General features: G+C 37.4%; 4 protein-coding genes across 5 annotated transcripts in view; 2 read left to right on the forward strand and 2 right to left on the reverse strand.

Annotated features, from left to right (window-relative positions):
* The window catches only part of mios (meiosis regulator for oocyte development), a 13,917-nt gene extending 12,172 nt beyond the window's left edge, over positions 1-1,745 (forward strand). The window contains exons 11-12 of the mRNA XM_005799460.2: positions 72-201; positions 1,425-1,745. Of these exons, the coding sequence (XP_005799517.1) occupies positions 72-201; positions 1,425-1,515 (221 nt within the window). The 3' untranslated portion in view covers positions 1,516-1,745. The remainder of the gene's footprint in view (positions 1-71; positions 202-1,424) is intronic.
* A 4,634-nt stretch (positions 1,746-6,379) lies between these two features.
* Positions 6,380-38,800, forward strand: LOC102220779 (glucocorticoid-induced transcript 1 protein). Of its 2 annotated transcripts, none has more exons than XM_023330601.1 (9): positions 6,380-6,649; positions 6,800-7,178; positions 14,270-14,418; positions 26,076-26,165; positions 28,640-28,774; positions 30,022-30,159; positions 33,646-33,838; positions 34,510-34,630; positions 35,024-38,800. In XM_023330601.1, the coding sequence occupies exons 1-9, from the start codon at positions 6,605-6,607 to the stop codon at positions 35,343-35,345; spliced, it is 1,572 nt and encodes a 523-aa protein (XP_023186369.1). In that variant the 5' UTR covers positions 6,380-6,604; the 3' UTR covers positions 35,346-38,800. The 2 variants fall into 2 exon arrangements, with proteins under 2 accessions (XP_023186369.1, XP_023186368.1); XM_023330600.1 differs by having other exon boundaries at positions 6,381-6,649; positions 28,637-28,774.
* Positions 38,801-39,234: 434 nt separating this feature from the next.
* ica1 (islet cell autoantigen 1) lies at positions 39,235-51,290 on the reverse strand. The gene is made up of 13 exons (XM_014468911.2): positions 50,987-51,290; positions 49,460-49,489; positions 49,216-49,387; positions 48,059-48,131; positions 47,126-47,249; positions 46,203-46,401; positions 45,066-45,191; positions 44,892-44,990; positions 44,735-44,814; positions 44,344-44,390; positions 43,084-43,287; positions 42,438-42,512; positions 39,235-41,576 (listed from the first exon to the last, which is right to left on the reverse strand). The coding sequence occupies exons 2-13, from the start codon at positions 49,474-49,476 to the stop codon at positions 41,455-41,457; spliced, it is 1,338 nt and encodes a 445-aa protein (XP_014324397.1). The 5' UTR covers positions 49,477-49,489; positions 50,987-51,290; the 3' UTR covers positions 39,235-41,454.
* A 19,613-nt stretch (positions 51,291-70,903) lies between these two features.
* The window catches only part of LOC102221298 (neurexophilin-1-like), a 14,622-nt gene continuing 13,436 nt past the window's right edge, over positions 70,904-72,089 (reverse strand). Inside the window, exon 2 of the mRNA XM_005799462.2 lies at positions 70,904-72,089. This exon is cut by the window's right edge and continues 590 nt beyond it. Within this exon, the coding sequence (XP_005799519.2) occupies positions 71,882-72,089 (208 nt within the window). The 3' untranslated portion in view covers positions 70,904-71,881.

The raw sequence follows: 72,089 nt of genomic DNA on the forward strand, positions 1-72,089 counted from the left end.
CATTTACTGCTGTGACATCACTCCTAACAGCTCTGATAGTCTGATTTAAATGTTGAATCTTTTGGATTCAGGAACTGGAAAGTCGGATGAGAAAATGGACTTAACAAGGGAGAACAAACTCGCCCAGTTCAACAACTGGTTCACCTGGTGTCACAACTGTCGACATGGTGGCCATGCCGGTCACATGCTGAGCTGGTTCAGGTGGGAGACATTTTGAAAATTATTTTCATGTTTTTGAAATTCACATGTAACACCCAAAAATTGTATTCAAGTTAGGGATTCACTTATGATATCAATACAGATATCAGAGGTTCAGTATCGACTGATACCGATCCGATACAGAAAGACAGAGCTGAATCGAAAGTTTCTTTTTTTTAAATACAGACATAAATTTACTTAATTTAAAATTTCTTTGATAATTCTGCACCAGTTCTGCACCAATAGCTTCACAAACTTGGTCAAACACGTGAAAACAAGTCCAGACTTCGAGTTATGAAGCAGATATTCTGACTTCTTCCAAACAAAATAATTCAAGTTGAGAGACACGACTTAAAGTATAATGCAGTTTTTCTTTCATATAGTGTAATGTGTTTCTAATATTGTATAATGGTTTAAATTAAAAATTGGCAGATTGTGCAGTTTTTAAGAATTTGATTAACCGTCAGAATAATCGATTGATAGATTGTTAGGTGCAGCTGGGGATGGGAACCGAGGACCGGTTCTCAGGAGTTCAGTTACTTAGAATCATTATCACTTCCTGTAACTTGTGATGTATTGAACACGCTACGTATTCTGCGCTAGAGAATAACCAAGATGGTGTCGCGGCAGAGACGCTCGAAAATACGTATTACACACAAAGAAAGATGATTGTTGGGCCGGTTGCTCAAAACTTTAATCACAATAAAAGGATTTTAGCATCTCCTGCTATGAATGTTCCAGTTAGCATCAAACTCTTCCACTTCCTGGTTATTGTGTTAATATTAGCTCCATTCTGACCAAATAATCTCCAACATTTACAGTCATATTTAATAAATTAGAATATGGTTTCAGATGAGGCTCGTTTATTATGTTAAAAACAGAAACTGTTGATGTTCAGAATGTTGCATTTCGTGTTAAAGTGACAGGGAGATTTTATTGTTTAAGCAAGTTTTAATTTACGGTAGTTTGAATCGAACAAAGAAAATTAAAACTTGATGCATATGTTGAATTAAAGAGTTTATTACCTAACTCAATGAGGAATTGTCTCGATAAGCAAGATTGATAATGCAATCGTATCAAATTCAATTCAAATTCAACGATACTTTATTGATCCCAAAGAGAAATTAAGTACTGTCGATAAATTCTTATCAGTTCCCCTCCCTCGTTGCAGCCCTAACACATTACAGGTAACTGTGAATAAAAACGTGTCTATATGTGCTCCACAGAGACCACACAGAGTGCCCGGTGTCGGCCTGTGCGTGTAAATGCATGCAGCTGGACACCACAGGGAACCTGGTGCCGGTAGACAGCAGCTAAACGGGACACGCGTGTCGGAAACCGAAGCTAAACACGAACCGGGAGCCAACTGGTGCAGGCTGGCTGCTGCAGGCTGGCTGCTGCAGACTGGCTGCTGCGCCGGCACACCAGCGAGCGTCGGCGACGACCCGCTCTGAAGTGGCTGCTTGGATTGAAAGTTACACTGCAAAAACACAAAATCTTATCAAGTGTTTTTGTCTAGTTTCTTTTGCAAATATCCTAGTATGTTTGAAATAAAACCAAACTAATAAGTAACCTTTCAGCAAGAAATAGCAGCTCGTTTAAGTCAACAATTCCTTAAAACTGATGAAAAATCTTAGAATCTGCCAATGAAACTAATACTTTTTCAAAAATATTAAGGAATTATTGACTTAAAAAGCTCCTGTTTCTTGCTTAAAGTTACTTGTGAGTTAGTTTTGTCTTATTTCAAATCTACTAAGATATTTGCTCTTGAAACTAAACAAAAATATGAAAAATGTTTGTTGTTTGGAGTGATGCTGTTAAGCATTAGTCCAGGGAATGTTGCATCACACCAGAGGTCAATATGAAGAAGGGAATCAAAGTGTGGGTAAGGATTTGACTAACCATGTTAAAGTGAAAAGTAAAATACTAATTTACTGCTCTACTAATAAAAATCACTCTCAGGAGAATCACAAGAGGCTGTGCTGTTTCCAGCCTCTTCCAGTCTAACCTGGATCAGGATGCTGCTGTTTTTAACTATACAGTCAGATATCAGGTCGTGCCATTATTCCTGAAGTGAGCTTTGTTGTGTTTTAGTCCGTATTTATCGTCTGGTGGAGGAAAAAAAAAAAACCTTCACATACCTCATAAACGTTTTGTTCGGAGAGCGATTACAGTAATAACGCACTGCAAAAACATAAAATCTTACCAAGTATTTTTATTCTAGTTTTTAGTGCAAATAATCTTAGCACACTTGAAATAAGACAAAACTAACTTAGAAGTATTTTTACAGAAACACATATGAGCTTGTTTTCAGTAAATAATTCTTTAATATTGATTAAATAGTTCTAGCTAAACTTGCAAGTTTTATGTAAAACAAGGGAAAATGTCTTAGTGAAATAATCTTCCAGTGAAACCAGCACTTTTTATAAATTATTAAGGAATTATTTACTTGAAACAAGCTCCTATTTATTACTGAAAAGTTACTTGTAAGCAATTTTTTTCTTATTGAAATTGTACTAAGATGTTTGCACTAGAGCACGTGTCAAACTCGAGGTGCGCGGGCCAAATCTGGCCCGCTATAGCTATTTTTGTGGCCCACTAGAACCTATTGTAGGTCGCATAATATTTTATAAGTCAAATTAAAACAGTTTTTATCTGTATTGCCAAATTGCATCAATGTGAAAAGAATTTCATCTTATTTAATTTGAAGAAGTTTCCATCAAATGCAGAGAAAGCTATTTATTTGTTCTTTTTATTTTTATTTTTTACAGAACAGGTTGTGCCAGTCGATATGACTTGAAAAGGCTCTGATTGGTTGTTTTTGGTTGGGAGTGGTGCGTTTCTTCAGATGGTAATAGCAAAAACGGCCCTTTAAATTCACAGTATTTTTATAAAAAAATATATTTTTACATATATGTTGAAACTGTCACTATGTTGTTATGAGACAGCTAATCTGTGAAAGCGTTGAGCTCCCTGTCTTCTCACAGTGCTAACAACCAATCAGAGCCAGGAGGTGGGTCTTAGCGCTGTCCATCACCCTCTGTACGGTGCTGCCCATCCTCCCATTGCTCTCTGCCTGTTGTGAATGCTAAGGCTAGCTAGCATGGATGATGACAGATAAATGGTTTTCCTGTTATGGCAAGTTTTTTCTCTGCAATTAGCACATTTAGCAGCGATTACATGAGCATGATTGACAGCGCCAAGTCCCTCCTCCTGGCTCTGATTGGTTGTTTTCTACCGGGAGTGTTGCATTTCTTCAGATGATGATAGCTCAAGGAGAAGGCAGAGGAGCTTTATGGTTTCACAGATTATCTGTCTCATAAAGTGTGACAACATGGTTTTAATATGTACAGAGACATATTTTTTATTAAAGTTACATACTGCACCCTTAAAGAGATCCATGACCTTGATGAGTTTGACACCTCTGCATTAGAAACTAGACTTGATAAGCTTTGGTGTTTTTCCAGCGATGCTCTCCAGTGTGAAAGGTTTGCTGTGGAGGGAGGGACGGGGGGCGGATTAGAGCCGTTGTGGAGGAAGAGGAGTGTGGGAGGGTGCGTCTGTATTCACCAGCCTACTCCAGGCCTGTGGTCTGTGAAAGAAGCTCCCCAGAAAACGGCAGCTGCTCGGCACCCTGACAAGACCCTCCAGATTGTTCCCCTCATAAAGAAGCTCAGCTGCCGGAACACTATTGACTCAAAGAGAAAACGACAGAACAGCGACTCCCCTCCCTCCCACAACCTCCACATCAACACACTGCCCTGCTCTTTCTTTTCTCCCCTCGCCGATGCCCAAATTGCACCCAAAATCTATGCATACTGCATGAATCCAGGGATGGCCGCCATCTGTGGGATAGCGGTCGTCTGTAAATGGCGTTTTTGTCTTTCTTTGCGCGGTCTCCAGTGCAGGAACTGATTGTAAATTGGGCGGCCTTCCCGATAGCTGGCTAAATCACTTAGTCATGGAGTGCTGAGGAGGAGTTCACCGAGGTTCTGAAGGCCTGCGTTCCCCTTTGTGGGCCATCTTGGATCTGGGCGGACAAATTGGTGAGCCCTGGAAAACAGAGCGGCTGGGATTTCATCCTTTTCAACCGTTTTTTGTGTTTTTGCCTTTTAAATAAATCTCAGTTGACAAATCGAAGTGCTGTTGAATTGGAGGTGTTCTCCATACGTTTGCATGGTTTGTTTTACGTTAAGTTTTATAGACGCAGATGGTGTGGCTTTGTGCTTCCTGAATCTTTTCCTCATCTTATGTGGAAACGTCAACAGAATTTCAAATTTTTACCTGACTACAGGAGATAAACTGGGAATTCAATATATTTTGGACATTGGGACTTTTCTTTCAAAATCCAACCAAACAGGTTTACACAAAACAGTGCTTTGCAAAAAGTATTAAAGGGGACTTATTATGCAAAATTCACTTTTTACACATTTTTATATTTTCACTTGGGTCATAACTGCTTCTAAAAACAGCCTAAGCATTTAAAAATATACCTAGCCCTTTTTTTTTGGTAGTGTGTTAATTTTTTTTTTTTTGGTGTTGATTTTTAAATCACATTCGACGACCACTGCGCCGTTACCTAGCAACCCAAGCTGAGTTTCAGCACATTTGGTCAGCTGGTTTTACTGCTGTATGCGCTGTACAATGGCTGCTGGAAAAGACAAGTGCTTTGTTGTTAACTTACCATCCAGAAACCAGTTGCTACAACTTTCTTGGTTGTGCAGGAGGCTCAATGTCTGCTTTTCAAAGATGTAAGGTTGTATAATTGCGCAACTGTTTGCAGCTATTTTCATGTATGACTGTAAATGTTGAGTTGGGGGAGCGTGGCCAGAAGCAGATTATTTGGATTTAAAGTGACAGAATAAAATCTCATTTAAAAATGATTATGTTACAAAAATATCTAATGAAAATGTTTTGTATAGGCCATAGACAGTCATTTTTTGTTTTCAGACTCCTTGTAATATTTAAAATTGGTAATCAATAAATTTCCAGGAGTTTGTTGGACATTTTCTATTCAGTCTTGGTACTTCAAAGTACAAAAACTTCAAACAGTAAGCGTTTCAAAACAGAGAATGAGGACAAAGTTTCTATCCAATTATTAATCAATAAATCCAACCGATCAGCTCTACATTATATAGATCTTAAGCAGAAAGAGCAGAGTATTTTTTCAGCTACAGATGCATCTTTTACTACAAATGATCAAATGTAAACTAAAGAAATGCTATATTTTGCATTTTGGGCAGTAAAATGTTCATTATTTAATTAATGTAACTATATGGTTATTTGTGTATTATATTGTATTTCTTATATCGTACCAAATAAGCTTTAAGTGGTTAAATGCAAAATCTGTAGAATATGCCAACTTTTAAAATCAGATTAATCGATTACTAAAATAGTCATCAGTTGCAGTCCAAAAATACACTGAGGTTTGTGGTTCTGGTGTAACAAAACATTTTGCTTTGTGTATCTAGAAATACTTCCTTTGAGTTATGAAAGATTGCATGACAGTCTGACGTCTTTCAAGCAAACTAATTGAAGCTGACAGATTATTAAAGCATAGTGCAGCTTTTCTGTGTGAATATGTTGGCATACTGTCATGGAACAGTCCAGTGTGCCGTCTCAGAGGCTGAGGTTGAAACTGTGTCCTGCCATCGGAAAGCAGCCAAGACCCAACTGTCTAACCACATTCATCGGCTAAACATGTTAAGGCATAAAAGGAATTTGACTCAAGTTCCTTGAAGCTCTCCGAGCATTTCTATGGAGAATAAGGAGCAGTAAAAACAAACACCGCAATAACTAAACATTGGATCTTGAATGTATGCAGTTATGTCAAATTAATGCATATAAACAATGAGATGAACATTTTAATCTGTTATATTCTACTGGTTAAACAATTCAAATGCAATATGATAGTTTAGAAGTAAACTTTTCAGAAACATATTGGGGAAATAATTTATTATGTGTAAATGTAAGTATGTTTATCATTTCACCTGTTTTACAATGAATGAAAGCTCCAGAACAGCTACAGCTTTTAACTGCAATTAAGTTTTGTATGAAAACATAAAACACTTCTGAATAAAGTTCAGAAAGGATTAATAACTTTACACATTTGATTGTATTTTATTTTCTTAAAATAAAAACCGTGAAAAATGTTTAACATAATGTAGTTTTGATTGGTTGAAAGTAACGCTCTGTGGGCTGGCAGAAGCCAATCACTGATCTTACTGTACACGGTGACTGACCAATCAGAAACCAAGGGACTCATAGCTAAGGCCCGCCCACTTACGCCAGCCAGTAGTCGAGCTGAAAAACTGTCAAGTGAGTGAACAGGATGGGGACGGCTTGAGCAGCGAAAACACGCAAAAAATGCAACGAGAAGTTGTAAAAACAACTTTAAAAGTTATCCATGCCATGTTTGGAGTTTATCACAGCACATGTTAGTAACCTACAGGTAAGTTTGCTTCAAAATAAGTCATGTCGGATTGTTTTTTTTTACCCTCCTTAAACGCAGGAGTTGAGAAATTGTAAAGGAAGCTAACGTTTTTCGCTAACAGGCTGATGTTTATCTCAATAGTTCTCCAACCTTCTCCTCCTTTTCTAGAGAAGCAGCAGCAGCCTTGGGCAGTGCGTGTTTTCCCCTGCGATAAGCAGCCAGTTTCGGAAGATGTCAGCGCCCAGTAACTCCCTTCAGCAGCCGAGGGTGAGGCGCAGCAATGCGGGCTCCCCGGGCTCGTTCACCCAGAGCGGCAGCAGCTGCAGCCGCTTGCACCCCATCCGTGCCACCGTGCCTTACCAGCTCCTGCGTGGGGGTCCGAGCAGCCCCACACGGCCGCAAACCCTGCACGGAGGACCCACAACCAGCCGGGTCTCGAGTAGCAGCCCACCCTCCAGTCCCCCGCTCACTTCAGGAAGTACAAAGCAAAGAGTGTCACCCGAAAATAAGGAGGCTTCCTGTCCCCCAGACTCCCCAGTGTCAAAAGGTAAAACGAAAAGAAAACTATAAATGATATATCGCCACGTGTGTGGTCGCCTGAGAGCTTGTCATTGTGCTTTCTGTTGTTACTGTTGTGTAATTAGAGTGGAAAGTGAGCATGTGTTAAAATTTCAGGGCTGGATTTAGGAGCATGTGGGCCCCTGGGCTAGAGCCAGTGTGGAGGCCTATGCGCACACACTTTCTTTCAGGAATGCAGATTACACTATTGTTGATTATTAGGTACACATCAGTGTTTGGGACTGGTTGCCATGCAGTCCAGTGGAATATTTGTTCTACTGAAGTTTGGATGAAAATATTCCCTTAATGAACAGTTCACTTTTTAAAAAATTTATTTGGTTGAGGTAGCACATCGCCACTGTATAAAGAGTCAAGACAGTGGGGAAAAACCAAACAAAGTTTGGGGAGAGTAGAGAAACTCACAGTGTCTAAACATAATGTAAACAATAATATCACAAAGAGCCGCCATCTTTGTAGTCAAACACGGCGCAAGCGTAGCTGAATCATGGCTTCAAGACCAACAAAAATAAAAATATTGACTAGTGTCCAAGAAAAATATATATCAACAAAATCGCTGCTGTCGGGGTCAACCTGTATGAGACAGAGAAACATGTTATGGAAACATGACAGATGATGTAGACAAGCTGCCTCCGGTTTACTATGACACAGTTAACTACCTAGTGAGCAGCGCCTACACCATGGATACATACAATCAATGTTTAAACGGATTTGTAAAAGATCTGCGAACTCTTCAGGTAAATAACAAGGTTCTGGTTACTGGCAGAGAAAGTACATGTAACATACACGTAGGCTACATGTCCATCTTAGCTAGCAGCTAAAAGCTACATTAGCTAAGATAATTTTGCTAGTTTCGCAGTACAGAAAATATGACTGATATTTATCTTGGCATTACACAAAGATTTGTAGAGTGTTCAAAAATTGCAAGCGTAATCGATGAGCTAGTTCTGAGCTTATAGCTAGTTTATTGTTGTCATAGCAACGCCATAGCAACTGTCATGGAGGTTACTTATACCTACCAACATGGCTGTCAGCTACATACTTCCCGGAAATGTGCCATCACATGAGAACTGTGTATAATGTCCGCTTAAACCTTATTTTAGTGTCATGGTTTGGAAGTCATCCAGCAGAGGGCGCCGCTGGTCATCCTTAGGCAAAGCCGGTGATACAGAAACAAAGATGGCGGCAATACCAGAACTGGAAAGAGAAATATTCCAAACACAGTCCAGTGTGGGATGGAAAATGAACTTTTTGCATTCTGTTTTGAAATATAAACACTCGACAAACTCCTTAAGTTTCACCTGAGTAGCGTTCATTCAGCCAAGTCAGCATGTTATGAAAAATTTAACTCTTTATGGTCGGCCATCTTCGTCCAAGAGAAAGCAGACATTTTTAAGAATGTGGCTGCTTATTAATTAATAATTAGTAAATCAATAAAATCAAACAACTTTATATTAACTCATTAATTGATAACTTGCACCCCTAATCAAAATGTTATAACAAATATAACAAACTACAACTCCCACATCTAGCCTAGTAGCCAACACATTGACCAATGTCTTATAGGGTTTTCAGACAACAACATATCTGTCCACTCTAAGAAACCTTTGGATAATAATAATAATAATAATAATATTGCATCACTTTTGTGATGATATGTATGCTGAAAATACGACTCACAATGTTACAGTAAAGTTGCTGATTCTTAATTTAAAGCTTGCTATTATTGTCTTTGGAAACATATATAGTAAAAGTCGGGGTTTACAAAGTGTTAACTCATTAAAAATGTAGATTTTGTGCACAAAATCATCCCTGGATGTAACATTTGGAAACATCATCTAAAAGCCTGAAAAAAGTATTTTTTCCACGCACAGCTAGGCATTCATGATGTGGTTAGAAGAAGTTCTGTAAATCCGTTTCTGAGAGGAAGCAGAGAAAGGACCTCGTGGCAGAGAGACATGCTGCCGCTTGTAATCTGTCCAGTTCATTCCCTGCAGAAACACGGCTGAGGGAATGTTACCTAATGACTGGTATCACTGGAAAGGGCAGAAACAGAACGCCCCAGTTCGTCCTGCAGGATATTAGAAAATCATGTGTTTGCAATTCTATTGTGTATCATTAATAGGATACAAACAGGATTCCCACACGGTCTGGAATATGAGTTAGGGATTATTACCATAAATATAGTCTGGAAAAATGTGGGAAATTAGAATATATAAAACATTTTTATTTCCAGACTTTGTTCCTTTCATTTGTCTATTTGAGCCTGTCTAACTTTTTTCCTTCTCATAGTTGTTTTTGCAGATTTTGTACTAATGCTTAAAAAATGGAAAATTAAGATTTTACTTTTTTCCTTCCCTGTGGGAATATAATAAGAAATTCTTTCTGATGTTAGTATGACAAATAGGCCTGTCACAATAAGCAATAAGTCAATTAATTGCATAATAATTTAAAACAAACTCTATAATTTCCATTTGCATAATATATAGTTTTCCTCTTTTCACTCTTTCTACCAAAAACTGGATGATAAAAGTCTCCAGTCTGGTTTATTGGTCTCAACTAGCCCTTTTGTTGAAGATCAATTTGCTAACAGAAACTTCATAATTCATTATATTTGTTGTTTTGTTTATTTATTTTTGGATATTTGAAATGTTTTCCAGTTCCTGTGTTAAATGTTTATTAGAATTTAAAATTTATTGAGTTTTGAGAATAACTCATAAAATTCTGTTTTGATTTTATTACCAATATATTACTTGAAAATGGTCTTAAAATAACAATATTATTGTTAGTCGCAGTGATTTCTGGGACAATTTATTGTTTCATTATAAACGATACATTTTATAATTTTTGCAGTCTAGTTGTGTCACACTAGACTGCAAAAAATAAGTCACTTGATGTCGTCACTTCAGTCGCGCAGCGCTAGCCCTTGACATCCGTTCATATAGACTTTGAATGGAAACCAGACGCTCCTGATGCTCAAATCGCGCTTGGTGTTAATGCAGCATTAGAACCTAGTTCCTATCTAATTTATAAAGAATATATGTACATTGCAACTATTACTCGATTACAGTTTTTGAGTACTCTACTTTCATTTTGTTGGTGTCGAAGCCATGGCTCATCTACCCTTTGCCTACCAAGATGGCGGTTGAGTGGCACGGTTCACTTCCGGTTCAAACTTGTGGGAGCTATTATGGGTCACATTATAGGCAGAAAAAGTGGATTTGGTTCACATCTGCCTGGTTTGTGAACTTCCATATAGGAGAAGCTTCGTGGGATATCGTCTCTGATGCCTGGATAATTAGCTGTTAGCATGATATGACAGCTATAAAAGTGTTAAAGTTACAGTCTTAAGTCAGAGGCAGGATGCAATCATTGTGGTTGGCCTTACCAACCACAATGACTATTTGAGAATACTTGGATATGAGTTATGACAACATTTATTTTCCCTTTGGGAAACATAAAGTGTTTTTGAATCGAATTAAATTAGCTTACAGTCTTACCTTTAGCTGAAATGGTACTCCACTTTTCTCAGTGCAGGTCATTGTGGTGTAACTGCTTGTGAAGTGCTTTGCATTTCTTGTTTCTTTGAACGGGATGACCTCCAGCCTTGATGGCCAGCCTACCATGCAGCACAGGAAGCAAAGTCCCTTCAATAACAAGTCTGAAGTCACATTTGCCAGGCAGGATGAATATGAGCTAGCCATGTTCGGCTAGCGCTTGGTGTTGATTTCCTACTCCAGCTGCATGCCGCACATTCCTCAATCCTCCAAAAGAGATGACCTCTAACCCCAGCTGGTTGTTCATGTCAGTTGTGATGGAGGAGGCTAGGTTTTCCTAAATGAAGGTGAACTCCCAACACTCAAACGGCCAATCAGCACAGATTTTATGGCTATTTTTTTGCACTGTGTTCAGAGGATTAGGATGGTCCTGCTTTCTAGATGCATCGAGAGTTTCATGTTAGCTTGTTGTGACCTTTTAGGTTCACTAGCATGACGTCATTTCACCACACTGTTTACTGCTCACAGTCAAAATGTTGCCTCTGCTGAAACAGCTCAACTTAAACCTTTAAATCTAGAGATTTAAAGGTTTAAGTATCTGATTCTGTTGAATTAAGCTATCGAAGTTAGTTTTTATTTCTGTTCTGATAATATTTTGGCCACATTTTATAAATGGTTTAACTTGTTAGTGTAAATGTTGTCTTTACCAAACAAAATGTTAGCTGGTTATACACAATATCATTTTGATATTGGGACTGTTGCAATAAGCAATAAATCAGTTTATTACATAATAAAATAAAACCAATTCAATCATTTCCATTAGCATGATTTAGCATTTTTCTCTTTCTACCAAAAACTGGATGATGAAATTCTTCAGTCTGGTGTTTTGGTCTCAACTAGCCATTTTTTTGAAGGTCAGTTTTGTTTACAGAGACTACATGATTCTTTTATTTGTTGTTTCTGTTGTTTTGTTTATTTGTGCTGGATATTTAAAATGTCTTCCAGCTCCAGTGTTAAATGTTTGTTGGAGTTTAAAGTTCATTAATCTCTGAGAATGTGTTCTTGCATTATTATGCCATTACCATTATGTTGCTTGAAAATGGTCTCAAAGCAACAGTGTCATCGTTTATCGCAATACCTGTTGGAGCAATTTATCGTCCAGCAAAATTTGTTATTGTGACATTCCTACTTAAAATTAATGGTCAAACTTGCAGGATTTGTCATCGAAGGAACTACTTTTTCAGAAAATGCATCTCAAGGTGTCTGCATCCTTTAAAAAGTATTAAATTCCTGCATCTAAAAGTACGGCCTTAAAATGTCCTTAAATTTGTTTAAGAAATGTAAGTTGGCCTTAAATATGTTAATCAGGTCTTAAATTTTGTTGTGGCATTTACTTTCCTACATTCTGTGTAGTTTAATTGTCTTGCTGGATCTTTTCTGTCAGGTAAACGTTTGATTTGCTCACAGACATTTTTGTGCTGTTCTGTTACTTGAAGCGATTGTGGCTGCTGCTAATTAGCCTCTAATGTGCCCTTGCTAGCTAGTTAGCTAAATTTTTTGCAACTAACAATATCATGTAAAATATATTGCCAGTTTTACGGTACAACATTCATCTGTTGCCAACAAAGTTGATGACAGTCTGTAATTTTCCTACTTGGACTGTAGGAATCAGAAAAACTCTTTTCATAATTTTGTTGAATGAAACTGAAATCTCTTCTTCAGAGTAAAAATGAAATGGATTATTGAATTATGTGCTTCAAACAACAGAGGGGCAGTGTTTTTACTTTTGTTATGTTTTTATACATAATGAAACCAACTGTAAAATAGAAATACAACTGATGCTAGTTTGGGAAAACTGACATTGTCTGTGAAAGAAACAATGACGTAAAAACATTAAGAAAAATAAGTTAAAAAAAAGCAACAAAAAAAGGAACTTTTTAGTGCTAGTTTGAGTGAGAAAGAATGCCTTAAATGACTGCATATCAGTTTATTTTAAGTTAATGAATTGTGGAGATAAATGGTCATAAAAACACTGAAATTTTTACTTGCACTGTATATGTTGTTTAAAACCTTTGCATTACCTATAGCACCATGTTGTAAGTGGAAATTTAGGGTACAAAGTGACAAAATGACCAGAAACCAACTGGTAACATCCAAGTTCTGCATTAAAAGGCTTCAGTGTAATGTCGGCATATGCTGCACCATTTCTTGGTATAAAAAGTTTGAAAAGCACTGGAGTAGAAGAATAAATATAATCAAACTTTGCTGTCATAATAAAATCTGGGAAATGCTTGGGGTTAAGTTTGTAACCACAGGTGAAGCGTGAATCTAAATCCTGACTGATTTTTGTTTTGCGATTCTCAGATCAGAAGTTCTGGGAATTTTGTTTTCAGATGTTGTCAGGATGAACCCTTGTGAAAACCCACAGGAAACTGCTGACAAACTGCATGTTTGTTTTTATATTTTCTTCTCAGTTAGTAAAGCCAAACATCTAAAAGGCTGGAAATGTGTTGTGAAGGGAAAGCTCACGTTAAAACCCAACATGAAACTTTTCATTCAGTGCCACTTTCTTACTACTGAAATCAGCAGATGGACTTCTTTAATGTCTCGACTTCTTTCACTGTTTCCTTTTTTTTCTCATAATGAGATTATTGTAGTCTGGTGAATGGGAAGGAGGGAGTTAGTGGGGGAATGGAAAATAACCACAATCCCAGTTCAGGGAGCGATGGCTTCGCTTATATCAATATTGATGGAAATTTAGCCTGCTTCCCTTGTCTGCAATGCTTCAGGGAATTTTACTGTAGCCCAGTAAGCTTACTTAGGCAATACCTTTGGGTGGGTAGCCTTGTGTGTTTTATGAACAAAGAACAACAATGACTGGCTGTGCAGCTCCACGAGGGAAGGGGCGCCTCATGTAGATGGTTTAGTCTGTGTGTGCTTTGTGCATGTGTGAAAGGCCTTTGCCTTGGCTCCTCTGGCAAGAAGTAAAACAAATGTGCACATCTCCCACCTATGATTCTGTCCTTCAGCATTTGACGTCAAAACGAAGCAGCTTAATTGCAGTAATTACACACCTGAACGGTTTCATTTCGGCTAACGAACACGTTTCACTACAGCCTCAAATAGTCTAGTGGTTGGTTTGGATTTGCATGTTTTGTTGTGTCCTGTTTGGTCTTCCAGTGCGTGCCTCTGCAGGCTTGTTGTGTGGATGCAGGCAGTTTTGATGTGCATTGCAGTGTGGTGGCTTATGAGCTCTTTATGTGGGTGGTGTGTGCTGAACTGCTCTAGGTCACAGCAGATTGCTCCCATAACATGAGATACTCCTGCTCAGCCTCTGGCTTTTCTCTCTGCTTTCACTCTCCTTTCTTTCTTTCTCTCTCTCTCTCTTTCTTTCTTTCATCTTTGAAAATAAGAAGGGATCAAGGTCAAACTCCTCAGGTCAAACATGAAAAGCTGAAGTAATGTCACTCACACATGAACCAACTGAGAAATTGCTTTGCTTCAGTTTTTTGATGTTGCATTTAGATGGTGTGTTAAAGCAAATGTTTCCTGTCCTGCTTCACAGCGGAACGATCCAAACTACAGGTGCGGAGCTCCAGTGCCATACGGAGAGCGTCTTCCTTGGACGCCATCACAGGACCTTACCTGACTGGCCAGTGGCCTCGGGACTCCCACGCTCCGTACCCTTCCTGTATGAAAGACAAAGCCACACAGGTACATACCACTCAAACCACAGCAGAGTCCAGCTCAAACCAAGTGTTTACTGGAACCATCACAGTTCTTTCACCTTGCATTACCAAAATTATTTAGATAATACAAGGATTTTTATAACTTTCCACATTTGCATGCAATTCCTTCACTGCAAAAACACAAAATCTTGCCAAATATTTTTCTTTTCGTTTCTAGTGTAAATATCTTAATACATTTGAAATAAAACAAACTAAATTAAAAGCAACTTTTCAGGAAAATATAGAGGCTTGTTTTAAGTAAATAATTCCTCAATTTTGATGAACACGTATTAGTTTCACTGGCAGATAAATTAACTAACAACATGGGAAAATGCCTAGTTATAAGCTAAATAATCTGCCACTGGAACTAGAAGGTTTTCACCAATATTAAGGAATTATTTATCGTAAATAAGCCTCTATATTACTAAAACTTACATGCAAGTTAATGTTGTCTTATTTCAAGTGTATTAAGATATTTGTACTAGAAACTAGACCAAAATTACTTGGTAAGACTTTGAATTTTTGTAGTGTTTACATTTTGTACGTCTTCTTTTCAAACTATATGACTTGGGTCAAACATTTTGAGTAGGGCTGAAACGATTAATTGGACTAATCATGAGGAATTGATTACTGAAATAATTGGCGTCTAATTTGGTAATTGATTTAACTGGAGTATACAGACTTAAAAAAAAGCAATTTAGGCAAAAACTGTTTAATTTTCTTATATAAAAAGGAATTTAATTATTTCTTTATTTGCAACTTTTAATGTACTTCCAATTTTGTATTTAAAAGGTTTTAAATCAAAATTTATTTGATTGTAGCCCTCTTACATCATTCAAATTGAGTTTATTACATACTTAGTAGTGTCGTTCACCTGTTTCTAAACTGTATGACTCGGGTCAAACATTTTGGGCCTTCCAGAAGATTCTTCCAGCAGTTTGCTGGAAATCTGGCCAATTCATCCTGAAATAATTTGTGCAAACAAGTCAGGTTTCCATCTCTGACTACAAATTTTCTACAGAATTGAGATCACGGGTTTATTAGTCAATCTGCAAAATATTAACTTTTTTTGTCCGAACGTCGCCTTGTGATTAATTTAGTTGTTTGCTTTGGGTCATCATTCTCCATTTGAAAGGCCCATTAGTGCACAAACTTTGGCTGTTTCAATATTTCCAAATGATGTTCGTTCCTCCTGATCCCATTTATTCCATGAAGTGCACCAGTTCCTCTTGCAACACACAATCCATGCAACACAAAACGTCACAGTCGTACTTGTAAAATCAGGTTGACAACCTTCTCCCTTTTCCTCCAATTGTGGCAAAAGTCATTTTGGCCGTTTGTATTTTAGCTTCATCCTACCACGGGACATGTCTCTGGAAAGTAAGGCCTTGATCCTTCAGTGGTTTGTAAATTGTAATTTAACTTTTATGCTGGTTTTGAAGTAATGTCCTCTTCTTGGCTGAATGGCCTTTCAGCCCAAATGGCCTCAGGTTTCATTTCACTCTCTTTCCATCTTTAGCCAGCATCTTCATGAATCCAGTCTTATTCCTGAACAGTCTGATGGCTGAATATTACCTTTTATTTTCTACTTGTAATTATTAGAAGAAATGAAACTGGAAGTGCTTTTTTCTTATTGATTTAAGAAAAATCAATCAATGAGCAGAATGAGAATTTTGTTCTCATTCTGTTCAACAAAATTAGGGGAATCAAAAATATTGATGTGTTTTATTCTGTTCCAAATAGAAATTAAATCTCTTAACTTGTGTCATCCAAGTGTCTTCAAAGAGTCGTTCTGGATCCAGTTTTATGGCTGGTTCTGATTGTCTTTCATGACTTGACAATATCTGGGCAGCGAAGACAATATTTCATAATAGCATCAGTTGTTGACGAGCACTGCTAATCCACATCACTTGCTTTTGCTGCTCATCTTTTTATCTCTGGCTGTCTGGTTAGAAAGTCTTGGCAGAGAGATGTTGGAGTAGGGGATTAGAGCTCATCATCATTGTGATTGATGGAAGAGATAGTTTGAAATTTCTCCTCCTCTTTGCTCTTTGGTCCTGCCCTCCTCTGGGATTTGGGGTCATAGTTCAGGTATTACTTTAGCTTTAAGATGCTAACTAATTAGCTGTTCCCAATTGTAAAAAAAAACAAACAAACAAAACAAAAGTGATCACCTGTCCGACTACCTAAAGCATCCTAAACCAGACGGAATAATTGTCCAAAAAGTTTGGATGCAGTTTAAGGATTAGCATTTTTCTAAATTACTGGCTGACAACCAAAGAAATTTCAAAATGTATTGATCTGCCAGAATTGATTAGTCTTTTTTTCTGATGTTTGTTGCCATTGACCCTCCATATCCATGCATCGGTTTTACATTTAGCCTGATTTCACTGTTGGTTGGCAGCCCACGCATGATTATCCAGTTTCAGAAAAAGCTTAATTTTTGAAGGACCGGGGCTCGTTGCAGGCTTGTGTTATGAAAGAATATTGAATATGTATGATTTGCAAGAGGGCAGCTCTCCCTATTGCTAACAGAAGCCTTTCATGTGACTGAATGAAGACCGCCAAGCCTAATTTACATGGGCTTCGTCCCTGTGCCCCTCATTTGCCTTGCGTTTCTTTGTTTGTACTCTGAGGAAGTGGTAGGGGAGCTGGTGAGATTTCTTGAAGTGGCTATGTGCAAAGTAAACACATCTAATTACAGGGTTCCTGTCTGGATCTGGAAAGTATGGAAAATCAGTTTGACAATTATCAAAGAGAGGATAAAAATGCAGAGAAACATCCAGACATGCTGTTATCTCATAGACTTCATGCCTTTTTGGCACATCGTGATGTTGAGCCTGTCCTGTCCTGGTGAGATGAGCTCATAAGAGTCTGACTCACCCAAAGCTGTGAATGATGGAAAATATTTGTTATGGTAGTAAAAATCATAATGTGAAAAAATGCGACGCACTTTTTCACAGTCCCAGAACGATTTGGTGCTTGTACCCACTTTAGGAATAGTCATAGACCACTTCCTGTTTGCAAGCTCTGCCTGAGCCCATCTCTTTTTTTATAAGACGGCAGCAGAAAGCAGCAGACAAAAGGTCCCTGCTCTCTTTTGTTTTGCATTGCGCCAGTTCAAGACGGCCTCTCCTTTGAGCTGTAATGCAGCTCTGCATGGAGGTGACGTTGTTTGCACCTGTCCCCCAGGCGAGGCGAGGAGAATTCCCACTGCTTACCACCTGGCCCTCATGGCTGCCTGCCTTTTGTGTGGGAGTTGAGGAGCAGAGGGTCCATACATATGCTAATCGCGCTTCCAGGATATGTCTGCAAGCCCTAGACCCTGCGGTTACAGAGCACAGAGAATCCGTATGAAGATTAAAGCTCTGGCACACCAATTCACACACAAGAAAGGCAGGCTGATCAAACAGTTTGTGTAGCCTGACATTTTACATTATTAGTTATATGTGAGCACAAACCACAGATCGTCAGTAGCTGCGTTTGAATGTATGCAAGTCTTTGTCAAAAAAACACAGTATCGCAATTTGCGGTGAGCCATTAAATACGGGTGCATCCACATCAGTTGTGTTTAGTCCGCTTTAATCCAACCCCAGTCCACTTGTCTGGAAAGTCCTGTTGGTTTGGGGAGTGTGAATGAACAAAAATGTTGAGATTAAGGCTGTTGTAAATATTTATTTACAATTATTTTAGTAATCGAGTATTCTGTTGATTATTCTGATGCGTAATCAAGTAATCGAATAAAAATTGGATCAAATGAAATATTGGTCAATTCTACCATAACAGCATTATTACTACTGGATATTTTCATATTTGAGCATCCCTAACAATAACTTTTCTGTGGTTTAGAAAATGAACCTGTAACAACAATAGCTCACTTTCTAAGTAAACCTGAAGAAAATGTATACAAAAATCTAATCATAAAGACTATACTCCAGCTTTTCGTTTATGCATTCATCTTCAGTCAATTTAACAGATGAACTCTCACCTTGTCCAGCCATTTATAGCTCTTGTGTCCATGTTAGTGACGGGATTTGACACCTTCGTTCGTCACACACAGAAGCACATCTACCATCTATGTACCCCCACGATGCGCTCCGTCACTCAATTGTTGAGATTGGGATGATATGAAATTTATTTTCTCATTCGTCCGTAAAGCTACACTTACGTTAAGCATCAATGACAGAGAAGCAGCCTGCCATGTTGAGTTTATCCCGCTCACCTGTATAAATACACCCGCTGCGCACTTCACCACCGTTCGCTCTGAACACCGGCCACCAGGCAGCAGCTTCCGGTGGAGAAAGGCTGCCGTATCACGATAGTAAATTTAAGGATGCTTATTGGTCCCAAAAAAACAGTAAAACCCAGACATGATCATAAATCAATATAATCCTCCCAGACTGAACTTGAAAATTGGAGGTTATGCCGCTAATACTTCGCTTTCGTCAACAACTCATAGGCAGAAGTGCCTAGACTTTAAAACATTAAAATAAACAATTTAGTGGCTAAACCAACACATCACGCTTTCCTCAACCCTCCCACCACATGATAGCAGCAGGACTCTGCATGCATGTCTCGGCGTGCAATCTAAACAAAACAGCCCAAATTCCACTGTGATTCAATTGAAGCCCAGTCATTATTTCCTGCTTTGGAGCTGAGCTGGATTCTTGAGGATGTTGTCGGCATGTAACCCTTTGGGTGGGAATCACAATAGGAAGCGAGCTGCAGGCTATGAGTTTTATCTGTGCAGCATTACATTATCAGGCACAACACCTGGCACCCTGTTCACAAGGCACACAAGTTAAGGCTGCAGGTTCAATAAAAGTGGCCGTCTGTGATAATCTGTTGTTGGGAGTGGAAATGTAGTCAATAGAAAATTATCATAACATTTTTTTGTAATTTAAACTAAGAGTGGAGTTTAAAGATAACCTGTTTTGCAATATTCATATTTTGCCGTTTTTATTCTTCCATATGATTTTCCTCTGCTTCTAAAAAAAATAAAGCCCAAGCTCAAAAAGTTAATATTTTATGGTGTCATTGTCACAGTTGACTAGCACTGTGCCGTTACCTAGCAACCACAGCTAAGCTCCAGCACGTTTGGTCAGCTGGTTTTACAGCTGTATACGCTGTACAATGGCTACTGGAAAAGACAAGGGATTTGTTGTTGACTTACCATCCAGAAACCACTTGCTGCATTATTGTTGGTTGTGCAGGAGGCACTACTTTTGCTTTTCAAAGAAGTACGGTTGTGTAATTGCACATCTGTTTGCAGCCATTTTTACGTGCGAGTGCAAGCGTTGAGTTCAGGGTGTGGCCAGCAGCAGATCATTTGGATTTAAAGGACAAGAGGTCCGAAACTGTGATCTTAGTGTGCACAACGGAGCACGATAAAAGCACATTATCTAAGAATGATTTTAGATGATGTAATGAACATGTTGTATAGCCGATAGATTTGTCTTATGCTGTTCAAGGAAACATAGCAGGTCACTTTGAAGCATATTGAATTGGGATTAAGGCACCACGATTTAATGGTGCCTTACCACCGGTGCCTGCCACATGTGCTTGCTTGACTTCTTTTAAAACAAAATCTCTTATTAATTTAAATAAAAATGCAAACAGTGGGACCAAAAACCTCACAAGATTCTCACTTCACTGGCGTCTTGTTTAAAAAGTTTAAACTTTTCTTCTTGTTTAAAGTTTCCTGTCAAAAACATAAACATGCACAAAGTGTTTACATGGAAATAAAGGAATATAGATAAATGAATAAAATAAACACAAGAAACTATTAAAACAACAATAGAGAGCTTGTAAGAATAACATAAATACAAATTAACACAATGAAACACATAGAGCAAGGCAGCAGTGTTCTGCCTCTAAAGGAAAACTACAGTAAACCAAAATGTTCTCAGTTCTGGTTTGAAGAAACCAATAGTTTTTGCACATGTCAGGTTTTCTCATTGATTTCTTTTTCCTGGTGTTGGTCAGGGCTCAGACAGGACTTTGGATAAGTTGCAGCTACCTGATTGGTTTTTCCAGTGACTGCTTTATAGACCATCACAATTATCTAAGCTACATGTGAGCTTTTTGACCAGGCGTTGGTAGGAAACCCTTTACTCTGCCAATGTTGTAAAGATGACTGATTTAGTATTAAACGTCTTGTGGTTGGTAAAACTGGGTCAATTTTTTAAATTATTTTTGCTAAAACAGTGGCTTCAGTCTTTTCTCTGACCAATTCGTCATCAGTCAGTATTTTGGACTCTATTGGGCCGTGGAGACAGAATTAGGAAGTTGTATGTCATCCGCCAAGGTGTTGCTGTTGACGTAGTAAATCTGAGTCAACTGGATCAGGGGTGTTCAAAATGTGGCCCGGTGGCCATTTGTGGCCCTTGGATTAATTTTGTGTGGCCCCTGACCTTAATTCAAGAATGGCACAAATTTGGCCATTCAACATTTTTTGTACTTTTTTTTAGGATGAGATTTCCGTGGCAAGTTTATATCTTGTAAAACTGAAAATGTTAAGAACAACACAAAGACTTTTTTATAGTATTTTTTAATTATTATATTACATTGTGCCCCTAATATCCAGGAAGTTAAAAAAAAAATCTGTAATGTTAAAAAGTTTGGCCTAAATACTGAAGACGTCATGGAAGAAAATTCTAACTTTTGTTGCTGGGAATAAACTTAAAAACGTTTAATAGACTTAATAAACGGAAAGTAACAAGCTCAAAAAGGTAAATAATTAAACATTTAGGCAAATGTAAAATGTTATATGTTTTATTTTTGTTGTGGAGGTAAATGAGAGAGAATTCACCTCAATATTTTTGTGTTTTTAATTGAAATTTTGGCCCCTGAATACTTTCAACGTGGGGATTTTGGCCCTTGATGCAGAAAGTTTGGACACCACTGATGTAGATGTTAAATAAAAGCTTGAGAATAAATGAATGAATGATGTAGCCGTTATTGTAGCATGCTACAATAAACTCGTTAGCACTTTGCCCTTTCACATCGAAGCTGATGAAATGCTTTGATAGGAAACCTTTGGTGAAACCTCACGCAGCTGTGCTTTATGTGTGCAGGAAATCAAAAAGCTTAAAATACGGGTAACGTTGTGGCGCGCCATCCGTTGTCTGTTATCTGCATTTAATATTACGACCAACACATTTTCTCGACTCAGATAAACGGTAGAGGATGATAAAGTGTTTCCGCTCTGTGCTGATCTTTGCTTTGTGTCTCAAAACCTTTCTCTATAACGGATCAGACACGTGATACTGGTGGGTCGACTTCAATTCATTCTGAGGTGGGACATTTCTGTTAATAAATGTGTAAATCACAGAATGAAAATCTCCAATTATGCTAATTCAGGCAGGAGAAATGAGCCGTAATTATAGTAAGCAGAGGCCTAAAATGTGACCCAAGTAATTGATTTTAAAAGAACAATTCTATCAAATGGGACAAAGTGTGAATAAAAGAGGCACAAATGAATAATTTTGGAGTTATCAGTTGACTTGAAACAAAGTTTTTAGTCTGATTTGATGTCACCAGGAGAGAAATGTCTAGTTTCAGCTGCTGATGCACAATATATCAACATTAACATCGGTATCGGTCGTTGTTTAACATATCGGTATCGGCCCCATGTTTGCCTTCAGTCCAGCTAAATAAGACTCGTTTAGAGCCACAAAGAATGCAGCTTAAATGTTTGATAAACGTCTACTTTAGGGAACTTATCATCTTAAAAGAATCCCATTCGATTTCTAATTTTAGAATTCAAACGAAAGAAAAACAAACCTTTTGGAGAAAGAAGATGGATATGTTTTCCTCTGTGAGGTGTTTAAATTTATGGAAAATGAAATGGAGAAAGTATGTAGTTCACAACTTAAGCAAAAAAATAGATTTAAACAACACCACTGGTATTTTTAATGTGATTCTGTCAAGGAATATCATTTTATTAGATAAGAAACTGCTTTAAACAGCATTTATTACATTTATATTAAAAACATTAGTTGATTCCTTATCATTTTAAGCAAAGCCACTTGTGGCTCTAGAACACGTGTCAAAGTTGAGGCCCGTGGGCCAAGTCAGGCCCGCCACAGCTTTTTATGTGGCCCTCTTCTAGACTAAACACGAAGTGTGCTTAAATATAATGTTATCAGTCAAATTAATGCAGTTTTAAGAATTCATTGATATATTAACAGGTCTTATCAATACATACCGGTTCTTTAAGATCATTCATGATCTTGATTTGGCCTAAAACAAAAATGAGTTGGACACCCTGCTCTAGAACCTCAGGTTGCATATCTACACCATGTTCCAGATTATTATCAAGTCATATTTTCTCAGATTTTCCTAAATGGTCAATGTAAATGATGGTCAGTATAATTTTCAATTCATGAACTATTACAGTATAAATCAATAGTGTCAACAGTAGCTCAATAGTAGGTTCATGCACCGCAGGCCTCTGGAGGATCCTCCAGAGGCTCCAGCAGCTTCAAATAACTGTTCGCTGCTTTGTAAGGGCATTTTAACAGCTGCTCTCTTAATCCGATGAATTTGTCTAACAGAAACCTTCATTATGCCTCTATCTGTACAAACCCATCTTTGTTCTGAATCAGCCACGAATCTCTTCACGGTACGATAACGCTTCAGTTTTTGTTAAATATCTAATGTTTTCATATCTTGTCATATGGCACTACACTATCTGATGATTTTAGTCAGCAGAGATTCTTTCTCTTTCCCATATTGCTTGAAACCTGTGGCTTGATTAATAATGTGGAACATCCTTCATAAGTAGATTTCCTTTAATTGAGCTCACCAGACAAACTAATCAACCAGCTCTCTGAAATTAATTATAGTGATTCAAAGAGCCCTGACACACAATACCATCTATAAATTTAATAGCACAACAAAAATTTAATCTTTGTGACACTTAAATTCAATTTGCATAATAATTTTGAACACGGTGTAGAAACATGCACCAAATCTTTAACAACTAAAGTTGTTCAAATCATAAAAAGTTTAAAACATATATATATATATATATATATATATATATATATATATATATATATGCGCCTCGCATTAAAACTGCATCTCTGACACAAGTAGACTCATTTTGCCAGTGAAACTTTATTTTTTCCTCAGCAGTGTGAAGCCCTTTCTAGCCATTTGTGTTGATTCGACTGCAGCAGGTACATTGTTTACAACTTAACTTAACAAAAATAAATCTAATACAACACCGCTAGAAATATTAGTGCGATTTATGTCGTGAAATAAATATTTATTACATGATAAAAACGGCTTTAAACAGCATTTGTTATTATATTTGTATTAAAAACGTTAGTTGATTCCTAATCATGTTAAGCCAGTTGTTAAAAGCATTTTGTGGCTCCAGTTTCCAGATTGCAAATCTAGACAGATGCTTCAGATCTTTAGCTTTCAGAGTTGTTTAAATCATAAAAGGTTTAAAAGATATATGTATGCCTTGTGTTAAAGCTGTATTTCTGATGCAGTTCACCAGTGAAACTTTATTTTTTTCCTCAGCAGTGAACTGTGTGAAGCCACTGTGCCCTTTCTACCCATTTGCATTGAGTAAGAACAGATTTGACTGCAGCTTCCAGTTCCTGAATGTTTGGCAGAAACTTCAAACTGCACAAGTCATTCCAGAGGCCATGGACGAAATGTTAATGCTAAAGGCTAGTTACACATCTGCCATCCAGCGCGGCCAAGCACAGAGGTCCCTTTTTACGAGAGCACAAGCGTCCATTTAATGTGTGTCCTTTCCTGGGGGGAACCATGGCCAGCGCGCCGGCTCACACAACTCCATGGGTGTTTGTCATTATTCGCAGGGTGATATAGAATATCACCCTGCGCTGTTTAGAGAAAGAAGATTCTGTTTGCGCGGAGTCGGGCGTAAGGCAGGGCGAAGACGGTGACATTTACGATGTGTTGCGCCGCTGTGCTCGTGATGTCGGAGCGCTGATAGACACAATCAGGGGGAAGTATGTGGTTTCTGCAGGCCTATGAAAGATCCGCTCCCTGCTTCTGGTTTTGCATTAATTTACATAATTTAACCGTTGCCTCATTCATTCAGCAGAGGTCGAAAAGGCGAGTTCATCGAGACAGAACTGTCTCTATGCTGTCTAGGAGGAAATATCTCGTTTATCAGCTGATTTTCTGTAATCATCTACAAACATCCCAACGTTTATTGCTTGGCTCATTCAGCTTTGATACGCCTGCAGTTGTAACTGGAGTCAGCATTGTTGGATAATTTCTGGATTTGTATTGCTGAAGTTGAAAGAACATAAAGACAGAGATGTCTTCATGGCAAGTAAGCATGATTCTTAAATGTGTTTGGATTTTGTTTGGAGTGTTTTTCTTGTCAGAAGACAAATATGTGAGCTCAGTGTCTTGCAACACAGTTTGGTGCAACTCTGCTTTGCAATAGGATAAAAAGGAACATTTTTGTTTAAGAGATTTTTTCCTCAGGGATGGTATCCCATGACTGCTGTACTTATTTTCATTGATTCCAGGTATGCAGCTTTATTTTGAAACACACACCACTTGCTTTCAGATGGGGTTTTCTGAACATTTTTCTGATCATTTTTCTGAACAGTTTTTGTTGAAATGAAGTTTCTGTTGGAGGCCTTAAATCAGGGGCGTACAAAGTGCGGCGCATGGGCCATTTGGAGGCCTCCGAATGTTTTCAAAATGGTCCACATTTGGTGGTTTGTGCAGATCAAACTTTTTAAAATATTTTGGGTAAGATTGTTTATGATTATGGTAAATTAAACAGTCTTAAAATGAGAAACTTTCGGTGCAAGGCAAACGTATTCATCTGTTATTAATCACATTATTCCTTGCTTTTTTATTTTCATAGTAAGTAGAACCACAAATATCCAAACTTTTACTTAAATGGAGACTTATCACCAGAACGGGATCCACAGCCTCTTCTTTTTACTGAAAAGTGGACAAAATAATTATTTTCTATTCCATTTCAATTTTACATTTCATGTACAGGCAGTTAAATCAAATGTGAACAAGTCTTTTTGTTTACTTTCACCCAGATGCAGAAACATGCACTCCACCCATTTTGAATTGCACAAACAAGCATTCGGATCTGTCGGCCTTTTCTGCAGAAAAGGTGCAACTTAGTGGGAACAACAGATGTGCAAGAAGTTTTGATAACATTTTAGTAACTGTCCACACATCCTTAAAAAGTCTTAAACTCATGTATTTAAAATCAAGGCCTTAAAATGTCTTAAATTCATTTAGGAAAATGTAAGTCGGTCTTAAATACGTTAATCGCGGTTCTTAAATTTTGTTTGGCTGGACTATTGCAGTTCTTTTTAATTATTCTTGTAGGATTTTTCTGCAAGGTGAAAGTTGCAGAGGCGGTTTGTAACTATCTGTTAATATATGCTTGCTAGCTAGCTACTTAGCTATTAATTGTGTCTATCACAGGTAATTTAGTGCAAACGTACCATCAACTGAGTGGACGTTTGATTTTGCCACTGAGTCACTTATATTGTATATTTATAGTGTTGTCAGCCTAAATTTTGTTCAAGCTGGCATTAAAAAAAGGTCTTGAAAAGTCTTAATTTTGACTTGATACCATGTAATGTTCTTTGTTTTGTTTGTTTTTCTCAGACTCCATGTCTCTGGATTGACGAAGCCGCTGAACTGGGAAGTCCTCACCAGCGATCAGCGTCGTGGGGGAGCGCAGATCATCTGAAAGAGGTACTTTCCCCTTCTTTAACCCCCCAGACGATCCGGTCACTGCTGCTGCTCACAGCTAACGCGTCATTATATCCACACAGCTGGGTGAAGAAAATGTTTCTGTCATTCGTGAGGTTCTTCATTTACTTAAAGTGTGTTTTTATTTGTCAGAGTCTGAGGTCAGCCTAAATATTACCCTCCTTAAAGTCGGTTTCCACTCCTGTCTATCTGCTGGCCTTGGCAGGCCATCCAGCCGACCACATGGACTCCATGCCTCCAGACCACAGGCTAAATTTATCCTCCTCTGTTCTCCGCACGGCTGCACTGTGTGAATCTCATCATGGACTGTTGTTTTTCAGACGGCATAGAGGATCCACACTGAAGGAGGGCAGAGTATGCAGCTGCGTCTTTCCCGTTTTAAAATCAGCAGATATTTTTTTTCTTTCTAGAGAGCTCCACCTCCACTGCAAAAATATAAACTCTTACCAAATATGTTTGATCGAATTTCTTAGTACACTTGGAAGACAAAAGTAACTTACAAATAACTTTTCAGCAGGACACTGCTTGGTTTAAGTAAATTATTCCTTTAATATTGATACAAAAAGTATTAGTTTCACAGGCAGATTATTTCACTTCTAACATGGAAAAAATGTCTTGTTATAAGTTAAATAAATTGCCAGTGGAATTAGTGTTTTTTAAAATAAAAGATAAGAAATAATTTACTTAAACCAAGCTCATATATTTTGTTGAAAAGTTCCTAGTCAGTTAGCTTTGTTTTATTTCAGAAACTAGATAGAAAATACTTGGTGAGACTTTGTGTTTTTGCAGTGCATGAAGTCAGTAGTAGCTCCAGTTTAGCTGAAACAAAACAAACTGTCAGTGCAACACAGCAGGTATAAAACAAGTTATGAAATCTTTTATGAAACACATTTGCAGCAGCTTCTGGCCTCCTGCTACGTATTTCATAAATCACCTTTAAGCACACCTCTAACTTTATAACTTGACCTGCCTGGAAAATGTTGTGTTCACTGATCTGCAGACAATCCCTGAACAACTTGGCCTAGAAATCAATAGCTCAGCACAGCCAGGAAAATCTCCCTTTTCCCACCAACTAAGATTACACCCGGGTTGCCTGGACTTGTCATTATCGACTGCTTCCACTAAGCGAGCGCAGGGAGCAGGATTCCTGCTCTCTAACCTCTGCAATTTAACGAGTGGGAGGACATCTGAAAGCAGCACGTCTCTTTGTTGACTGTGTTGCCTGGAGTACAAGATCTGTGTTGAAGAACCACACCTTTGTCTGCACACCACAACTGTCTGTTAGTCTTACAAAGGGTATCCTGTTTTTTTGTTTTGTGTGCTGTTACTCGGCCAGATGTAGCAACACCCACTGACCCAACTCATTTCATCAGCAGACCGATTCTGGAAGTGTTGCAGCAACATTCAACTAGGCCTGTTGCAATAAGCAATAAATCTCATGATAAATTTAAACAAGCTCAATGATTTATTATCTTTCTCTTTTCTCTTTTTCTACCAAAGACTGGACCCTAAAAGTCTTCACTCTGGTCTCAACTATCTCTTTCTTAAGAACAATTTTGTTAACAGAGACTTCAGTAATTAATTTTATTTGTTGTTTTGTTTGTTTATTTTGGATATTTAAAATGTCTTCCAGTTCCAGCTTTAAATGTTCATTAGAATTGAAAGTTTATTGATCTTTAGTATGTGTTCTTGCATTATTATGCCATTATTGCCATTATATTACTTGAAAATTGTCTCAAAACAACAATATTAATGTTTATTGCATTAACTTAGAGAAATTTATCATTCAGAAGATTTTGATGTGGCAGGGCTGCATTCAAGTCGAGTTTGTTTTAGTAAATCTTTTCAGAAGAAAGCAAAAGTACTCATCGCATTTTATTATACGATTATTTTGACGATTAATCAGATAAAAATTTTCATTTAACCAGTTAAACCTTTTTGACACAATATTTTAAACACCATTTAAAGATGCAAATAATTAAAAAATTTTTTTTATAAGAAAACAAAGATTTTATTGAACATTAATGGAAAAGCAGCTACAGTAAAGAAATACATTAACTGTTGCAAAATAAATTCTTAACTGATCCTAAATATTTGGATGCGTGTGACGAGTTGTGGACCAATTTACCGGCTCTGATTTTCTTAATTTTGGGAGATCGGCTGATACTTACATGCAAAGGTATAAAAACCAACCACTGTCCTCGTCTGCAGGTCTGTCTAATAGACCGGCCCACCAGCTCATGTCTGCATGTTTTCAGTGAACAATAGTCACTCCACTGTCGCCAACTCAACTTTCTTGCTACATTTAGCAACATTTCAGACAAAAATCAGAGTCGGCAGGTCAGGCATGTTAAAGATCAGTAATCGGTGACCGGCCAGAAAACTGCAATCGCTGTGACATTTAACAGAGTCTTTCATGTTGGTTTACTGGCTCCGTCTTATTTCACTTTCAGCAGATCGCTAAGCTGCGCCTGCAGCTGCAGCGCAGCAAACAGGTGACCAGGCAGAGCAAAGACAGGGAGCAGAGCTCACTGCAGCTGCAGCAGCTGCAGCAGCTGCAGCAGCAGCACAGCGCCGCGTGCCAATCACAGGTAGGCTTCTCACGTCACGCTCGCCGTCATGCTCCGTTAGGGTGAAAACATTATCATTAACTCAACTTCGTGATGCAAGATTTTACACAGACCACACAGATATGATAAGGGAGCTTAGCAGTTTGGAGGACAACATCCAAACGAAACTGACGGTTACCAAACTATAACACAGCTGCTGGAGATTATAAAACTGTGTAAACAATTCAGTGTAGCTACATTTTATACCTTTAAATTCATATTTATTTAAGCTTTCAGCATCTATATTTAGTGGTATGTTGTTTATATTTGTGTGTTAATTAAATATCATGATTTATTATGTGTTTAACATGCAGGGTGCGTTAACTTTTCCTAAACAGGAGAAGTTGATCTTTGAGGTCAAACGGAGGCAGAGGAGAGGGAATGTGTCTGGGCATGTCTTCCTCTGAGCTGCAGCTCATTCATTAGCAGAGACCCAGGAAAAGAAATGCTGCACACACATAGCATTAATACTGATGCTTCTGACCACAACTCTGTTCGTTTTAACTGAAACCTTTTCTTTTTAAAAAAACACAAAATCATACCAAGTATTTTTGGTTTCATTTCTAGTGCAAATATCTTGAGACAAAACTAACTTACAAGTAATGTTTCAGCAAGATATAGGAGGTTTATTTGAGTAAATAATTCCTTAATATTTATTTAAAAGTACTACAGATTATTTCACTTATAACAAGACATTTTTCCCATTTTATAAATGAAATAACCTGCCAGTGAAACTAGTTCGTTTTTATGGATATTAAGGAATTACTTACTTAAAACAGGCTCCTATAAATCACTGAAAAGTTACTTGTAAGTTTGTTTTGTCTCATTTGCATTAGAAACTAGACAAAATACTTGGTAAGATTTTGTGTTTTGCAGTGTTGTGGTTGCATCTAATTTTAACCCTCTTGTCTTTCTAGTGCAAATATCTTAGTACACTTAAAAAAAGACTTTTAAGCTAAATATTGGAGCTTGGTTTAAGTCAATAATTCCTTTAAAATGTATCTAAAAAGTACTATTTCCGCTGGTAAATTATTTTTATTTCTAACAATATTTTTTCTTGTTGTAAGTGAAATAATCTGCCAGTGGAACTAATACTTTTTTTAAAAAAATCAATATTAAATAAATTATAGCAGTATTGTGCTGAGAAGTTACTTGTAAGTTATTTTTGTCTTATTTCAAGATGTCTAAAAAATTAATCCACCTTCAAAAAGTGTTGTGTTTCTTTCCAGTACAAGGGAACTTCTTCAACTTTAACGTCAAACCCGATGGCTAAGTCGCTGATATGCAGAGTGCCGAGCAGCGTGGAGGGAATCAACCACGAGCTGGAAAACGTTTTCATCCGAGACGACTGGGAGCACGGCCTGCAGGTACAGCATCTGGCTGCGATATGTAATTATTTACTGCCCACTGCTTGTTATACCTCAATGAAGTTCTGTAAAGTTTATTATCTGACTAATTTAGTTCAGTCATTAAATAGGAATGCTCACAATGCATCTCCTGCAAAACAAAAATACTGCAAATGGCATTTTGAGACCACTTTTAGGACCTGAATCATGAGGGGAAAACTCATAAAGTTGTGATTCAATCCTGCATCTGCACTTTTGTTTTTGTCCTTTTCTACAAACTGTTATGAACCCGACAGGAAATGCCCAATTTGAAAGACATTTAGTCCACAACCACACCAGAGATGGGTATGTTTGTAAGGACGTCTGGAGAAAAGAGCTTGTGCAGCGGCGTCGCCGTCTTGGGTTATAAAATTTTTTCACCATGTTGTGACAGTTTGTTATATGACAAAATTTTTTGCAAAAACATCGATCTCTTCCACCTCCTTCCTGAGCTGCTATTGGTGTCTGGAGAAATGCACCAAAAACAACCAATCAGAGCCAGAAGGAGGGTGTCAGCGCTGTCAATCATCCTATTGTACTCACTGCTAAATGTGGTAATGTTGGAGAAACAACTTTCCGTTTATTCGCCGTCATCTGTAGCCATGCTAACTAGCTTTAGCATTCATAACAAGAGAGGAGAAACAGATGGGCATGAGCAACACCACAATGAGAGTGATTGACAGCGCTAAAACTGACAAGCAGTTAGATTTTTTTTCACGGATTATCTGTCTGTTATCTCTTTTATATTTTATATAAAAGTTACATACTGCAGCTTTAAGTGGAGTTGTGTCATAATCAGGCAGTTCCTTGAGCTTCCAACAGTCAGCAAGGGATGGAAGTGAAGTTCTGCAAAGATTACTTATTTATCATAGAGCCTTAAACTTGTACATAAACAGCTGGATACCTTTTGTTCTTCTACTGTTTTAAAATGTCTACAAAAAACATCGTTTAATCTCAATTAATTGCTTTAACTATCACTTTTTCCTTGGGTCCATTTGACTTAATGAAGTTTTCTTCATCCAACATTAAAATTGGTCTGATCTGAAATATTAAAGTGTGATTTTTTTAAAAAAAAAGCAAAAACAGAAGAAATCTATAAGAAGAAAATACTTTTTCACACCATTGTGCATGTAAATTCAGTCGAACACATACCGATCTCTGCTCTGCATTTGTTCTGTTTGTCAATTATTAATTTGGTAATTAAATGTGTATAAGTTTTGTCATGGACCTCAGAAGAAATCATCTCCATTTTGCATTTTACGAAAGTAATTATTGCATAAACTAAACATTTAAGAGCCTTTTTAATGGCTTCACTGAAAAAAAGACATGGAACTACTATTAAACTTGTTAGTTATGCTTAGGATTTGTTAAATTTGTGCAAAAACAAGCTTGTAAAGTCAGTTTCTGCATATATTTGTACAGCGTGAGAGTCCACTTGTTTAGAAGCCTGTAAATCCGCCCTGATATGAGGTTGTAAACCTTGGCAGGGCTGCGATGCTCCACACCCACATGGCTTAAACACACAAACAAACACATGCTAACCTGCAGATTTACAGCTTGCTGTGCACTCTGCCTTCCTTCTGTTCGCTCTTTTCAGTCAGCTGAGCCAAAGCTCAACACAATTCACATCACGCTGTTCGCAAGAACCATCTGGTGTGCCTTTTGCTTCTGCAGTTGCCCTTTAGACAAACACATCACAGGGCTTTTAATTGGAGATGTTTTAAGATTTTGGGCATTTTAGATGGCGCTTTGAGTTTAATGTGACGTCATCCGAAGAGAGAGACGTTTCACTGAAAGTCCCTCCATCTGTTGGCATCGGTACTCGAAGAACTCAAGTCCAATTGAGAAAGTTCTCTCTCCTCTGACAGTCCGACCGCATTCACAAACTTTAACAGATGATTTCTAACCTGGGGTGTCCATTGACGATTTATTAGATAAAAATTTGTTCCAACTTCAAATTGATAAATTAAAGATCTGGCCCGCTTTATCCTTTTGTGTGGCCCTCTAGACTTCAAATTACATCAATAAGTCCCTCCAGTTTCACAGATCTACAAAATTCACACAAAATCAACAGATTCCCACATTTTTTTCAGATTTTCACCGCAGATTTTTCTCAACATTGGCTAAAAAGAATGCCTGCTGCCTTAGGTTGCATTCACCCCAAACGCGTTTCACACATCGGGTGGGTCAGGTTTACATTTAAAGTCTATGTAGACTTTGAAAGGGCCCTTTGCAGGGTCCAAAAGTTCCGGCGCGTTTGGAGCTTTTGATGTGTCAGATGTGTCAGATGCCTCCAACAAATAGGCCGGCAATGAAAAACAACATCTAGAGCGATTTTTGGCTCGTCTTGCACGCCTCGATACGCCTCCACGTAGACTGAATGTAAACCAGACGCGTTTGGTGTAAACACACCATCAGCCTTACTTGGTGTCAAGTTATCGTCTCTGATCAATATGCCGATTAATTAAAAAGTCACATTTAATATCATACATTTGCGCAAAGATCATAAAAGTTCTTACAAATATTTCTAAATTAGCACCTCAAAATTCATGATTTTGATTGCAAAAAACCTCACAAAAACAATCGCAAAATGGACTGACCTTTGTCAGTCCATTTTGTTTATTTTAAGAATCGCTTACTGAATGCTGAAACAAACAGCTATTTATTGATATTTTAACACTTTAATGGGTTTTGTCAATACATTCTGGCACAACCGGACCTTTAAGAACATTCAGATTTTACACTATTAGTGTTGTAGTGTGGCCGCCGGCCAGCAGGTGGCGCCGCTGGTCTTCCCTAAGCCGGAGCCTTTGACTCAGAAACAAAGATGGCGGCCGTATCGGTCCAGACTTAGTCCGATTTGGAATGTAAAATTCACTTTATGTCGTTCTGCTTTGAAATATAAACACTCGAAAAGCTCCTTAGGTTTTAAAGGCGCTTCATTCAGCCGACTTGTGTGGCGGAGTAGCTTTAGCTTCCCATCCAAAAGTCACTGATGTGCTACGAAGGCGATAGAAAAGCAAAGAGGATACAAGACTTCACGGAGTGAAGTTTTAACTTTCCTTTAAGAGCAACAAGACGGTTCTTATGTCTGTTCATGGGGAATTAAGCGTTTCACAATTTAAATTTTTAAATGTTTCTATTCTGCAATCTTATAAGTCTTGTTTGTTATATTTTATAAATATGTCTAAGTTTAATAGTGAGTAAACCACAATTTTCTATTTATTCAGTGAGTATTTAACATAACTAACACAAAATAATGTTACATTTTAATGATTTTTTTTTAAATTCTGCCCTTTATTTAACCCTTCCTGTTATGGAAAGATGGTCGACCCTCTGTATACAAGAAAAAACTAATTTCTAAGAAAATGACCGTTTTGCAATTAATCTTTAGTCGATCAAACTCTAGATTAACCCAATAATCGATCATTTGCATCACTATTTTTGTACCACCTCATTTCCTCACAGGCCATGGAGGCGGTGGATGGCCGCCGCCCGCCCTTCCCTCCGAACCGCTACAGCAGCAGTAGCGGTGACACCCGGGACACGGACACACAGGCCCCGTCCAGCGGCGAATCGAGCCCGTCGCCCCGACCCAGCAGCTCCGACCACCTTCACTCCCATGACGGAAGTCCCTGTTCTGCTGAGGAAATCGATAAAGGTTTGTTCTAATGGTAGTTTGTTGTATTATTGTTCTAAAATAAAGTCGTCCAATTTTATTTATTTATTTTTTGGAAGGAAAGGGATGTTATTCATCATAGATTCAGCGAGTAAATAGGATTTTGCACGTTTGCTATATTAAAAGAAAGGAGTCTAGTTTTCAAATTCTTTTAGGCTCAATTTATCTCATCTACACACAGTTATAGGAATAAAATTGGGTCAGTTTCTTTCAAAACACTTGCTAATATTTAGCCAAATTCAATAAATTAAATAAAAGCTTATTCCTTTGCAGCAAAGTCGGCTTTTTAGTCAAAGACTAAATGTCCAGAGATAAACCTGTTGGCTATAAAATGATGAATACTTTATGCTGTACTTAACGTTTTCCGTTGTAAGAAAATGACGTTGGTAATAATTTAACCCTCATTAAAACTTGTATTACTGTTGATCTGCAGTTGGGGGCCACAAATGGCCTCAGGCAGCACTTTGGACACCCCTGCACTACATGCAACACATAGGAGTGCATGAATTATGAAGTCTGTGTTTGTATTTCATAAGACGGCTAGTTAAGACCAAGACACCAGACTGTGATCGATTATCGTGCGATTAATTGGTTTATTGCGTATTGGGACAGGCCTGCTCACCATTCGTTACTTTGTTTTTCTCTGTTTTCAGACAGCGGGTGCAGCTCTCCTCTTCCCAAGTTCGCCACTTCGCCCAAACCAAACAACAGCTACATGTTCAAACGGGAACCTCCAGAGGGATGTGAGAGGGTCAAAGTGTTTGATGAGCTGGTGTAAGTGCCATCATGATGCGTTTACATTATTACATAGTTTTAACATGTTTTTTTTTTTTAAACCTCATTCTGAAGGTGTGGCAGCTTTCATTTTGTCATGGCATTGCGCCACAATTACTTGTAGGAGAAACAGGATAACATAAGACATTTTCCCAAGTTACAAGTGAAATAATATATATAATATAATATACTCCAGTTAATGATTAATTGATTACTAAATTAGTTGCCAATTATTTCAATAATTGATTAATCATGATTAATTCGATTAATTGTTAGTCGTTTGTTAATTGCAGAAAAACTAAAATATTCCCACATTTCTTTTATAAAAAAACAAAATTGCTGTGAACAAAATGGAGGCCATCGTAATTTAAGAGTAACTTCTGTCCTTTTCAGATCGGGCAAATCCAAAGGCTTCCCTCTGTTCTCGTGCCCTGACAAAAACAAGGTGAACTTCATCCCCAGAGGCTCGGCCTTCTGCCCCGTCAAACTCCTCTGCTCCTCCCTGTTCTCCCCCATCAGCCCCAGCTTTCACACCAACAGCGGCCTCACAACTCAGGTGACCCCGACTCAGCCCGCAGCGCCAGCAGCTACGTTTTTGTCGTCCGCAGACCTGAGGGGCGGCGGCGGCCTGAGTGCTGAGTCAGGAGACGGCTCAGCACATGTAGTCCTCACCAGCTGGTCCTCAGGTATTCATGACCAAACCACCTACAAATAAAACATGGCATCTAGCCTGGTGGTTTGGCTTTAAAACAAAAAGGAAAAAAAATGACAACAAAAAAATTGCACTCTGATAATCCTAACATTAGCCAGCAGGGGGCGCCCTCGGCGTGGAAATGGATTCCTGTTTGAGGATAATACTTGATGTTTGGGCATTGTTGCTGACCGCTCTCCTCCCATCACTAACCTAACCCACCATCGTCACATATAGCAGGAAATCGTTTGCTTATCCTGCAATAAATAGAACTGAATAATTAAATTATATGTAGCGTTGGCAGTCTTATCAAGATAAAAATAAATAAAAATTTAAAAAAGAAAAAAAATCCAGAATTGTAACCATGCAATATCAGCAGAAACTGCATTGTGTTCATGTTATTATCCAGCTGTTCAGTGTTGAAGCTAAAACACAAATGGGATTTCTTATAATTTACCCCATTTTGGCTCTAAATGGCACAAGGCATTTTTATTTTTATTATTTCTGACATATATGTTTGAATGTACTTGTTGCGTTTTGTTAATGAGAAGCAGCAGTACTTGTTGAATGCAGTTGCAGGTTTTGTTTAGGCCAGGCCTGAACCTGTACACAGTGTGATTACCATGGCAACAGGACGAGCTAAGCACAAAATGCAAAAATACGAGCTGTTTAATGAGTGACCAAGTAAACACAAAGCACACGACTTTCCTATCGCCCTCTTATTGGCTCAACCGACTGTTAGCAGTAACTCAGGTTGTTTAGAAGCGAATGGTGGGGCTGTGCTGCCATTCCTCAGCGTTTATAGGGATTTTCTCACAAGGAGATTTTTTTTCCAAAATGTCCTCTTTTGTTTTTCATTCCCAGGAAACGCAGGTTTAATTTTTTAGGTTTTGACATTGAAACCAGTTCCAGGTGTCTACGACACATTCCACAACGAGCTGCATAAGTTTCTTTAATTCACAAGCTGTTTTGATTTGGCATGAGAATTTTGCAGCTATGTAACAATTATATTAAACACAAACCAAAGCAAACTACAAAACGGCACAGAGACCGTCATATTCGAGATATCAGGGCATTTTTTGTGCCAGAATGTTTGTGTGTTTTTCATTTTTGTAAAGTGATTCAGTGTCATATGAGGCTCTGGGTCTATTTGCCCCTTTCAGGACCGGTATCCCCACTTTATACCTGTAAATAAGCTGCTGTTTTATCTATTTCAGTGGTCAAAATCGATAAAAATGGGAAATAAAAACACAAAAAAGCTGAAAGAGTCTGGCAGCAATTCAAAATCTGAAATAACTGAAGGCAAAGTTTCCTGTTTGGATGCAAAAAGTTTTATAAAGGAGCTTATTGAGTGAGGAGGGAGATTGGAAAAATGTTTTCTGATGGTAGCAGAATGGAGAAAGAGGATGATATCGGCCCAATATTAACAATGGGATGAAAAAAAAAAATCAAACCAGGGAAAAAATGTACATTTAAAGGGCAAAAATCCCCCCTGCCAAAAAAACATGCCAGCAGAGTAGAATACTTTATATTTTTAAGCTATAAAGTGAAGTTCTTACATTTCTTTACATAATGAGTTTGTATTTTACCAATAAGGGGAACGTTTTGGATCATATCACCACAAACTGACATGTGGGCCAAAAGTTTACTTGCCAGCATCATTTTGTAACTAAGAGAAATTATTCATGGTAGATCCCAAATTTTACAAGGATTTTGCTTGTTTGCTGTATTAAAAAAAACAATTCTCAGTTATAACAGGATTTTCTTTTTAAATGCTTGCTATATTTTGCCATGTTTAATAAGTTAAAAAAGCTGATTTTAGTACATTAAAGTTGGCTTTTCCGTTAAAATAAAGTGTATGAATAAATGTGATTTTAATATTACAAAAGCTTTGTAAAACTTTGTGGCATATTTATTTTCTATTGTAAGAAAATTAAATCAGCAATAATTTTATCTTGATTTGAAATAAAATGTCTCCATCGGATCAAATTTGGGTACAAAGGGCCACAAATGGCCCCCGCCCCGCACTTTGGACACCCCTGGTAGATGGACATTGTAATTTCTGCTCCTGTTCATGGATAGTGTTGATTTCTATCCATGAAATAACTGCAACCAGAATAATTTATATTAGGTGAGCACATATGCAGGTCTCGCTTTTTAATCGTGTTCTGGCTGCTTTTAGGTTAATCTGCCACTCAAACTCTAGAAAATCTAGTTTTCTGACTCTAAAACATCACTGAAGCTAAAGCTGCGCATGTGGTGGATCAGAGAGAATTTAAAATGCAAGAAAAGAAAAACATGTTGCTAAATATTGATGAAAAAAACTGTATTTTCTACCAAAAAGGCTCAAAAAAACAGCTGCAATCTATTGATTTCCTGCTTCAGTTATAGATTTCCCAGCTGATCTTGTTAGGAAAAGAGCTAATTTAATCTTTTTGTGTTCTCCACAGGTAAGCACACATCTACCCAACATATTTATATAGAAAATGTTTTTCTTTAAGAAAACAATCAATTCTCAGTTTACAGTTGCCTTCCTGTTGTAGACGGCTTCAATCAAAATTCTTTACCTGCTTTATTATTTAATCTAAAGACTGATTGTGATTTATTTGTAGCATTCTTTCAAGATTTTTTGGTTTTCTAGCTTTAAATAAATCCTGTTGGGTCAAAATTGACAGATTTGACCTTGACTGACCTTCTGAGGGTTGATGAAGTTTATTAGAGTAAAAACATTTCCTTAAATTAGGCTATCAGGGGATTATTAGAAATAAAAATAAGAATAAAAAAAGGGGCAAAAATCACCAGCTCAACATAAAACCATTGTTGCATAATTTGAGAAACACACAAACTTTTCTTGTTTTTGTAAACCCAAGCTTAAGCACTTAATTGGAAAGGAAAAGATAATCACTGTTCTGTGCTGTATTCAAGTTTGTTACTTAAAACAATCAGAAGAATGTGCAATGGATTTTTATTTAGCAGAAAAACGACACTAGTTTGTTTTATAGTTTGGGCTCCATAAAGGAAAACGCTCATGTAACGTCTGATATCACTGCTGAGTTCTCAGCACGTTTCAGAGATATTAAAGCATAAACGTTGCAGTTCATATGCTGATGACACCCTGTTGAGATTTATCTAAATAATGACCGATTCCTCAAACATGAAATCTGTTCTGCAACTTCAAAATCTTCGACCGTATCCATTCAGCATGCCGAACGTTTAAAGAAGTAGTTGCCATTGTTGGCGATGATGATGATGAATCTTCTGTGTTTTATATGTTTTTGTGTAGATCTTGTTTTTTTCAATAAAGGAAACAGAAAAGCCTTTTTGAATTGATATGTCTTCTCTTTTTAAAGGGCATTGAGACACACATGGACAAACATCAGCATTCGGTAACATCTCACATGTAGAGGCTGAGGTAAAGTTAAGGCTCTTCATAAAGTCGATATGATGATGGAAAATTAAAACAACGCGTAGCTTCAAGAGTCACAACGAGTCTCATCTGTAAATATCTTAGGGCTGGTGTGTCAAACTTAAGGCTCGGGGGGCAAATCCGGCCCGCCGCAGCTTTTTATGTGGGCCTCTTGACTCCAAACGAATTTTACAGATTTTAATTTAAAAACCGCTTTGATTTGATTGACATAATATTTGAGCACTAAACATATCCTAAAGTTTCTATCAGTCCCTGCAGTTTTTTGCGATTTAACAATTTCCACAAATCAACAGATCCCCGCATCTTTTCATGGTAATGCATAATTATTAGTTTAATGCTAATTTTGTGCGAAAATGTTCGGAAACATTTAAGTGCATAGCTGTGTTTCCATTTACTTTATAACTGCGCAAACTGACATTTTGGTAATATTTTCTTAATGGATACAAGCAAATTTAGAAAAATCCTGCTTTTTTTTTTAATACGTTTTTGAGCTTTAGGATGAGGTGGTTTTTTTGCAAAACTGCAATGGAAACAATTTTTCACATCACAAGTCACATGATCAAAAACAGGATGTTACCACTGGTGGAAACCATGAAGGAGAAGACGACAGGAAGTAGTTGGAGAACCGTGGCGGTGCATGTTTCTTAACGCCTTATCGCGTAAACAAACTTATTTCTGTGTGATTTCAATTGCATTTCTTATATAATGAAAATTATAAAATTGTGGATCTCAACTTTGGCCGATTACAAAGATTTGCCAACATTTGTAATTGCAACTCCCACCTGCAGGTGGCAGTATTTTTCACTTCCACTACACTGCTGCCTCAGCTTCAAGTCACATTTACCATCATACAGAAGCTCAAATATCACAAAATCCATGAAAATATTTCTAAATTAACATCACAAAATCTGTGATTACAAAAAAAACTCACAAAAACAATATCAAAATCCTGAAGGGACTGATCAGTGTGAATATTTTAACAGTTTTATTCTGCCACAACCGGCTCTTGAAATCATTCACTGTTTTGATATGGCCCACAATGAGAATGAGTTTGACACGGCAGTCTTAAGTTATTCCTCCTCATATATATCTTGTTGATGCAGCATTTTCATCAACGTTAGTAAATAGTGTCTTATTCTGTTTTATTGGCTCAAAAAATAAAATTAAAGCTGAATATTGCCCAAAAGGAGCAGCCCTGGAAAATACATACATGTCTAAAGACTTTGGAAAAAGAAATAAAGCAGTGATGACCAACAGTATAACTAGCGACAGCATGCAGGAATGAGTTTATGTAACTACTGAGGGAATCTCTTCAAATAAAGCAAACAGTTTAAACACCAACTGGATGTCTTATAAAAACTCACAGTGCAAAACCATTAAGTTGTGTTGATTGAAAGCTTGAACTGTGAGTGGAAGAAACGTCTGCTTTCTACGACTCTTAAGAGGTTCTTAAATTCAAGTTTACAAAACAAAAATTTAAGCTGAAAAATAACAGATGTGCATTTTGCATCTGATAGCAACACGAGTCGCTGTTTTGATTAATAAAATCCCTTGTGAAACTTAAATTATCTGAATATTTTAAAAATTAAACACTTTCTAAATATTTCATCAGGTTTAAATCTAGATTAAAATCTCCAAACAATTGCTAAAGTTAAACTTTTGTAATAATGGTTATAAAGAATCAAAATACCAACTTTTTGTGACCAGTTTCTAACTTTTACAGCTGTAAAATACAGCAGAGTTTGGATGAAAGCTGGATTTTCTCACTTCTTTTTGCTAAAATTTTCAGTAGGTGAGTCTTTTTTAAAATAATTTTTATTTTTTACATTTTTCCACCTTTAGATGACAATATTCCCTAATCAAATCAACACTTTGATTAGTTGAAAGTTATACAAATTAAAACACAAATTAATGTTTAAAAGTTGCACTATATAATTTCAAAATTTTAATTAGATTACTGAAACATTGACTGTTTAATTGAAGAATAATTGCAGAATTTCATCTATAGTTAAGTTATAACAACAGCAATGGAGGGTTAATTTTTATGGGGAATATTCCTCAAGACAATCCCTGTGTTTCCATTACAAATGTGTGCAAAACTTTTATATTTTGCTAATATAAAAACACAATTTTGCAATTTCTATTAAATAAGAAATGCAATTAAATCACATGTGAATAAGTTTGTTCACACAATAAGTCATTTAAGTAAATGCTCTGCCATCTTCCTCATATTACTTCCTTTCTTCTTCTTTGTGGTTTCTACCAGTAGTAACATCCGATTGTTGATTATTTGACTTGTGTATAATGCAAAAAACAATATTTCAAATTTAGTTTTGAACAATAAACCAATTTCAAAACTTTTTATCAAAAAACTATTTTTTTCTAAATTGGCATGTGTCCATTAAGAGAATTTATTTTCAAAATGTTAAATTACACAATTATATAGCGGCAAATTGGTTGCCGCAGCTATTACGGCAACAAATTTGGTACATTACGTTTTGTTATAATATTTGTGATTGATTTTATATATGGTAACTTGTTCTGACTTGATTGTTGTGTATTAGTTTCTTTTGGCGTTGGGAAGAAGTTTAAAAATCCAGTCTTCCAGCCTCTGACCAGTGATTATCATCATACTGGAAACAGTTTGCAGCTGAAACCAAAACAAATGGATGTAGTTTTTAAATGTGTCACGTTGCTCAGGAAGAACTATGCAGTGTGAAGCTCGTTTTCTCTGCTGGCTGCTCCGATTGCATCTGGGTTGGAGAGAGGGTCCAGGTCCGCGAACAGGTTGAACCACGCTGACAGATCTTTGGATGGTCCGCTTGTTTCTACACAGCAGGAAGACAAAACAAGCGAGTCATAAAATGAAAACCTAAACTTGCTTTGTTTCTCAAAGTGTCGAAATTCAGTGCTACTACGAATGCAAGTTATCGGTTAATGAGTTAATCTAAAGTTGATTATGAGTCATTTTCTTAAAATTCTGAGTTTTCGTTTGTAACACGAGAACCGACCGTTTTTCCATAACATGAAGGGCTAAATTTTTCATATCATGCATTTTAAAAAATCCTTACATTTTTAACATTATTTTATGTCCGCTGAAGTAAATACTGACTCAATAAACAGAAAATTGTGGTCTTAAACTTACTAATATAACATAACAAAACCTATTAGGTTGCTGAATAGAAAAATAAAAACATGAAAAGAATAAAATATAAAACACTTAATTTCCCATTCAGAAGTACCGGCGGTCGTTGCTCTTGAAGGAAAGCTAAACCTTTCGCTCCATGAAGCGCTTTAACTCGCAGCAGCCTAAAAAATCCACCGTACTTATTGCCGCCATGTTTTTCTTCCTCGTTGTATAATTCTCCGTCATGAAACTCGATTGAATGAGCGACATTGAGACAATAACTGAAGGAGCTTGTTGAGTGTTTATATTTCAAAATATAAACTGGATTTTACATTCCATAACGAACTCTGGACCGTTTCTCTTAACCGTTCTGTTACGGCACCGCCGCCATCTTAAATTTCTGTATCAACCGCGTCACTTAAGGATGACCAGCAGCGCTCTCTGTTGGATGGCGGCCAAACTACAACTCTAAAAGAAGTTCTAATCGGACGCTATTAGTTAATCAATTAGAACAAATTTTAATCAAATATACCATTAATCCACTTGCATCCATTAGTCCTACCTTTCACCGCTGGCTTTACGGGGTTCTGTCCAGATCCAGGTGATAAGTCTGGCTGTGGGACGATCCCGGTCCAGTCTGATTCACAAATAAAATAAGACAACTCAAAGAGAAATCATTCCACACATCTGATAAATGTCTGAAAAGTTTCCTTATCAGCTCTTAAATGTTGTTTTAGGCACGTTTATGTTTCCAGGAAATAGATTATGTAGGAATATTTCATTAAGAAATGTGAATGTTGCTTGTTTTGTTTGCATTTATTAATTTGGCACTAATTATCCAGAGGAGGGATGGACAATATTACAACAGGGTTACTAAGAAAGAAAAAAAAAAAGTGCGATAATAAGCTTGTGTAAGTATAAAGTCAAAGAATAAAGACATAATATAAATTCTAGTCTCATTATGTCAACTTTACTCTCGTAATATTATGACTATTCTCATATGTTACAACTTTGTTCTCGTAATTTATTTTATTTTCCATTTCTTAGTATAGGCCCAAATACAGGTGCATTAGCTTTGATGTATTTTATTAGGATCTTTTTGTGAGACAGACTTCCACAAAGTACAGTATGTAACTTTTAATTATTCCACAAGTTTTAAGTTTGAAGGAAAACAAACTGCACAATCAGAGGTTTGGTTGTTTTCTGACCTGAGGCAGAAGACTTGTTCAAGCTTTGGTCCAAAAGCTGTGACGGCAAAAAGAACGAGTGTTCCTGCTGCTGGGTGTCGGGCGGCCCGGCGCTCGCCTCCGTGTCTCCAGACCCTTTGGTCCATTCCTGGGAAAAATCGTCCACAAACAAACCGCCCAGGATTTCATTGAGCAGAGCCAGACTGTCCTCCTCACCATCCAACTCTGAGAAAGGAGAAAGCAATCTTTTTAATCTTATCAGCTTAATTACTAGTTCAGAGATGGGTAGTAACTAGTTACAGTTGCTTTGGGCAAAAATATACTAATAGGAGTATTACACTTTACTTTTACTGGAGTAGCTTTATTATTAAGTTACTCTTTCTGGAGTAAAATATCTGGATACTCTACCAATAAATAAAGAACAAGCTATTGTTCAAAAACTTTACCAGGCACAAGATCTGTTTCTATTGACCATATAATTGAGCAATTTGACATTTCAGAAATAAATTTGATTAATAGAAACACGCTAATTAATTTTTTGATAAAAAGGTGGGGTTTTTTTTAGCCATATAGAAATTTATTTATTTTGCAAAACTGCAGTGGAAACAATTTTTTTGCATCACACGAGTCACATGATCAAAAATCGGATGTCACCAATGGCACAACCCAGCAGAAGACAGGAAGTTTTTAACGGTACGATATGTTTTTTAAAAACTTATTGCATGAACAAACATATTCACGTGTGATTTTAATTGTGTTTCTAAAACACAAAAAAATAGCTAACATTTGTAATGGAAACACAGCTACAGACTCTCAGTTTTTATTAATGTTTCATAGGTTTTATATTGAAAGAAAATGGTTTGGGAAAATATTTTTATCAGATATTTTCATTCTGATCTTTAAAATACAAACATTTCTCACATAACTTTATATTTTGGTCCATTTTGATGATGTAATTTTTAAATATTATATTGTTTACTTGATTCTGATGACAAAAACACCTGAGTTTGCTGTCAAAATGTAATACATTCTGCTTTCTGAACCACATATCGTTGATACAAATGCAATTATTATTTTATTGCATTATTATGTGTGTTTACACTAATAATCAGAGCATTGAAGAGTTAAGTTTCTCACCATTTTATGCTAATTTATTACTGATACTCCATCAACTCTTATTATTAAGGCAACGTCTATAAAGTAGAAGCATATATTAGTAATTGGTGATGCAACAACATAAAAAAATAAAATTAAAAAGCAGGGGTAGTGAACATATTTTACCTTCTCTCAAATTTTCACTTTTTTCTTCATGTCCTAATGAGATTAGTCTGTAAAATTAAGAAGCAGAATATCAGAGTAATTTGCACATACAAAGGAAGAGCTTTGGTATCTATTTAAAACACATTTGTTGACAACATCAATAAAGAAGCATAAAAATAATAGAAACATTTTAGCTTCAATCTGCACACCAGTAAAGTGTCACATTTATAGTTGCTCCGGTCAAACAGGAAGTGATTAATAAATTCCTAGAAATTCAGTTCATTTAAAGAAATTTTTAGATGTACTAATATTGGTGCCACATCTGAATATGTAAAAACAGTTTTTGTTAGCATGTTTTCCCCCTTTCTCCCCTGAAGTGTGATCAAAAGTAAAAACTAAATGGAAAACTTGCTGGTCATTAATTGTCTCATTTCTTCTCTCCTCTGTTTCCCTTTCCAAAGTTTCCTTCTCCATCGTTTTGTCCATGGAATCCTGTAAATAATAACCCAACTCATCATGTTCTTTATTTTTTGCCTGTAATTCTTTTCCTCATGGAAAAACGCTCTGACCTTCACTGTGGAAACCTCCTTATGCTGGCAGCCCTTAAAGCTCTCGTGTATGGCCGCCATGGTGTGAGACGTTTTCCCCCAGAAGTGCAAAAGAGTCGTCTGAAACACAGATCATTTCTGTTTAATTCAATTTCCCATTGGTTTTCTGATTAGAGCTCAATAGAGGAGATGAACCTGGTATGTGGTCAGAATATGTGAGAGGAGGTTGCAGCGGCTCGCCCCCAGCAGGTCAACCTTCTGGCAGACGTCGTTCTTTAACTTGTCGAAGCTGCTTTTAGTCGTCCGAACCTGAGCCTGAACCTAAGATTTAATTAAAAACGAGAAATAAACAAGTTGAACTGGGCAAAGTGCTGACTGGTTGTGGTTTTTGGGTGAGTTCTGCCCTCTAGTGGCGCATGAAAACAGAATCTGAAACTTGTTTCTTTACAAGATGAGTTGAAAACATATGAAAGAGGACATGAGAGATGCAGTTTTGTTCAGCTCATCTACTGTATGCAAAGTTTTCAGTTTTGGGAGTCAACTCTGCGATAGCGCATTAAGGCCATTGTTGGTAGAAAAGAAGAGGAGTAAATTTCCACCAAATAAAACTCAGACATTTTTGGATTAATATCAGAAATTTTCTTGAAAAAAAAAACGTACATTTTGAGATTATTCTCAAAGATTTTATTAGAAAAGCTTGGGCATTTCTAGGTTTCAAAAGTCAGAATCTCAGAACTTTTTATGTTTCTTTTCATTAGAATTTCTGAGATTAATCAAAAATGTCAAAGTTTTTTCTAGCAAATTTTAAACATTTTAAGCTCAGAAACTTCTAAGTTCTTTTCTAGAAAATTTCTGATATTCATCTCAAGATTTGTACAATGGCTGCTGGAACAGACAAGTTTTTTTAAGAAACCACTTGCTGCATTCTTGTTGACTGTGCAGGAGGCTCTACTAATGCTTTTCAGTATTGTATAGTTGTACAATTGTGCATCTGTTTGCAGCGATTTTCACGTGTGATTGTAAACACTGAGTTGGGAGCGTGGCCAACAACTGGTTATTTAGATTTAAAGTGACAATAGACCCTAAATTAATATAGACAGAACTGACCAGACTAAAATCTCTTATGCAAAAAATGTAATGATCATGTTCTGTAAGGCCCATAGACCAATCCTAAAAGCAGCCAAAGACTCAAAGAAAGCCTGGATATCCATTGGTCACACCACTCCACAATCCTTTAGATATTGCTAATTACTGTGAACTAGTAGATATTTAGGATATTTAGTGGTGAACTCCCATCTGTTATTTCCGTAGACCTTTCTGTGGAGGACAAACCTTGCGAAATTTCTCCATCTGTTTGTGCGTGTCTGGATCGAGCTCCTGAGAGACGTCCTTCATCCAAAGCAAAGCTCCGCGGTACTCGGTCCGAGACTGCTCCATCCGATTCACCGTCAGCCACGTGTCAGAGATGGCCCGGTAACGGAAAGTCTCGATCTCCTGGTACAGACGGCACAGAGGTTTCCTCAGAGCCAGCCTAGAAGAAGAAGAAGAGCTGTCCTCAAAATCAAGCCTCCAAAGGTCTATAATCCAAGAACTATGTTTATTTTACAATATCCTGAACGTTATGACACTGATTGGCTTTTTGAGGTCTATTAGAGGGATTTTAACATGTTAGGCCCCTGATAATTTAGCATATTACTTTAAAAATCATTCTAATGTGGATACAAGCATAAAAAATTGCATGCTCACTCTCAGGTTTTTTCCATTAGCCACTTGAAGTTCAGGATGATGGCCATTTCTCAAGATGGCCACCATTTTTGAACTTATTAAACCAATTATTGCCAAAAAATGTTACCCACTGCCATATGTTTTGGACTTTGTTCCTTTTTGTACACATTTAAAGTGATAATACGAAGCAAAATCAGACACCAAACTAAAACTGAGGACTCGCCGTTTGCAGGTCTCACACCAGTTGTCAATTGATTGGTTGACAAGCAATCACCAATAATCTAGTTGGTGATTTTACTGCAAAAATAAATACATTTTACATGACAATTGTGGTGGCCATCTTGAACATTTTTTTTTATTTGTCAGTGGCTAACTCAATTTCTTTTTTTTTTTTGGTCCTTGTGAACAGCTGCGCCATGTTAGGCTCTTTTATCTTTATGTGAATGATTTTGTGGAAATTTTATATCCCTAAATCTAATGATCCAGAAAGGGATTTATGTGGGTATACTGTCTGAATATGAGATGGCTACCTCTGCTGGGAGGAGAAGCAGAGAGCTTTCCCTGTCGCCTGCATGATCTTCCCAGCCCGGCTTTTATCCTGCGACCCCTGGAAGCGAAGGAAACGACCCAGCTCGTTTTCCTCCTGAGAGAGGACTGAGAAGTAAAGATGAAAAATGTTGTTTTAGGAAAATAAAATACTGATTCCCAGTCTTTGCTATTAAACCCAGCCACTAAAACCTTAATAAGCCAACATATAAAGAGTTTTAAAGGGGAACAAAAGTAATCCAGATGACCAAATTTAATACAAACTAAATGTTTAAAAGTAGGCAATAGTCAACAGAGTTGTAACTACTTATATTTACTTTCAGGAGTATTTTTATTATGCTTTACTTTTTACCTTTACTTGACTAATTTTACTATGAAGTATTGCTACTTCTGAGTAAACTTTACGGTACTTTATTCACTGTGAGTAACTTCACTAAATGAAGAACAAACATGTTTTAACCAATCATTCACCAAACACAGACAAACATCTGCAGTTTTTGTTAAAGTTTCATAAGTTCTTTACTGAAAGAAACTGATTTGAAAAAAACCCAACATATTGCCATATTTTATTATTTTGTCATTTACATAAGTGATTTTAACTTTGGTTCTTAAAATACTAGCATTTTCACACAACTTTATATTCTGGTATGTCTGACATAATTTTTAGATATTAAATTATTGATGTTTTGATCAGTTACTCAGTACTTGGTGAAAAGATACTTGAGTAGCCTTTTTACCAAATTACTGGAGATAATTTCTTGGAAATGCTACTTACTTTGACTAGAGTAAAAAATGTATTGAAGTATTGCTATTCTTTTTGTTGCTGTTGCTCACTTACTGGTATTTTGAACAGTAATATACCCTGGTTGACTGGCTCAGTTTCATCAATCTGATATTTTTGAGTTTTCTGGACTTACAACAGATCCTCCTCTGGTACTGCTCAATGACCTTTAGCAGCTCCATGCATGTTCTCTGGATGGAGTGGAAGACCTGCCGATGAGATTTAAAAAACATGAACATTTTTACACACATAACTAAATAGTAATGGTAACTAAATAGTCATTTCTGTGAAAGTATTGATGCTTCAGCACTGTTTAATACGTTAGTTCAGTAGTTTATTAGGTGGATATCTAGAACAAAGTGATCATTATAAGCCAGGAAAGACTAAAGTGTTTTTCCACAAACAAGAGATGTGATATTAGTAATGAAACTAAATAGTAATGAAATGCATAGTTCCAACCAGAAGTGGTCAGCACCATCTTGGTAGACAAGTGACTCAAGTGTTTTTTACTCTTACTTGAGTCATTTCTTTGGCGGCTACTTGAGTAAAAGTAGAAGTAGTGCTACTATTACTTGAGTAAAATTTTCAGATACTTTACCCACCTGTGCACACGTTTGTTGTTGTTGTTTAATTATTATTATTAGAAAACAAAGAACAACAAGTATACAAAGAACAGTATACAATAAAATATTAGTAACATCAGCAGGAGTTATAACATCGTGTAATTGAAGTTAGATAAAACACTGAGTGGTTTAATTGCCTTACACTTTTTTTGAAAGACAATAGTAACTAAAAGTTACTATGTCTTTAGTCAATAGTCTAATAGTCACAAATAGTGCAATAGTCACAAAGCAAGGGATTTTTCTACTGAATTTACACTTGTGAATGAAAAACTTGGCTAAACATACAATCAGTGGACCTAGCTGTATAAACGTAGGCTACATGCCAGCCTTAGCTTATAGCAGCTAAAAGCTACATTAGCTAAGCTAATTTTGCTAGTTCGGCAGTGAGTACTACAGTAAATGTCATTCATATTTATCTTAGTATTACAAAGAGGTGGGTAGAGTGCTCAATTAATGTAATCGAGTAACAGTTGTATTAATATTGTTTATGAGTAAGATAAGAACGAGGCGAGAGCTAGTTTTAAGATTGCGGCTAGTTCACTGTTGTCATAGCAACTGCCATGACTGCTACGGTGACCTCCAAGATGTTGTCAGCGGCAAAGTTACCGGAAGTGTGACGTCACGTGATAACAAAAAGTTTAAAGCTGTGAGAAAAAAGCTGTTGACTCGCCTCCAGCTTGGCGTCCAGGTCCGCGTCTGACGCCACCACGTGTTCATCCTCTTTCTTCCCGGTGACTTTGATCAGCGTCTGCTTGGTTTTCCAGAACTTCTTCTGGAACTTATTCACCACCGATGAGTCTCGGTTCTGGATGAAGCGGTCCAGGTATTCTCCAGAGGAACCGCTACGAAGAGAGGAGGACTGGATCAGTGCCACAGCTGGTGTTAGAACCCATTAAATACTGAGGTGTACTCACAAATGTTTGCCCTCCATTTTTTAAGAAGACCTGGGGAAGAAATGAAAGTATGAAGACACACTGGCACCATTGTAGAAAAAAAAGACTAAATTTTCACCCAAAAATTCAGATTAATCTCAGAAATTTCCCAGAAACAAATGAAAATTTCTGAGCTTGAAAAGTTGAACGTTCGCTAGAAAAAAATTAGAAAGTTTGAGACTGATCTCAAAAATGTTCTAGAAAAAAAATCAGAAATTTCTGAGACTGAAGAGGTGAAAATCTGCTAGAAAAAAATTCAAATTAATCTAAAAATTTCCGACTTTTGAAATTCAAAATTATCCAAGTTTTTGCTAGAAAATTACTGATATTTATCTAAAAAATTCCTTGTTTTTTTTTTCTTGCATATTTTTGACGTATATTTAAAATTTAAACTTAATTTACGTTTATAGAGGTAAATTTATTAGCTTTTTGGACCTTTCACAATGACTCTCAATAACATTAAAAAGAACCAGCTTTTGTTTATAAACTTAAATAAGAAACTCAGATTTTTAAAACAGATTTTCTGTTTTTTTTCTATATGCATTGAATTTCTATATAAAATTACACTAAATGTCCCAGTACTTTTAGTGCAGACCTGCTTCTTATCAGGTTGGATTTTAAAAAAATGTTTTTTACATCTTCTTTTTGCTAAATTGTGTCTATCTTTATTTTAATTCCTAAAAATGGAAATAAAATGGTGGTTACAAATTACAACAAATTTTCTAAGTAGATATTTTCAAAATGTCGGAAGATATTTGTTTTTTTAAACACCTTTTATTTGGCTAGCCTGACAATAAAATAACTCTTTAGATTGGAAACGGTGCAGATATAGACTATACGTATAGTAGATATAGACTATATATTTTCATTATTTAAATGCATTTATTTAAATTATTTAAATAAAGCATTTATTTAAATGCATAATGCATTTAAATATTAATATAAGATATTAACTACTCAATACCCATCAATCTATTTTTCTATTATTTGGAAAAACTGTGAGATGGAGGAAGTTTTGTGATTCTCATTCAAGCCTGTTTTGGATTTTATTTTATTTATACTCGCTATATTTAAAAATACTCTGAACAAAAAAGACTAGATCAGATCTGTGTAATATATTTAAGTAAAGGGAAGCTTTTCTGTAAATATATATATTATTACACTACCATAAATGTTTAGATATTGGTTTAAAAATGGCGCCCCCTTCCCTGCTGCGCGAGGAGCGTCATCTGCAGCTCGCGCGTCACGACTCCTGTTAATGAGATGGGTTTCACCAAACCGTCCGTTGTTAAGCCTCAATACCGAACTGAGTCACCTTTAAAAACTACATTTATTTGTTTCTTTATCATCAGTGATCGTAAAATGTCTTAATTGGGAATATTTTTTATAAAATAAACAGACTCATTATGCGGAAGCCCAGCGGCGCTTCTGTGTCTCTGAATTATCCATGAGCATCACGTCGAAACGAGTTGCGATCAGAGACAAAGTAACAACATAAACCTCACTTACCTGAGCGAAAAAGGCAGCATGCAGAAACAGCAGCGCCGCATCTCTTCTATCGATGCATAAATAGCAGCAGCAGCAGCAGCAGCAGCAGCGATGCCGGGATTTCAGGCCCGGGTTTATTCTGTGAATTTGTACACACAGCTGCTCATTGTCCGTCTGCACGAAACCAGCTGACGTCAATCAGAGCGCACTCCCCTCCTCTTCATAGAGCAGACACAAACATCCCCGCATCCTGCATCCACTCTGCACACCGCAGCGCACAATTCAGGAGTGTTTGTCTGGCGCAAACATGGCAACACGCCCCATTGAGCGGATTTATGTAGATGGTTGTGCACTATTAGCGGAGGAAAACGGATAATAGAAGGTCTCCAGACTAAATAACTATTTGAAAAAAATAAATAAAATACACTGCATTATACTTTATGCTTACATGAAAATGAATTTAGATTCTTATTAACAGTTTATTAATACGTTTTAGCTTCAAATTAAATAATAAATTATATTATATTTTACATGTTTTTCCTCCGGTTTCCTTCTGTACTTTTATGCAAGTAATTAAGTCCAACACCTGCACAAAGCTTCAATGAAAATTTGCATGTTTTTACTTAACAGTAGTTTTGAAATTGACTGAAGAAATCAGAAAATGTGCAAAAATATTAACAAAAGTGGGAAATGGGGAGAAAACTACGAAATGAATCAAAAAATGGGAGACAAATATTTCAAGATTTCATTACAGTACTTACTTTTAAAAATTGATTTATTTTTACAATTTGTATTCTCATTTCAGTTGTACACCCACCTCCATACATTCAGAGAACACCTGCTGTCTAATTTAACTGCGTTAATTAAGACTACATCTGCGCATGCGCTTCTTTCCCCACGACACTTTGATCCTCTCAAAAGACGGAAAAAACAACAGGTGGGAGTTTTTAAAGGTTTATATTCTCTGTTTTAATGACAGACATGCATTTTAAAAATAAAATAAATTTTAAAATGGTTTAATCTGAATTGGATCGGGCCAAGTTAACTGTATCGCCGGAACAAATTGAACCGAGGACAAGTGATTAAATAAAACTTAACGCTAATAAAGTTCAGCTGATTTTAGTCATTAAGTGCATTAAGAATAATGTTTTGCGCTAAATAACTCTACTGAACAATTTACTGAGCTCTATTGCGCATGTTTTATTTTACAAAATCAAACTGCTTTATAGAAACACTACTCTGTATTCACGCTTCTTTCAAAGGTGTGTAGAAATATTGAATTTTTTAAAGTTATGGTGTGTAGGACATACCTTGTGGTTTTATTAGACAAATGAAATAGCTTTATTTTATAGCTCTTATTTATTCCACAGTGTATCTTTTCTGTATTTCTCTTACAATTCTCATCTGCTCTGAGTTAGACTAGACTAGAAGCTGGTTACCTCTCTGAAGGTAAAGCAGTTTTAAAAATTCTAGTTTTTACATATAAAGGGTTTCCACAGTTTATTGTATGATCACATTAAGGCTCTTTTACCCATTTAAATTTTATTTTTTTTTTAACACATTTTCTGTCACTTCTACACAGTTCTGTCTATAAGAAAGACGTTTTGTTGTTTGGAAAGAAGCGCCACTCCATTACTGATGTTAATGTAATGTTACATCTTAGCATGCTAACAGGCTAGATAACTGTGCATGCTAACAGAGTCAATAGCCTGTCTATAATTAGCCCAGTTAATATTGGGCTAATTATAGTCTATTATATAGGGACAGGCGGCCCAAGCCTCCATGGGGCCCTAAGCAAAATGTGGTTTTGGGGCCCTCTAGTTCTGCTAACATTGTGGACTGGCTGCAATCAGCAGCCCGATCATTAATAAACTAATAAACAGGTCAGCCCTTAGTTTTTGGATTAATCAATTAGTAATTTGACAGCAAAAGGTGTTTTTGTTTTCTCTTTGGTTGTAGTAAAGCTTTTTCTATGTTGACAGTATAAAAATATGTGATGAAAGAAAATGTGGCCATCATGAACATTGCTGTTTGCTGCCAGATTTTCTCCAGAATCCGTCCTTAGTGACAGTGACGTCTCACTAAAGGGTACTGTGAAACATTAGCCTCCATAATTATCTCCATACATTTTCCAGCGTGGTTCAGCTGAAAGCTTCTGTCTGCTCTACAGATAATGTTGTAATGTCCCAGAGTGGGCAAAGGAATCAATCCAGTCATTTGAAATCAAATAAATGCTTGTATAAGTAAAGTGAAAGGAGCAATCAGCATATGGCCATTGATTTATTTTTTCCTCCAGAAAAGTAGAATAATAGCACTATGATGTATGGAAACAAAATGAATCAAGCTTTTAAACTAGATTTTACTTCTTACCACAACTCTGCATTTACAGTTTAAACGTCTACTCTTACAAAAATAATAGGTTTTCATGTATCGCTTTTATAAGCTTTGTTACCCATGGAATATTTTTTAGAAATATGATTTAAAACATATTTAAATCCAGAAAGAGTAATAGAGAGGGGAAAAATAACTACTTTTATAAATTCAGAGTGGGGTGAACAAGTGTGACAAACAAACCAAAGTTTTCATTGCCACCACCAGGACCAGACTTAAAAAATGCTCAGAGTGGCAGTAGCCCAGGGCTCAGAGTTTTTGGGGGCAGCCCAACCAAAAAAATTTGGTGTGCATTGTTGATGTTTACCAACCATTTTAAAGCTTTACTTCATATTATAATGTTTTTCCTTTATCAAAATCATACCTTGATTTTTGCCTTAATTCTTTCATTCATGATTAAGAAATCCTTAAATCTCCATGGCAACCATTCAGCTGTTCAAAACGCCTGGTTGGATCTAGCTCAGCCTTCGTGGCGCAGTTCCTCTTCTGAGCTGCAGTTTCCAAACCTCTGAGCTTTCTCCTCACAGAGCAGTCATTCTCTACGACTCCCCCACTCTGCTCCTTCAGACTAGCCAGCAGCAATCAGCAAACACCTGGTTGAACTGAGGATCTGCTGAGGTCATTATAGGAGCCACTAGTAAAAATGTTGTTAGAAGGTTGATAGAGGAGTGCTGTTGTGATGACTTCCTAAAAGCGTAGTTTCAGAAAAATCCGGAGTTTTTAAAGTGACAGAGGCCCGATTTCAATGCGTATAATTACAAAGTGTAATTTCTTTTAAGTGATATTTGACATATATAGCGTTTTTATAACAACTGAAGGTCACCTAGTTACTTGAATGTGCCATTTTATATCACAATGTACCTGGAAAACATAAAACTTCCCCTTTAAAATATTGTATTTTTATCAATTGAAACACAATAATATATGTAATATTTGAAAATTATCACAGTTTTGGGACCAACGTAGAGTCATCTGCCAGACGTTTTAAACCAACAATCCTTTAGTTTGTGTCTGTAAATGTGCAACACTACTTAATAATGTTCTGTAATTTGCATAAATTATAGGGAACCAAAACCGGCTCCTGCCGAGGGCCCTTATTCTCCTGAATGCGGCCCTGGCCACCACACATAATGTGGATGATGGTGAGGGAAGTAAAGAAATATCCTAAACTCGGAAAAAACCATATTGCGAACCTGAATGTGTGAGCGTTGCAAAACACAAAATTCACACATTTTATGACTGGAAGATATAAAATGTAAGAAGGTAACAAAGGTTGTAAAATTCACTAGAAAATCAGTAGCAGCAACTTATCCATTAAAAAAATCTCACTAGATTTTCTTTTTCACGCCTCAATCAGACCTCAACCGAGGTGCAGTTCTGTTTCTGACCAAAAGATGGCAGTGTAGCACAAAGGAAGTGGAAAAACACCTTTAATAGTCTTCTCTCTGGTGTTTGGGGCCCCAAGCTTTCATCTGTTGGCTTCAATTTATTTCATCACAGTATACTGCAGCTGATCTAATGGCATGTACATTTTGTTGTCACCTAAAGGGGAAATTCTTGTCAAGCTCCCAAATTGATGTACCTGTTTGTAGCCTTGGACAGTATTTGTGCTGCAGAGTCTTGAGGAGTGTGTGAACAGCATACAGCTCTCTGAGCAGTTACCGTGAGGTACATTTAAACAGCAGGTTATGGATTTATAGTTGGAAAGTGAGCTCTGTGTAAAGCTTTGCAGACTTAATTTGATTATCACTGAGGTAATGTTGAACCCTTTGATCCTTCAGCCGCCGAAGGTCACGTCATGTACAATGCAGCTTGTTTTCATCCGCTGCGCTCTCAGAAAACGCATCGTTGTTGGAGTGTTTTGCATCTTTAACTTCAAAATATCTCCTGATTTGCTGCAGGAAGTTTTTCGACACAGCTCCCAACCGTGACTTGCGATATCATCTAAAGGTCTTTGATACAAACAGGAAGATACAGTGGCTATAACGAAAAGCGAATGTAATCTCTCTAAATGCCTGTGTCCTTGAACCTATCTGATCTTCCTTGTCCACTTCCAATCTTAAGTTCAGGCCCTACATTGTATTAAAGCAATTTGAGTTCACTTGAATAAGGCAGGAACCAATCAGGGTATTAAATTAAGAGATGCTTTTTGAGGGGATCTAATTTAATCAAGACAGAGTCAGGGAAATTCCTTTCAGATATTGATCAGGGACATACGTCACTATTGATTTTCTCTGACATTTTCTAACTCGGAGATTCTGCTGTTTCACTCGTGAGATTTTTTAAACAGAATGAGGCGTGTTTTTATTATTCCACCTCATAAGCCATAGGCTAATTATGAAAAATTCACATTTTGCATGTTTTTGTACCTCCATTATCATCTCTATTGCTTCTAAAAACAGACCAGACACTTTAAAAAACACCTGGCCATTTTTTGGCAATAAGTTAATGTTTTTTGGTGTCTAGAAAATTAGCCATTTCAAAAACCTCTGAGATTTAACGTCATAAATCAGCAAGCCCCTTGACTAATAACCCCAGTGTGACTCACTGGGGTTATTAGTGGGTTATTAGCTGCCGGTTTGGACTGCTGGTTTTACGGCTATATAAATTGTACAATGACTGCTGGAAAGTAGAATTGGGTAGTAACTAGTTACATTTACTTGAGAAATTCTTTTTGGAAAAATTTAGTTTTAAGAATAATTCTACAATTCTAAATGTTTTTTACTTTCACTTGAGTAATTTTATTATAAAGTATCGCTACCTTTGTGAAAAATTTCTGGATACTCTACCCACTGGGAGTAACTTCACTGAATGAAGAACAAGCTTGATTATTTTAACTAAAGAAAATCACCAAATACAGACACACCTGCAGATTCTCACAAATTCTTAAGTCTTATATTGAAAGAAACTGATTTGGGAAAAATGTGTCTTGAATGATTTTGTTGTTTTTTAGATTTTTAATTCTGATCAATTACTTTAATTTTGGTCCTTAAAATACCATAGTTTCCACATAAATGCATATTTAGGTCAGTCTGTTAACTTTTGAATATTAAACGACTGATGTTTTGATATGCTACTTAGTATTTGAGTAGACTTTTTACCTTTTTACCACATACTTTTTTACTCTTGAATTATTTCTTCAAAGGCTACTTTTTACTTTTGCTTGATTAAAAATATGTTGAAGTAGTGCTACTTTTAGTTGAGTACAACTATGGGTACTCTACCCAACTCTGTGGAAAAGACAACTGTTTTGTTGTTCACTTACAAATCAAAAAACACTTGCTGTATTCTTGTTGGTTGCGCAGGAGGCTCTACTTCTGCTTTTCAAAGCTGTACAGTTGTATAATTGTGCATTTGTTTCCAGCCATAAACGGTGAAGATTTAAAGTGACAGGACACCCTAAGACAAATGGAGGAGCTCAAAGTGGGCAGAGAGTCTCATGACATAAGTCTGATTTTGTACAAATAATGTAATAAACGTGTTCTGTGTAGCGAATAAAACTATCTTAACCAGTAAAGCATAATGGGTCACCGTTAACTTCAGGAACCCTGAAACAGAGCGGCCATTTTTCTGGGACCCATTCACATGAGTGGCACCCTGCTCTTCCTGGGGTGCCTGGCATGACCCCAAAAATTTCTCAATTGACTTTTTCCATCCGCAGTTACGTGTAGTGATGAGGAACCGTGACATTTACATTTGCACCACTCCAAAGCGATCTGCAGCTCCGCAGCAGTTTTCAACGCAGACTTTAGGCTTAAAACAGGTCACAGGATCAAAAGTGTCTCTCGCCCCGAGGAGCCACCGAGTCGATCCTTTCCATTTCTGCATCAAATGGGTTTTTTTCCTCCCTCTCTTGCTCTTTTTTTTCTATCTCTTTCTAACTCGGTGGAACACATTTAGATCCTGAGTAGAACTCCTCGGTGCCCACTCATCACTCTGCGTGCTGTTTGAAGATTACTACGCTCAGAGACATCCGCACTGGGCATCCAGGCAGCTTAGAGGCCAAAATCCATAATCCCTTACCCTTCATGGGAATTCTCCATGCACTTCAACATGCTGAAATACAGCCCCGCCGCAGCAGGCACTCATGGCCGAGGAGCTTCTGGACCCCGAGGCTGAGATAGATGGATGACATGTCTCAATGAATGTGGAGGAAGTTTAAAAAAAAACCAAGTCAGATACTGATAATAGTCTCTTCCCAGAAACTAAATTGGAAAGCGGGGAGTTCTTGCTTGGAAGGTGTTTTATTTCTAATGTTTGTATGCACACTACATCTCTTAGTCCACAAGCTTTATGTGTACCATAACAGCCTAGAAGACATTTTGCTCAGAAAATATAGGTTCACTGGTGGCTCCCAGCAGCAGCGCAGTCTCCCCACCAGTCGTCTCAATAAAAAATTTCCTCTAAGGCTGTGGCGCCTTATTAAAAAGCGTAAATAAATGTAGTTCCTTGATTTAGTAATCTGCATGAAGAAGTAATATGTAAAGTTCAGTCGTTGTAGCTGAAGGACCGCTGGGGTTTTAATTTTTTCCCCCTTTAGGCTGCACTCTAATACTTTGTTAGTCTGCTTGCTAAAACCCATTTATTAGCTTGGGGAGTAAGTCCTGCAGTGAGCAAGAATAATAAAAGTAATTTCATATGCACATCTGGTGTGTTCTTATTATAAAAGTGCTTCTGTCGTGGAAACCATTCCGCTTTTTCTATTGGCATGTCAGGAGAAATGGAGAGACGACGAGGAAAAATCAGCTGCTCTGATATCAGGGCAACAAGTTCACAAATGTTGATATTTTTTCTGTTACATCAGGATGCTTAAAAGATCAGCATTTTTGTCACAAAATATGCAGAAATTTATAGTTCATATCTGCTTTAAGATAAGAAGTACATCCTGGTTTATGGTATGAAAAATGGCAGCAGGAAGCATTACTTTCAGAGTGAAAATCAGTATTTGAAGTCAAAAAAGTATATTTAATTTCAAATAGGTTTTAGATTGTTTGCTATTGCTTCCTTTTTAACACCTTTTCTTTATTTTAGATCTTTTTTCTTTAACACATGTTGATAACCACAACAGCAACAAATTATTTTGATAGTTGACTATTCTATCGGTTAGTCAATCTGTTAATACTACTTTGAATTATTATGTTGTCCATTGCTACATTTTCTATGCTAATTAAATGTTTTAAACATTTTATGTACACTGCTCAAAAAAAATAAAGGGAACACGTAAACAGCACAATATAACTTCAATTAAATCAAAGTTCTGTGAAATCAAACTGTCTAGGAACTAGGAAGCAACACTGATTGACAATCAATTTCACATGCTGTTGTGCAAATGGAATAGACAACAGAGGGAAATTATTGACAATTAGCAAGACACTCGATAAAGCAGTGGTTCTGCAGGTGAGGACTACAGACTTTTCAAGTACTTTCTGGTTGATGTTTTGCCATCAAAAACATCAGCCAGCCTCCAACTGTTACTACTTTTATACTAATTTTCTTAATTTTATCAAGTTGATAGTTCCTAATGTTACTTGTTGCGAGGGGGGCGGTAATTAGTGTGACACCTCTTTTTCCAGTTACGCAGCTGCGTCTCTGCTACAGCGGAGCTGGTGAGTTTCTAGCTAGCTGTTATTAAATGAAATTTAGTTGCTAAAAAGGTGCAGAAATATAAAATTAAGATTATAACAGCTGTTTTTATAAGGTTTGTTTTTGTTTGATTTTTTCCATTAGTGTGTTTGGTAGTCTCAGTATTATTTATTTTTTTTTGCTAGCTTGGGAAGATTTGTGAGTTGGGAGCTGTAGCCGCTGTCCACTGATTTGTGCCTGTCGTTGCTGTTTTAAAAGTTTGTTTTTTAATGTAATTCATGACAAAATAATATCTGGTACTGTACTGCATTTATGCTATTTTTTTTTTGTATTTGGTCGTGAAATTAGTATAATCTGTCTGGAACTGAGCTGAGCCAAATTACATTATATTTTTATTATGTGCATATTAATTTGGATTTTCATCCAATTAATTTTTATTTTATTTTTATATGTATGAATACGCAGTTGAGATGAGCCGTCTGTGCTGCGTGGGAAGATTTCTGTGTTGGGAGCTGTAGCCGCTGTCCACTGATTTGTGCCTTTCGTTGCTGTTTTAAAGGGTGCATTAAACGTGCAGTGACCAGACTTCTGCCTCTCGTTTCTGTGTGCCATTCTGGCGACCATTTGGAACCTGCTACACATAGTGTGTCTCCAGAGGCTGGAGGCGCGCTACCAGGGGACAGGCCAGGAGACGTGGAGGAGGCCATAGGAGGACAACAACCCAGCAGCAGGACCGCTACCTCCGCCTTTGTGCAAGGAGGAGCAGGAGGAGCACTACCAGAACCCTGCAAAATGACCTCCACCAGGCCACAAATGTGCATGTGTCTGCACAGACGATTAGAAACCGACTCCGTAAGGATGGTATGAGGGCCCGACGTCCACAAAGGGTGGTTGTGCTCACAGGCCAACATCGTGCAGGATGCTTGGCATTTGCAAGAGAACACCAGGATTGGCAAATTCGCCACTGGTGCCCTGTTCGCTTCACAGATGAAAGCAGGTTCACACATGGCACATGATGGATGCAACAGTCTGGAGACACTGTGGAGAGCGATCTGCTGTCTGCAACATCCTTCAGTATGACTGGTTTGGCAGTGGGTCAGTGTTGCGACCCGGCTCGTTGAGCAGTAACAAAAAACAGGGAGACGCTCTTTATTGAGCACCAAACGTGAAATAAAACTAAGTAAGCAAATAAGCATGCAGCCCCTGTTCTGGCATAGCCAGAAGTAGGTGGTCTGAACTGGGGAGTCTTGCAAAAGAAAATCAAAGAAAAGAAAGCAAAGTCAGGGTGGGCATGATAAGTCAGGCAAGGACCAGCCTGAAAAGCAGAGCTGCATGGAGAACTCATCTCAACCCCAAGTGAGCTTCAACTCATCTCCACCAGCCCCATTCCCTCTCTACCAATAGCCTGCGTTTATAGCCAGGAGACTCTGGGCCCTAGCAGATCCTGGATGCAGCTACTTCCTTGGAACAAGGTGTTCCTTGGAACAAAGAACAATAAAAAGACGGATCACTCCATGTAAAGTGGAGGGGGATGCACCATCTAGTGTGACAGGAAATGCCTTCAGAAAGGTCTGTGTCCTCTTCAGATCTTCGCCTGCGCCTTTTGTGTCTCTGGGCGTCGTCCGTGGAGCCTGCCAGAATTTCCAGGTGGCAGCACACCTTTACCTGCTGCATACTCAGGTGGGTCTCAGCCGCAGCCTTAGACAGTCCCAGGTACGATTGGAGCCGAGTTGTCACATCCTCTGTCCAAAGAGCCGCTTCCCGGTCCACGATCTTCAGCAGGTCTTGGTTGCTGACTGTCAGGAGATGGCAGTGTTTGAATTTCATCATACCTCTACAATTCAGTTCAAACTACTCTATTGATCCCAAAGGGAACTTAAATATTGTTGGAGCTTCTATTAATTCAACATTTTTCAGAGTTATTCTATAGTGATGGCTGTGGATAGGAAAAGTCTCCTGTAGCAGTCTGTACTACAGTGAATTTGAAGAACCCTCTGACTAAAGGCACTGTTTTTCTAAGATAGTCTGTAAATAATAAAAACACCAAATCTTACCAAGTTTTTTTTCTAGTTTCTAATGCAAGCATATTAGTGGACTTGAAATAAGACAAAACTGATAATTTTTCTGTAAAATATAGGAGCTCGTTTTTAGTCAATAATTCCTTATTATTGATGAAAAAGTTCCAGTGACAGATTATTTCATTTACAACATTGGGAATAATCTCTTAGTGCAACTAATGCTATTTCATTAATATTAAGGAATTATTGACTTAATCAAGCTCCTATACATTGCAGAAAAGTTTCTTGTACGTTAGTTTTGTCTTTTTTCAAGTCTACTCTTATGTTTGCATTAGAAACTAAACAAAAATATTTGTTTTTGCATTTTAGGCACTTACAGTATCTATGCATTCCTTATGCTGCATTGCTCCTCAGAACTGCTTTAATTCTTAGTGGAATAGATTCAACAGGTGTTGAAAACATTCTTCAGATTTTGGTCCATGTTGACATGATGACAGTTGCTGCAGGTTTTTCAGCTACAGCTCCATGATTTAAATCTGCTTTTCCACCACATCCTGAAGGTGCTTTGCTGGTTTAAAAAACAGTTAAACTCTTTAACTTTAACTCTGTTAAAAGGTGCATTAACCTGCTGCATTACATAGTTTCACTATTAATATAATTAACTAATGCAATGTCATGTATATGAGACTGGAAGCCACATCCAATACTTGGGGTCCGATTCAACATCCCTCATTCTGAATCCATTGAACTGCTGCCACTTTATAGCTCAACTCACTGTTTTTGTTCATTTGCAGTTAAGTGTGTATTTAGTAAAGTGGCCGATGAATTTCAATTCCCTGTGGTAAATTAGGTTGCTTTGTCAAATGTTAATTATGAAAATACTCTTCTCAGGTCAGCTCCATTTCCAAATGAGAAATACCAAAAACAAGCCAATAATATTCTTTTAAACACTTTATAGTTTCTAATTTTTGTGTTGTTGAAATAAAAAAATCCGTGCTTGACTTACCTTTCTCAAGTCAAGCTTGGGAACTACTTGTCAAATAAATATATTGATAAATATATTTATATGACAGTGCTACATTGAGTTTGTTTGAATGTCTCAGTCTTATGTGTGAGTGAAGATGTGAAGTATGGACCATGATGGCACAGAGGCTGAAACTAGTGATGGCAAAGATAAAAATAGTCTAAACAACTTGATGCACTCAGACAGATTGGGTGGGTTTCTGCCCAATTGGGTTTCCTTTGAACACCTTTGACAGAACACCTGGTTGTTGAAATTGGGCTGCTTGCTTTTAAAAATTATTCATTGGAAAATGTGTCATTGTGTGGCAGAAAAGCAAAAACACTTGTGCTTAAAAAATGTCATTCTCATTCTTTGGTTCATTTATTTTGAAATGTTTAGACATCAATGGTTGGTTGTCTTTGGTTAATGAAGTGTCACTATGTGGTGGTATTATAAAATAGAAAATCCTTGTGCAATTTTATCATTTAAAAGGACATACTGACAGAGAAAAACTCAAGTTTATTTGTGTTCAAAGAGTCTAGTCCCAATGGGATCTGGTTCTGGTCAGACTATAAGAAACAACCAAAAACACAGTGACTTGACGATTACGACATATATCACTTATCACGTCCATAAATGCAGTCAATGACCTATTGGATATATAACAAGCACTAAAAATAGAACCGTTACTTCAACATCTTGCGATCAAAAGTTCGTAGACTCTATTAACGTTGTTGGGTTAGATGGTCAGACAGTTGGTAGCACCGTTGCCTAGCAACAAGAAGTTCTTGGGTTCCCAAAGTCCAAAAACTATTAGTGACTATTAGTTTAACCAGTCTCTCTAAATTACCTTTAGGTGTGTGTGTGAATGGTTGCTTGTCCTTTGTCTCCGTGTTGCCCTGGCAACCTGACCTTTCACCTAGTGACCACTGGAGATGGGTGCAAGCCCCCTGCAATCTGATATAGACTTGAATTTAAGAGTAAATTTTGTTTATGAAGCACTGACAGTATGGGAAAGGATTCACTTATATTCTAATACTGTTGGTGTTTTAAAAGTATTTCTTTATGTAAAATCTTGTTTTCTTCCTCCAAAGAATGCCCTTTTGAAATATCCTCAAGGATTACGACTAGATTTACTTTTATATTTTTAATAAAACACAATACTTTAATAATCAAAAGGATAGTTGTGTTCAAGAGTCCATAAAAATGGCAGACGTCTGGGAATAAATGGATTATTTTTGTTGAATCCTGTATTCAGTACAGACTAGGTTGGGGTGTTTTTTAGCCCACCTTAACTTTAAAGGTGACCTGTTATGTCTCCTTAAACAGGTTAGGATATGTCTATGGTCTATACAAAACATATTCATTACAGTTTTTGCTGAAAGTTATTTCTAGATAATGTTTTTTGCTAGGTAACGGGGCAGAGCCTGCTGATTTGTGACGTTACATTCAGGAGTTTTTTTTTTAAAATGCTGCCTGTTGAATGTTATTTAATTGGGAAGTTTTTGAAACGGCTCCAAACACCTAATAAAAACCTTAAATGTATTGCCAAAAATGTCTGAGTGTTTTCTTTTAAGCACTTGGGCTATTTTTAGTAACAGTAGCGACCCAAATGGAAATACAAAAGTGAATTTTGTACAATGTGTCTTCTTTAAAAGAATACTAACATGATTAATAACTCGGGAAGTGTGACTAAAACATTTTTTATTGTGAAAATGTATGTGTGCATTTCTTCTGCAGTAGTTGTTTCTCTAAGTTAATGTTGCTTTGACTGGGACACAACGTGAGCGCGCGTGGCCTTGGTCATGGAGGAACTGGACCGCCATCTTGTCCGAATGTGACCGAGCACTGAGGGCAGAACGTGTCACCCGGCCGGCGTCAGCTGAGCTCGTTCAAGGTTACTCTTTGATTTAATGGTGATGCATTTTTTAAAACCGCATCATTCCTCCCTCTTGCCACCGCGCCTAGTCAATCTCTGTCACCAACACTGGCTGTGCATCTCACCTTTAGCAGTGGAAGCACCAGGAGAGGTTGTTTAAGATATAAATCAACCGCAAACGAAGCGTCAGCGCCGACACCAGCCGGCCCTGATTGTTTTACCTGGCGACCTGTTTGAAAGGCAGGACAGTGAAGGAAAACTGTTCTATATATTTAGGCTGTGACAAGGAAAGGTGCCCTACTCATCATGTAGACAGCTCCTTGTATGGGCTCTTAAAATGAACACAGGCTGCAAAGCCTTGAAGTTTTGATGCACAACCAGATGCTGTGGAGATTAAGCGTTGTACCTTGGAGATTTTTTTGTTGTTGTGATTTTTCTTTTTTCTTTTTCCCACTTTCAATCAGGGCATGTAAATGATGGAGAAAATTATCTGTTTGTTCTTTTATCACTTCTTCGGTTAGTATAAATAGCATCACCTAGCTCTATACTTCAGTGTTGTTCCTGACAAGATGATAATCAGCAATCATCATCCTGTCCTGCTTCTGTTTCAGCAAACCTGCCCTGACAGCGCGCAGAGTCGTAAAAATAGATTTTCAACCAGTTGCACTTTTCATCAAAGGTGTAGCTGTTTGTGAAGCGGCCTAATTGTTGGGGCTTATCGCCCGCCACACGTATACGTTCAGGTGATCAGAGGCGCGTTTAAGGCTTTTTCTTCTCGTATCTGAACTGTGATCTCAGTTATTCAGGCGGGAGAACATCAGCCTTTTGTGTGGCGTGGCAGCCTGTTGTGGATGAAGTGATAAATAAGAGGATAGAAACGGCCCACATTCATGAGCCATGTAATCCTCTTACATCTTGTGTCATTTTGAAAAGCAAACACATCTTTGCCATCAATACCCTGGTGTCTGGTTTCATAACCTCCAACCCACCAAAAATACCACAAAAAAACTTTAACTTGTCATCATTACGTGGGACAATATATGAATCTGAGTAATTGTGACCAGCTGATGAAGCAATAATCTTTTTATGGTAGTTTTTGTCTTTTCAGGTTATATTTCTGCGTACTAATGTTCATAAAAATCAGCCTCTTGAAGATTTTTAAATATGTTCTCTAACTGAGCACAACATCAATAAGTAAAATTATGCTCTTATCCTCCTTTGTTCTAAGGATCTAATTATGATTTGAATCAATGTTTAATCCAAGTTTTCTTTTTTTGAAGTAAGCAAAGAAACTCACTAGATTTAGAGTTATTCTTATTTCTTTTATAGAATTTTAATAAGCTACTTGACTTGGGCAAAGACAGTCAATAAGAAGTTGAGAGAAATCTGATCTTTTTTAACTTGAGGTAATTACTCCAAGTTAGAATTTCTACTGCTTATTAATATCTTCTATGTTTATCCATAACCCAAACTATTTCTTAAGACGCTGAATCAAGTGCATATAGCCCTGACTCAGATCTGTTAAAAACAAAACAAAGGAAAAAAAAGTTACAGATCCCTAAAACTTAAACTCAAACATTCTGGGGCTTAATGGGATGAAAGTAAAACTTTTGGACGGTGTAATTAATACCTGACAGGTTTACGTTGTGCAAAGTGATACGTTCAGTTTGCGCATGACGTCACGCTCTTCAGAACCCTGCCCACTCCGCCATGACGGACGTTGAAACAACCAATGCACTACTTTAAAGCTAGTCTAACAAAAAGACATCTGTAACCTAGATTTCCCTTTAAAAATGGGCATAGGGTGCTGCGCGGTCGGCTGCACAAACAGACAACGATAGAAACCAAATTTGTAATTTTATTGCGTAACTTTTAATGAGGAAAGATGGCGGCGATGGATAGCAGCTGTCAATCATAATGATTAACGGCAGTGAATCGCAAACCCGCGGATTTGCAGTGAACAGTTTTTACAAGGTAAGAAGACTAACGTTCATAAACTTTATAAGTATGATTAGAAACGTATCAAATATCGCATTATGGAGAAGGTATGCTTCTAACCGTTAGTAACCATGGAGACGATGCCGCAACGTCACGTAGCCTAGCATGTATGGAAAAAAACTGGCTAACATCTCGTCTTTTGTACGTTTATAGTGTTGCTCCGATGTAATGACTATATGCTGTTTATGACAGTGACATAAATGATGTGGTGTGAATTCAGGTAAAGTCGGTAATTTGATCAACACGTCAAGAGGGAGGAAGTATGGGTCGGTTTCTAAGCTAGTTATATCCAACTGTTGTAAATACCTCCGTCTATGAGCCCCAACCAGGTGTGTTACGTTCAGATAAATTAGCTCGACTCCAACAAGTAAAAGCCATAAATAAACTGGCAAAAATTTTTTTGGGAAAACCATTTCAGTCGCTCTGTTCTATACTCCCGTCCCTCACTTCCGATGTCCGTCATGGCGCCTGGAATGATTAAGTGACGTAACTGCAAAGGGTCAGTATTTAAGTCATGTTGAAGGATTTATTGTAGAGTAGTAAAGAGCATAGCTGATATCTAGATTCATATATATTCCATCTCACCTCAAGAAACACTGTGAAAAGTCTCTTCATTTGCATTCAGAGACATGAAAAAACACTTCACAGCTGTAGTTAATGATGGCACCAATTTAATCTGACTTTGCAGCTAGACTGAGTCGTTCATCAGACCTCCTTAGCAGCATTGTAATGACTTTTTAAAATGATTTTGTTTAACTTGGTGAGGAGAAGGCAATGTTGGGAGAAAAGAGGACATTATTTTCTTCTTGGTGTTCACTTTATGCTCTCGTGTTTGTTTCACGAGAGAATAAAAGAAATCAATAATTTTGAAAATATGATTAAATGTAGGGGACTTAAAATGTTAGTGGTGATGTTTCAAAAGTAGCTTTTTACGAGTAGCACTTGTGTTTTTGACCATATAGTTACCTAAGAAGTAATAGAATTTTATTGCAATATTTAGTGTTACTGTTGCGATAATGATAAAAATGATTTTGTAAAATTTTGTGCTTTTGCAGTGCATGCAACATTTCTGATAGATTATTTCTTGCATTATGGTGGCGTTTTGCAAAAATAATTTTGGTAAGTGTAACTGAAGAAAAGTTTGGTCTGATTTAGACATTTAGGGAGAAAATGTTCTTTGTATTTGTGTTGTGTAATAAACTATGTAATGTGATTCCTGCCACAATCACGTCCCAGTAAACTCACATCCCTTTTTGAAAAGATGCTACACCACTGAGGGGCAAAAGTGCCTCTATGAACGGTAAAGGTCGCTGACCCCTGATCTGAAAAATGGACACGACTGTGCTAATCAAAAATATTACCACAAAATAACTATCAGGTTTTACTCCAGTCACTCTACAGGTTCTGGATGAAGTAAGTTTTGATTTGATTTTCCGGGGCTTTGACCGCATGTGGCAGGCTTAACGGGATGTTGCATTTCAAACTGTTGCATTTGTCATATTTTGTTGCATTGTTGCGATTCTGTAACATCAGCAAACTGAGAATTTAAACCTCTTTGGCATTCACCTTCATTTCCAGAGAGTCGAGAGCTTTTCTGACTTCTCTCGTGCTCGAGTGTGAAAATCCTCACAGAACGTGAAGAAAGGGCTTCAGCAGCTTGGTAAAAATGTGAAAATTACTTCACATATTGTGGTGAAAGGAAGAGGCTTGGAGACAGTTGGTGTTGGAAGCAGAGAACTGTCTGAAAGACGCTTGAAAGCAGCGTAATTTCTGTCTGATTCATGATGGGTTGAGTGGCATTAAATCATAGATGTGCTAACAGCGAAATGGAAGAATTAGATGGAGGCTGCTGTCTGCTATTATCCTGCGCTGTAAAAATTGACAGCGCTAACATCCGCAAGAGAAATTAGCTCTGGAAACACAGATGCCTTACATTTCAGACTGCAGGTTCTGCTGTCCAAAATATTTTGAATTTCTGCACCTTACCTAAGAAAATCCGGCACAACAAATGGATAATAAGCGGCGGGGAAGAACTAAATAGAGCGTGAACTTAATTTCATGTTGCCACAATTCATTCGATTCATATGGGCTTAATAGTATTGTTCATTTTCCTGCATATTTAGGGTGAAGTGTTCGCACCTGGTTATGTCTGGGGGGCATTAAGTCTGACTAATGAAATGACTCTATCCTCTGCGGCGTTTTAATCTATTCACTGGGAAAGTAATTGACAAGCTCGCAGTGTGTGCATTAGGATAGCTCCAGCTCCAAAGGACAGCTGTCACTAAAGCAATTAAAATGACAAAGGTTAATTAATTCTCTCCAGTTTTTTACCTGATATGAGACAGTCACAATGAGTGAGTTTTCATTTTCAGACGAGTAATAGTGTTTTGAGGAGAGTAATTTATTTGCGATTTAAAAGCAGCAGCAGCCGTTGTCTGATGGAGCCCTTAATATGTCAATACCTCACGCAAAACTGAGCCCTCAGGACAGCTTTCAGCACCAGATTTGAAATGAAGTTTGCGGCAGGACATGATCTGAAATGACAATTTATTGTTTTCTTTTCCAAAAACAAGTTACTTATTATTTTTTTTCTTTCTGTGGCAGCAAGCAAGACGGAAAATGTGATTTGTTTATAAATGAGGCGTGGATTTTCACACTTAAACATTTCATCTGAACAAACATCCGTAAGTGGAAAAATTAAGCCCTTTTTTTAGTGTCGGAGTTTGGAGGTTGTGCAGAAGCAAAGCAAGACACAAATAATTATCGCACCAAGCACCTCTGACACCGCGAGAGCAGAACCCAAGAACTTTCTAATCCACCTAAATGTCAAAGCAATGTTCGCAGCCCTCCCTCCATGTGAATCTCCGAAGGCTGCCAAAAGGCCAGTGGTTAGTCATCTGTTTACTCCTGCAGCTGCTGGGTGTCATTGGGACTCTGAAGGAGAAATCCCATGATTCTCTCTGCCATTTCTGACAGCTCCCACCCAGACCACATTAATCAGGGATTGTGGGCAAGCTAGGGGTTAGACGGCAGGCATGGATGGCTCCGGCCCAGGACAACTGAACCGAGGGATCTGGGCCCAAAGATAACCGAGACGTCCAAACACTGCCGTGATTAATTTATACTGAAAATAAACTGCTTTGTTCCCCCCGACGACGGCGGAAATCAAGCTCTGAAATTAAACTCAATTTCTACAAAATTACACTGCAAAATCTTACCAAGAATTACTAGTGCAAATATTTTAGCACACTTAGTAAAACTTTTCAACAAGATGTAGGAACTTGTTAAAGTAAATAATTCCTTAATATAGGTAGAAATGTACTAGTTGAAGTGGTGCAACTATTGTTGGGTACTAACAATAATTAGTACCCAACTAGTGTTATTGATTACTATAGCGACTAGCGTTATAGTCCACTTCCTGCTTTTTGAGTGGCCTCCAGTCCGCTTCGCATCAATATGTGTGTATATATACCAACATTTTGGTATACATCACATATATAGATATATACTATGCTAAACAAACTAGAATTCGCTTAAAGTGGACCAAACAGAGCTGGTGTGAATCATTAGACAACATTACAGGGTTTTAGGTCTTCATGAGGCTTTTACCGATGAGATATTTGACACTTTGGAACAAAATACATATTTGGTTTGTAGTTGAAATAAATTAGCAGTAAAAAAGGTTACAAAACATCACATATTTGATCCATTGTTTAGTTTTAATCACTGATCAGAGCCTCCTTTAGTTCTATGATCTTTAATTTGTCACTAATATGGTTATTTTTGTCAGGGTCTTAAAGGGTACGCAGAAAAATATGCAATTACAGATGTCTTTCAGCAGCTCTCACACCCAACACTTTCCTGCCAGACTGTTTACACTTGCGAGATTATGTGCATAATGAGGCTGCATTGTCTCTGCAAAGTGCCGCTTTAATTCTTTGAAGCTTAACAAACTGTCTCTGGCACATTTTCTATGGGCGGCAAACTATCAAAGTCACTTTATTGAGATGAAAGAACTGGCCCAAACAGCAATCTGAAACATTAGTCATTCCTTCTTGTCGCTGACAGAAACATGCTCTCAATTTACGAGTCAGGTGTTTCCAGTGATTTCTGCCAGCCTCGTTCCTCCACATCATAAATTCCTCTTTGCGCGCTCTCATCCCACAGGCAGACGAGTTCTTTAGGCCGCCTTGTCAGAAAATTCAGCCCTCCTTCGCATATTGGAAGCAGTCCAGGCTGCTATTAACAGAGCTGTGCATAGGACTGCATACACAGTGAAAGAGCTTTGAATTTAAATAGACAGCAGTGATTGTGCCCGTAGGTGCACATTTGTACTTTTTCCCTTTTTTTCATACAGGTTTCCTATTGGCATTTTAATTCATTCTCTACTCTGTGCTGTTGACTCTGCAGAGCTTCCTTCTTTTACTGTGTTCATTTTCTCCAAATGCCTTGCATGGAGCCACTGGCTCCCAATTCATGTAATGAAGCTTTAATGGCTGATCGCAACATCCAGTGTCATTAGCAGAAGTGTTAGTCTGATGCATAATCTGCCTTTTCTGATAACCAGAGGTGCAAACATTTGATATGTGATTAGCGCCTGCTGATTTAATTCACGTTCTCTCCTTTGGAGATTTTATGGCTTTTACAAAATGAACCTACAGATTTCATCTTTCATTCTTTGTTCTATATTTTTAAACAAAGCATTCATTTTGGCTTTCTGGAACAGATGGCTACCCTGCAAAAACACAAAATCTTAAACCAAGTAATTTTGGTTGAATTTTCTAGTGCAAATATCTTAGTACATTTGAAAAAAGAAAATTAACTTACAGGTAACTTTTCAGTAAGATATAGGAGCTTGTTTTAAGAAAATAATTCCTTAATGTTGATAACCGTACCAGTTATATTGGCGGATTATTTAATTTACAATAAGGTATTTCCTTATATATATTAAAAAAATGCTCCAATGTCTTGATGAAAAGTTACCTGTAAGCTAGTTTTGTCTTATTTCTAAGATATTTGCATTAAAAACTAGTTAAAAAACATGGTAAGACTTTCTGTTTTTGCAGTGTATCAAATGAATACTTATGATTATATATTTCTCTACTGGCTCCTTGTTGTTTAGCAGGAGCTGGATTTTATTACACCATTTTTGTTTTATGCAACATTTAAAAGAAAAAAAAAACATTTAAAGAGAAACTGATTTAGAGCACAGTTATTTTTTGCACAGAAAATAACCTTATGCATCTCTGTCATCTTTCATGTCTTCTGCAACTTTTATTTATTTATTGCAACATTTCTGATCTGTTTGGCGCTCCCAGATGGTGTCATTCAGTGTCACCTCAAACACACAACACAGAATTAAGCCAGAAGAACTGTTTTCTACCTTGTTTCCTGTCGCAGCCGAGACTTGACGAAGATTTCTTCTGACAGGTGCAATAAAATGACAATATAAACGGGCCTTATTTAGCCGTTCACCACATTCGGTTCATGCATGAACATGGATGAGAGTCCGACGACGACATCAGAGAGATACACTCGCTCTTAACGAACCACACTGCGGGAAACAACACCACTCGAAATAATGTTTGCGTTTTCCATTACGCCCTCCTAACGCGTGCTGACAGATTCTTCTTATTTGCGTTGACATTTATGCATTTGCAAAGATTATCAGAGACTGATTGAAGAAGACACAAAGCATGATTGAAACGGAAATACACCATCAACATAAACAAGTAAATTAGCTGGAGAGGAAAAAATGTTAATAAAACCATTTTTTCGTGTGTGCTGCAGTCCAGAATATTTACATAAATACAATCGGTGTATGTTCACAGTTTGCTTGAGCTTCCTTTCCAAAAACAGCTATGCATTTATTAACGGTATTGCAATCCTAGAAGTGCTTCCCTAACGAACTCCTCCTCTCACAAGGATATGTCTGTTGTAATTTAAAGAGAAAAAAAAACAAAACAAAAGTTTGTCAACATCTGAAGTTGGACTCCTGGCCCGGCAGACGGTGTGTCTTTCTCCCTTCCTGTTTGGTCATGTGATCACCCGGTGGGGAGGTAGGGGGTGTCGCTGTGGTAGTTGTAGTCCGGGCAGACCTTCTGCACCAGCTTGTAGTCGGTGCTGTAGAAGGTGATGAAGATGCAGATGACCTTGAAAGGTTTGGAGCACAGCCAGGACACGTGGCTCTGCGTCTGCTCCTGCGGGCAGCTCTGCGACGGGTCGTGGGCGCACAGCGAGTTCCTGGTGCCC

The sequence above is a fragment of the Xiphophorus maculatus genome, chromosome 3, assembly GCF_002775205.1.
Source record: "Xiphophorus maculatus strain JP 163 A chromosome 3, X_maculatus-5.0-male, whole genome shotgun sequence".
NCBI classification, from domain to species: domain Eukaryota; kingdom Metazoa; phylum Chordata; class Actinopteri; order Cyprinodontiformes; family Poeciliidae; genus Xiphophorus; species Xiphophorus maculatus.

Bases quoted from the DNA above. Each gene is read 5' to 3' on its own strand.
- ica1 (XM_014468911.2), bottom strand. The intron at 47,250-48,058 runs GTAAGTCCAGAA...TTTACTTCTCAG, and splicing joins GTACCAGAGGAGGATCTGTT to TCCTCTCTCAGGAGGAAAAC. The intron at 44,815-44,891 runs GTCAGAGCGTTT...TATTATTTACAG, and splicing joins AGGAGGTTTCCACAGTGAAG to GATTCCATGGACAAAACGAT.
- LOC102220779 (XM_023330600.1), top strand. From the start codon at position 6,605: ATGCCATGTTTGGAGTTTATCACAGCACATGTTAGTAACCTACAG. The intron at 26,166-28,636 runs GTACTTTCCCCT...TTTCACTTTCAG, and splicing joins GCGCAGATCATCTGAAAGAG to CAGATCGCTAAGCTGCGCCT. The intron at 28,775-30,021 runs GTAGGCTTCTCA...GTTTCTTTCCAG, and splicing joins GCGCCGCGTGCCAATCACAG to TACAAGGGAACTTCTTCAAC.